Raw genomic sequence first — 72,089 nt, 5'->3', positions numbered from 1 at the left:
TCCGCTTTCGGTCTAGAAGGTACGTGGACACACTCTCCCGTCTCATTGCTATGCATCTCCTAGATAGATCTTGCATGACCGTAGGAATTTTTTTGAATTACTACGTTCCCCAACAGTGGCATCTGAGCCAGGTCTATGTGTAAATGATATATGCACGAGTAGAACACAAAGAGTTGTGGGCGATAATAGTCATACTGCTTACCACCAGCATCTTACTTTGATTCGGCGGTATTGTTGGATGAAGCAGCCCGGACCGACATTACATGACCGCGTTCATGAGACTGGTTCTACCGACGTGCTTCGCACACAGGTGGCTGGCGGGTGTCTGTTTCTCCAACTTTAGTTGAATCGAGTTTGACTACGGTCGGTCCTTGTTGAAGGTTAAAACAGCACACTTGATGAAAAATCATTGTGGTTTTGATGCGTAGGTAAGAACGGTTCTTGCTACAAGCCTGTAGCAGCCACGTAAAACTTGCAACAACAAAGTAGAGGACGTCTAACTTGTTTTTGCAGGGCATGTTGTGATGTGATATGGTTAAGATGTGATGAGATATAAATTGTTGTATGAGATGATCATGTTTTGTCGAAGTTATCGGCAACTGGCAGGAGCCTTATGGTTGTCTCTCTATTGTATGAAATGCAATCACCATGTAATTGCTTTACTTTATCACTAAGCGGTAGCGATAGTCGTAGAAGCAATAGTTGGCGAGATGACAACGATGCTACAATGGAGATCAAGGTGTCAAGCCGGTGATGATGGAGATGATGACGGTGCTTTGGAGATGGATATCAAAGGCACAAGATGATGATGGCCATATCATGTCACATATTTTGATTGCATGTGATGTTTATCTTTTATGAATCTTATTTTTCTTAGTACGGCGGTAGCATTTTAAGATGATCTCTCACTAAATTTCAAGGTATAAGTGTTCTCCCTGAGTATGCACCGTTGCTACAGTTCATCGTGCCGAGACACCACGTGATGATCGGGTGTGCTAAGCTCTATGTTCACGTAGAACGGGTGCAAGCCAGTTTTGCACGTGCAGAATACTTGGGTTAAACTTGACGAGCCTAGCATATGTAGATATGGCCTTGAAACACTGAGACCGAAAGGTACATTTTTTAGTTATCCCTTTGGGATATCATTTTGTTTTAGCCGATCTTAGTATTGATGCTTTTTGATGGATTGCCATTTCAAGTATAGCTCCTATTGGTCTTCTTATGGCAGGATATAGCTCAAATAATAAATATTCTTTTTCAGGCGGTCTACGTGCTGCTGCTCAATCCATTAGTTATGAAATACCATTAACTTTTTGCGTGCTAGCAATATCTCTACGTGTGATTCGTTAAAATAGATCTTTTTCCTATAAAATGCATTAACTATTTATATTCCTTTTCTTATGTAGTATTTGGGTTGGTAGGTTAAACTAGATAGCTATATGAGTGAAACAAAACAACTTATAAATATAGTAGATATGATCAACATAGTGATGTTCACCATTGAAAACTACTCCATCTCACGTGATGACCAGACATGGTTTAGTTGATATGGATCACGTGATCATTTAGATGACTAGAGAGATGTCTATCTAAGTGGGAGTTCTTAAGTAATTTGATTACTTGAACTTTAATTTATCATGAACTTAGTACCTGATAGTTTTTGCATGTCTATGTTGTTGTAGATCAATGGCCCGTGCTACCGTTCCTTTGAATTTTAATGCGTTCCTAGAGAAAGCTAAGTTGAAAGATGATGGTACCAATTACACGGACTGGGTCTGTAACTTGAGGATTATCCTCATTGCTGCACAGAAGAATTACGTCCTGGAAGCACCACTAGGTGTAAGACCCGGTGCAGGAGCAACACCGGACGTTATGAACCACTGGTACAACGACGTGCTATACAAACGGTTTTTAACCCCTTTCCGCAACGGCATTTGGAACCGTCGCCAAGTGAGTGTGGGCGATAGGGGGGTCCTTCCCACACGACCCAGAAACTGTCGAGGATAGGCCCTCCTGGGACACCAAATGAGCTCGTGTGCGATCGGGCGAGGCATCGAAACCAATCATTTTCGTAGGTATGTACATCCCACACGGTGAATCCTAGAAAAACATTTCCGTAGGTATGTATATCACACATAGTTCTTTGTGTGGAAACGTTTGTGCAAGGTGGCCTAATGCAAACAGTTCGCTGCCGGAAGGCGTGTGTGATTGTTAGTTAATCGAACACGCCTACTTTCTAGAAACCGTGCAGGTTGTTTGAGTTCATCGCTCACGGTGTTGTCTGAGTAATCGTCTGTAATAGAAAACCCCAACAAGCAGGGTAATTAGCCTATTATTGATAATCCATGTACTAATCAAATTGATATTTATTATAAAACACACAAGATATTTCATATCCGTATAACAGCAACCAGGATTTCATAATCGAATTACATCGGATAGCTTTGGCACTCAGTTAAGCCATTACACAACAGCACCAAGTTTCACATGCAGCATCAAGAACCTTTGGAAAGTAGCATCATACATGGTAAATAGACAGATGAATCTCATCTGGGAAACTGCAGAAGCGGCAGGCAAATATTGAGCCTTCAGTGATGTTGAATGTCCTTGCAACTTTAGGCCAGCGGCTATGGATAATTGCCCGCCCAACCTTCATCCTCTTCAGCAAGACTTAAATATTGTACCGTGGGTGTTGAATGAATACCTTCCTCGCCTCTTGACCATGTAGGTGGTTTGAGAGGTAATCATGGGTGAACTGCTTTGAAAAGTACTAAAAACAAAGCTATGCATAAATCGCTGTTATAAATTTTGAAATGGCGCAAGGGGTAAAACAAGGTAAAAGAGTTAGTACCATCCTATAGTTGACTGATGTCTTCTTCATTGTGCAAACAAAGATCTTGCTATTATTCATCGCAAGTTCCTTCATCCTAACAATCTTTCTGAGTTTCTTGACTTGACTGATATTCATGGACATCTCATTTCCCCATATGCAAAATGGGTCGAACAGTGGGTCTAAGCCTCTGACAGCAGGACCTACATGTGCAAGACCAAATTGTAAGAAACCTAAATATTAGAATGATTCCTGAAACTGCACAATAATGTGCTATTAGCCAAAGGACCTTGCTTGAACAAACCTCGATGGTAAACTGCTACCTCTTGAGCACTGTGTTGGTTTTCCCTTGAAGAGGAAAGGGTGATGCAGTAAAGTAGCGTAAGTATTTCCCTCAGTTTTTGAGAACCAAGGTATCAATCCAGTAGGAGGCCACGCACGAGTCCCTCGCACCTACACAAACAAATAAACTCCTCGCAACCAACGCAATAAAGGGGTTGTCAATCCCTTCACGGTCACCTACGAGAGTGAGATCTGATAGATATGATAAGATAATATTTTTGGTATTTTTATGATAAAGATGCAAAGCAAAGAAAGCAAAATAAATGGAAAAGGAAATAGCTTGTTGACGGAAGATTAATATGATGGAAAATAGACCTGGGGGCCATAGGTTTCACTAGTGGTTCTCTCGGGAGCATAAGTATTACGGTGGGTAAACAAATTACTGTTGAGCAATTGACAGAATTGAGCATAGTTATGAGAATATCTAGGTATGATCATGTATATAGGCATCACGTCCGAAACAAGTAGACCGACTCCTGCCTGCATCTACTACTATTACTCCACACATCGACCGCTATCCGGCATGCATCTAGAGTATTAAGTTCAAAGAACAGAGTAACGCTTTAAGCAAGATGACATGATGTAGAGGGATAAACTCATGCAATATGATGTAAACCCCATCTTGTTATCCTCGATGGCAACAATACAATATGTGCCTTGCTGCCCCTACTGTCACTGGGAAAGGGCACCGCAAGATTGAACCCAAAGCTAAGCACTTCTCCCATTGCAAGAAAGATCAATCTAGTAGGCCAAACCAAACTGATAATTCGAAGAGACTTGCAAAGATAACCAATCATACATAAAAGAATTCAGAGAAGATTCAAATATTGTTCATAGATAAACTTGATCATAAACCCACAATTCATCGGTCTCAACAAACACACCGCAAAAGAAGATTACATCGAATAGATCTCCACAAGAGAGGGGGAGAACTTTGTATTGAGATCCAAAAAGAGAGAATAAGCCATCTAGCTAATAACAATGGACCCGAAGGTCTGAAGTAAACTACTCACACTTCATCGAAGAGGCTATGGTGTTGATGTAGAAGCCCTCCATGATCGATGCCCCCTCCGGCGGAGCTCCAGAAAAGGCCCCAAGGTGGGATCTCATGGATACAGAAAGTTACGGCGGTGGAATTAGGGTTTTGGCTCTGTATCTGGTAGTTTGGGGGTATGTAGGTATATATAGGAGGAAGGAGTACGTCGGTGGAGCAACGTGGGCCCCATGAGGGTGGACAGCGCGCCTGGGGGGGGGGGGGGGTAGACGCGCCCCCTACCTCGTGCCTTCCTAGTAGCTTTCTTGACGTAGGGTCCAAGTCCTCTGGATCATGTTCATTCCGAAAATCACGTTCCCGAAGGTTTCATTCCGTTTGGACTCCGTTTGATATTCTTTTTCTGTGAAACTCTGAAATAGGCAAAAAACAACAATTTTGGGTTGGGCCTCCGGTTAATAGGTTAGTCCCAAAAATAATATAAAAGTGTATAATAAAGCCCAATAATGTCCAAAACAGGATATAATATAGCATGGAACAATCAAAAATTATAGATACGTTGGAGACGTATCAAGCATCCCCAAGCTTAATTCCTGCTCGTCCTCGAGTAGGTAAATGATAAAAACAGAATTTTTGATGTGGAATGCTACTTGGCATAATTTCAATGTAATTCTCTTAATTGTGGTATGAATATTCAGATCTGAAAGATTCAAGAAAAAAGTTCAATATTGACATAGAAATAATAATACTTCAAGCATACTAACCAAGCAATTATGTCTCTTCAAAATAACATGGCCAAAGAAAGTTATCCCTACAAAATCATATAGTCCGGCTATGCTCCATCTTCAGCACACAAAGTATTTAAATCATGCACAACCCCGATGACAAGCCAAGAAATTGTTTCATACTTTTGGTGTTCTCAAACTTTTTCAATCTTCACGCAATACATGAGCGTGAGCCATGGACATAGCACTATATGTGGAATAGAATGGTGGTTGTGGAGAAGGCAAAAAGGGAGAAGATAGTCTCACATCAACTAGGTGTATCAACGGGCTATGGAGATGCCCATTAATATATATCAATGTGAGTGAGTAGGGATTGCCATGCAACGGATGCACTAGAGCTATAAGTATATGAAAGCTCAACAAAAAGAACTAAGTGGGTGTGCATCCAACTTGCTTGCTCATAAAGACCTAGGGCATTTTGAGGAAGCCCATCGTTGGAATATACAAGCCAAGTTCTATAATGAAAAATTCCCACTAGTATATGAAAGTGATAACATAGGAGACTCTCTATCATGAAGATCATGGTGCTACTTTGAAGCACAAGTGTGGAAAAAGGATAGTAGTATTGTCCCTTTTTATATTTTTTGGGGCCTTCCTTTTTTATTTGGCCTTTTTTGGGACAATACTCTATGAATGATGATCATCACACTTCTATTTATTTACAACTCAATGATTACAACTCGATACTAAAACAAAGTATGACTCTATATGAATGCCTCCAGTGGTATACCGGGATAGCAATGATGCATGAGTGACTTGTACGAAAGAATTATGAACGGTGGCTTTGCCACGACTAAAAATGTCAACTACATGATCATGCAAAGCAATATGACAATGATGGAGCGTGTCATAGTAAACGAAATGGTGGAAAGTTGCATGGCAATATATCTCGGAATGGCTATGGAAATTCCATGATAGGTAGGTATGGTGGCTGTTTTGAGGAAGGTATATGGTGTATGATACCGGCAAAAGGTGCGCGGTATTAAAGAGGCTAGCAATGGTGGAAGGGTGAGAGTGCGTATAATCCATGGACTCAACATTAGTCATAAATAACTCATATACTTATTGCAAAAATCTATTAGTTATCGAAGCAAAGTACTACGCGCATGCTCCTAGGGGGATAGATTGGTAGTAAAAGGCAATCGCTCGTCCCCGACCGCCACTCATAAGGAAGACAATCAATAAATAATTCATGCTCCAACTTCTTTACATAACGGTTCACCATACGTGCATGCTACGGGAATCACAAACTTCAACACAAGCATTTCTCAAATTCACAACTACTCAACTAGCACGACTCTAATATCACCATCCCCATATCTCAAAACAATTATCAAGTATCAAACTTCTCATAGTATTCAACACACTCATAAGAAATTTTTTATTAATCTTGAATGCCTAACATAATTAAAGCAAATTACCACGCTGTTTTGTAGGACTCTCAAAATAATCTAAGTGAAGCATGAGAGAACAATAGTTTCTATAAAACAAATCCACCACCATGCCCTAAAAGATATAAGTGAAGCACTAGAGCAAAAATTATATAACTCAAAAGATATAAGTGAAGCACATAGAGTATTCTAACAATTTCCGAATCATGTGTGTCTCTCTCAAAAGGTGTGTACAGCAAGGATGATTATGGAAAGCTAACAAATAAAGACTCAAATAATACAAGACACTCTAAGAAAAACACATATCATGTGGTAAATAAAAATATAGCTCCAAGTAAAGTTACCAATGGAAGTAGACGAAAGAGGGGATGCCTTCCGGGGCATCCCCAAGCTTGGGCTTTTAGGTGTCCTTAGATTATCTTCGGGTGCTATGGGCATCCCCAAGCTTAGGCTCTTGCCACTCCTTGTTCCATAATCCATCAAATCTTTCACTCAAAACTTGAAAACTTCACAACACAAAACTTAAAGTAGAAAATCTCGTGAGCCCCGTTAACTGAACATTACATTTCAGAGGACCAAACTGTTAACTGAACATCATATTGCATATTAACATTACAGAGGACAAATCACTAGAAGGCACTGGCAGTGGCCTCAAGAAAACATCATGAACTGTATTTTAAAGTAGACAACTGCGTGGTGGTGTCGACGGTGGCCTCGATGACGAGGTGCTCCTCCAAGATCTGGCGGTCGACATGCATGATAGCCATATCAACCTCGTGCGCGCGTGCGGCCACATGCTACTGAGCTCCATGTTATACTGCGTACAAAATGGATGTGGGCGGTGCTTAATTGGAGGAGGGAGGGGCAGTGATTTCGGCGGAAGGTGCCGCGCCGTTGGTCCGGGCATGTGGGACGGGAAAGGAGGAGGATGGTGTGGGTGGGGTGTGGATTACCTGACCATATCGACGAGGCCGCGCAACAAGAAGAAGGGTCGGCGACAAGGAGGCCGCACAGCAAGAAGAAGGGTCGCCGGCGAGGAGGCGGCGCTGCAAGAAGAAGGGTCGCCGGCAAGGAGGCGGCGCTGCAAGAAGATGGGTAGCCGACGAGGAGACGGCGCTGCAAGAAGAAGGGTCGCCGGCGAGGAGGCTGAGCTGCCAGTAAGCAGCAGTGAAGGTTTGAACTTGGAAAGCAAGGAGGAACAGTGGAAATGTGGCTTTTGGTGGGAGGGAGGGGCGGGGACATAGATATTTCCGTGGTGGCAAAAAAATATCGCTCGGTGCCGCGAGAAACTGGCGCACAAGTGTGGTTCAAGCGGGGGTGGTGGACTGTAGACGACGAAGCTTCCTACGTAAGCCAGACAAGACGGTGCGCCAAGTTATTTTATATCGCATCCCACACGATTCTTTCTAGTAATTGTTTTGTGGTATACCTGATTTTTTCATTATGTATTGAAAGACAAAATGGTGTTACGAAGGGAAAAGATGGTGTTTGAATTGCTAGAACATTTACGTACAATGAACATGCAACTAGTACATGAGTGTCATGTTTAAATTTGGAATTATTCTAGATTCATTTGGCATTTTTATGCATTAATTGAGTTTCTGGGCATTTAATGTGCATAGTTCAAATTTGAACTACAAGCACATCCTCCAATGCACCAAAATTCGGTTAAAAATCACTTGTGTGTCTTCGGGTGAATTTATAGGTTCCATGCAAGAAATGAGAATGAAATTCAAACATGTGGGCGTCGTGGCTCGGCCGGAAAGATTGAGAAACTTGATTTTTTAATTCCTGTAAATCCAAAACACGCCTGAAAATCATGAAACTTCACATGGTGTCATGACATGGCACCAACATGTTGCAGTAATTTTTTTGGCCGAATTGGGACAAGCTTTGGTGTAAGCTTCTTGCAAACCGGAGCTTCCCTCAAGAAGGCTCGTGGTTCTAAGAGGGAACGTGTCACCTCCGTGTGTGAAACGACATACGTACATTGTCTTCTCCCGCCTTAATTTTTTTACATAGACAGATTAGACCAAATAGAAGTATCGTGCTAAATTTTGGAATTATTCCGGGTTCGTTTGGCCTTTCTTATATATTAATTGAGTTTCTGCACATTTAATGTGCATAATTCAAATTTGAACTACAAGCATATCCTCCAGTGCACCAAAGTTGGTTGAAAAATCACATGTGTGTCCTTGGGTGAATTTCTAGGTCCCATGCAAGAAATGGGAATGAAATTCAAACATCTGGGTGTTGTGGCTCGGCCGAAAAGATTGAGAAACTTGTTTTTTTAATTCCTGTAAATCCAAAAGACGTCCGAAAATCATGAAACTTGACATGGTGTCATGATATGGCACCAATATGCTGCAGTAAATTCTTTGGCCGAATTGGGACAAGCTTTGGTGTAAGCTTCTTGCAAACACGAGTTTCCCTCAAAAAGGCTCGTGGTTCCAAGAGGGAACGTGTGTCACCTCCATGTGCGAAACGACATACGTACACTGCCTTCTCCTGCCTTAATTTTTTACATAGGCAGATTAGACCAAATAGAAGTATCGTGCTAAATTTTGGAATTATTCCGGGTTCGTTTGGCCTTTTTTATACATTAATTGAGTTTTTGTGCATTTAATGTGCATAATTCAAATTTGAACTACAAGCACATGTTCCAGTGCACCAAAGTTGGTTGAAAAATCACATGTGTGTCCTTGGGTGAATTTCTAGGTCCCATGCAAGAAATGAGAATGAAATTTAAACATCTGGGCATCGTGGCTCGGCCGGAAAAATTGAGAAACTTGTTTTTTTTAATTCATGTAAATCCAAAACACGACTGAAAATCATGGGACTTGACATGGTGTCATGACAAGGCACCAACATGTTGCGGTATTTTTTTGTCCGAATTGGGACAAGCTTTGGTGTAAACTTCTTGCAAATTGGAGCTTCCCTTAAGAAGGCTCGTGGTTCCGAGAGGGAACATGTCACCTCCGTGTGTGAAACGACATACGTACATTGTCTTCTCCCGCCTTAATTTTTTTACATAGACAGATTAGACCAAATAGAAGTATCGTGCTAAATTTTGGAATTATTCCGGGTTCGTTTGGCCTTTTTTATACATTAATTGAGTTTCTGTGCATTTAATGTGCATAATTCAAATTTGAACTACAAGCACATGCTCCAGTGCACCAAAGTTGGTTGAAAAATCACATGTGTGTTCTTGGGTGAATTTCTAGGTCCCATGCAAGAAATGAGAATGAAATTCAATTATGAGCGTCGTGGCTCGGCCGGAAAGATTGAGAAACTTGGTTTTTTAATTTCTGTAAATCCAAAACACGCCTGAAAACCATGAAACTTGGCATGGTGTCATGACATGGCACCAACATGCTGTGGTAATTTTTTTGGCCGAATTGGAACAAGTTTTGGTGTAAGCTCCTTGCAAACCGGAGCCTTCCCTCAAGAAGGCCGTGGTTCCGAGAGGGAACGTGTCACCTCTGTGTGCGAAACGACATATGCACACTGCCTTCTCACGCCTTAATTTTTTTACACAGGCAGATTAGACCAAATAGAAGTATCGTGCTAAATTTTGGAATTATTCCGGGTTCATTTGGCTTTTTTTAATACATTAATTGAGTTTCTGTGCATTTAATGTGCATAATTCAAATTTAAACTACAAGCACATGCTCGAGTGCACCAAAGTTGGTTGAAAATCACATGTGTGTCCTTGGGTGAATTTCTAGGTCCCATGCAAGAAATGGGAATGAAATTCGAACATATGGGCATCGTGGCTCGACCGAAAAGATTGAGAAACTTGGTTTTTTTAATTCCTGTAAATCCAAAACATGCCTAAAAATCATGAAACTTGGCATGGTGTCATGACATGGCACTAACATGCTATGGTAATTTTTCTGTCTGATTTGCGAAGGCGCACACATTAACAATCAGCAAAGTCATTTTGGAACAAGTGATGTCACGTTACAAATTAGGAACACAAGTATTATTGAAACCGTGGGCGTTCTACTTACCAATTATGTGTCGCCACGCATCACATTTTTTATTGGCTAGGAGGTGCCGTGCGGGGTTGCTATTTGAGTACGGGAGGCGTGCGATCAGACCCCTGCGCGTGCTCATCGGGAGGAGAGCCCTTTGACCTCTACCTGCCGCGCACCTCCCACCCAACATCTCCATTAATGGCGCCCGAGCCTCTGTTCTACGGCGTGCTTATATGTCTCACTAGACTGAGATTTAAGAGAGAAAATTGAAAATCTGGAAAGAAAGTTTTGCACGGTTCTTGATGTAAGATCCGACGGACCTATATAGCATCGACTGCGACTTATAGCAAGCATGATGAATATAAGGACGATGACAATGGATAATAATTGTCTTATTTAGGAACATAATTAAAATCCCCACAAAAGAGGAACATAATTTTAAAAAGCCACATGCGGCAATGCCCGAAATACACAAGGGCAAGAGAAGAAGGAAGACAACGATCTGGCTCGTTGATCTCTACTTTCTTAATGCGTTGCTGCAGGCCGAGGGAACTAGTATCTGTGGCAAGCGACGATGAGCTCTTTCTTGTCCTCAAGATGCTGCTTGAGAGCATCCACGGATTCCTCCACCAGCCTTCTGTGCTCGATGCGCAGCATGGCATTCTCGTCCATAAGTTTCTCAACGATGACGACGGCCCTCTTCAACAAGGCAGTAGTCTCCTCCTCCTGCTCTGCACTTCCGACGATCTTCGCCCTCAGCAGGTCGCGCTCAGACCGGAGCTTCGTATTGCTCTCATTTAGTTGCCGGATGACGCCGACAAAAGAGGCTTTCATGTCGTCGTGCAACCTCACCCAGCCGGAGATCTGATCCATCTGGCTATGGACGATCGCATGCATGCGCCTGTAAGAGTCCTCGCCTGCCCGCGAGACATTTTCCCAGGCTGCTGCAGCGCAGGAGGACATCCCTTCTGCATTCGCGGCACGGCGGGACATCTCTTCTGCTTCCATGGCGTGACCGGACCAGTCTGTCGCATCGACGGTGCGGCGGGACCTGCGTGCTGCTTCGGCGGCGCGGCGGGACCTCTGTGCTGCTATGGCCGCGTGGCGGGACATGCCAACTGCATTCACGGCGAGGCGGGACATCTCTCGTGCTTCCACTTCCATGCTCGCATCTCCCTGGTGGCAATCTCTCGACCCAGAACTCACGCTGGCCATGGCTGACGCAAGGGAACGATGATGAATGACTTATTTGTTTTTGTGGATGAGGAGTTGAGGAGGAATGTGCAATCATCTTGGAGTAGTAGTATTTATAACCGAGTACTAATATGCTCCTAAGTGGGAAACCGTTTAGGTTTTAATCGGTGTGAACAGGTTTGCAATTTGGAATGGGATGGGACGCATGCTCAAAATTTACTAACGGTTATGAGAGTGGCACTATTCTCGGAACGTGTAACGTGGGCACGTACGCCTTATCGGCCGCGTACGTGGCATTTGCACCATACGCTGCACCGCAATAGGCAATGTCAGCACACGTCTTGTTCCAAAAACCATGCGCGCTCATTATTACCATCGCACACGCTTCTTTTAATTAGAATGTGTGTGCCCGTCTAGTGCATACACGTTGATCTATCTAACTGTTTCAGTTTGTTGTGACTAATCGCAAACAGTTCATCCGTGTGAAGTGTATGCCATCAATCGCACACACTTTGATCTGGCTAGCCCATTTCTGTTCTGTTGCCTAATCGCAAACAGTTAATCCTTCTAAAGTGTATGCCCTCAATCGCACACACCTTTATCTAGCTGCCCGTTTCTATTGTTCCTCGTCATCACAAATAGTTCCTCGTCATCGCACACGCCTTCAACTGTCTACTCGTTTATTTTGTTTCGCCTCATCACAAATAGTTCATTGAACTAGACGGTATGCCCTGCATCGCACACGCAACTAAAATTTGAACCTTGTTTGATGGCTCTGCCATCGCAAACGTTTTGCACATTTTTACGGTTCTTTTACACCACCGTTTGCGATTATTGCATCGCACATAGTTTCGTCGAAGGGTCTCTGATCGTAGTGTCGCTTTAGCAGCATCCTACAGTAGTGAACGTCTGGCAGAGCAAAGCTGATGACTACTCGATAGTTCAGTGTGCCATGCTTTACTGCTTAGAATCGGGACTTCAAAGACGTTTTGAACGTCATGGAGCATATGAGATGTTCCAGGAGTTGAAGTTAATATTTCAAGCAAATGCCCGAGTTGAGAGATATGGAGTCTCCAACAAGTTCTATAGCTGCAAGATGGAGTAGAACAGTTCTGTCAGTGAACACATATTGTCTGGATACCATAACCACTCGACTCAGCTGGGATTTAATCTTCCTGATGATAGTGTCATTGACAGATTTCTTCAATCACTGCCACCAAGCTATAAAGGCTTTGTGATGAACTATAATATGCAAGGGATGGAAAAGACAATTTCCGAGCTCTTCGCGATGCTAAAGGCTGCAGATGTAGAAATCAAGAAGGAGCATCAAGTGTTGATGGTGAATAAGACCACTAGTTTCAAGAAAAAGGGCAAAGGGAAGAAGGGGAACTTCAAGAAGAACAGCAAGCCAGTTGCTGCTTAAGGGAAGAAGCCCAAGTCTGAACCTAAGCCTGAAATTGAGTGCTTCTACTGCAAAAGGACTGGTCACTGGAAGCGGAACTGCCCCAAGTATTTGGCAGATAAGAAGGATGGCAAAGTGAAAGGTATATTTGATATACATGTTATTGATGTGTACCTTACTAATGCTCATAGTAGCGCCTAGGTATTAACTCGAAACAGGGGCTACGGATTAAACAAAGATTGGCTAAGGACGAGGTGACGATGCGCGTGGGAAATGGTTCCAAAGTCGATGTGATCGCCGTCGGCACACTACCTCTACATCTACCGTCAGGATTAGTTTTAGACCTAAATAATTGTTATTTGGTGCCAGCGTTGAGCATGAACATTATATCTGGATCTTGTTTGATGCGAGACGGTTATTCACTTAAATCAGAGAATAATGGTTGTTCTATTTATATGTGTAATATCTTTTATGGTCATGCACCCTTGATGAGTGGTCTATTTTTGTTGAATCTCGATTTTAGTGATACACATATTCATAATATTGAAGCCAAAAGATGCAAAGTTAATAATGATATTGCAACTTATTTGTGGCACTGCCGTTTAGGTCATATTGGTGTAAAGCGCATGAAGAAACTCCATGCTGATGGGCTTTTGGAATCACTTGATTATGAATCACTTGATGCTTGCGAACCATGACTCATGGGCAAGATGACTAAGACTCCGTTCTCCGGAACAATGGAGCGAGCAACTGACTTATTGGAAATAATACATATTGATGTACGCGGTCCGATGAGTGTTGAGGCTCGCAATGGGTATCGTTATTTTCTAACCTTCACAGATGATTTGAGCAGATATGAGTATATCTACTTAATGAAACATAAGTCTGAAATATTTGAAAAGTTCAAAGAATTTCAGAGTGAAGTGGAAAATCATCATAACAAGGAAATAAAGTTTCTGCGATCTGGTCGTGGAGGTGAATATTTGAGTTATGAGTTTGGTCTTCATTTGAAACAATGTGGAATAGTTTCTCAACTCACGCCACCTGGAACACCACAGCGTAATGGTGTGTCCGAAGCGTACTTTATTAGATATGGTGCGATCTATGATGTCTCTTACCAATTTACTGCTATCGTTTTGGGGTTATGCTTTAGAGACGGCTGTATTCACGTTAAATAGGGCACCATCTAAATTCGTTGAGACGACATCATATGAACTGTGGTTTGGCAAGAAACCTAAGCTGTCGTTTCTTAAAGTTTGGGGTTGCGATGCTTATGTGAAAAAGCTTCAACCTGATAAGCTCAAACCCAAATCGGAGAAATGTGTCTACATAGGATACCCAAAAGAGACTGTTGGGTACACCTTCTATCGTAGATCCGAAGGCAAGATATTCGTTGCTAAGAATGGATCCTTTCTAGAGAAGGAGTTTCTCTCGAAAGAAGTGAGTGGGAGGAAAGTAGAACTTGATGAGGTAATTGTACCTTCTCTGAATTGAAAAGTAGTTCATCACAGAAACCAGTTCAAGTGATTCCTACACTAATTAATGAGGAAGTTAATGATAATGATCATGAAACTTCAGATCAAGTTACTACCGAATCTCGTAGGTCAACCAGAGTACGATCCGCACCAGAGTGGTATGGTAGTCCTGTTCTGGAGGTCATGTTACTAGACCATGACGAACCTACGAACTATGAGAAAGCGATGATGAGCCCAGATTCCGCGAAATGGCTTGAAGTCATGAAATCTGAGATGGGATCCATGTATGAGAACAAAGTGTGGACTTTGGTTGACTTGCCCGATAATCGGCAAGCAATAGAGAATAAATGGATCTTCAAGAAGAAGACTAACACTAACGATAATGTTACTGTCTACAAAGCTCGAGTTGTCACAAAAGGTTTTCGACAAGTTTAAGGAGTTGACTACGATGATACCTTCTCACCCGTAGAGATGCTAACGTCTGTCCGAATCATGTTAGCAATTGCCGCATTTTATGATTATGAAATTTGGCAAATGGATGTCAAAACTGTATTCCTTAATGGATATCTTAAAGAAGAGTTGTATATGATGCAACCAGAAGGTTTTGTCGATCATAAAGGTGCTAACAAAGTGTGCAAGCTTCAACGGTCCATTTATGGACTGGTGCAAGCCTCTCGGAGTTGGAATATACGCTTTGATAGTGTGATCAAAGCATATGGTTTTATACAGACTTTTGGAGAAGCCTGTATTTATAAGAAAGTGAGTGGGAGCTCTGTAGCATTTCTAATATTATATGTGGATGACATATTATTGATTGGAAATAATACAGAATTTCTGGATAGCATAAAAGGATACTTGAATAAGAAATTTTCAATGAAAGACCTCGGTGAAGTTGCTTATATATTGGGCATCAAGATCTATAGAGATAGATCAAGACGCTTAATTGGACTTTCACAAAGCACATACCTTGAATTCTTTTTGTAAGAAGTTCAAAATAGGTCAGTCAAAGAAAGGGTTCTTGGCTGTGTTACAAGGTGTGAAGTTGAGTCAGACTCAATGCCTGACCACTGCAGAAGATAGAGAGAAAATGAAAGTCATTCCCTATGCCTCAGTCATAAGTTCTATCATGTATGCAATGTTGTGTGCCTCACTATTAGTTTAGCAGGAAGGTACCAAACATGGGCGGAGCCAGGATTTGGACATGAGGGGGGCGAAAAGCCGACGTTCACAAAATTCATGGAATATCACAATATTTTAAGTCTCACGACAGCATTGATGACAAATCATAAAATATTTGTTTGGAACTACAAAAGAATGGTACATTTTTTTAGTGGAGAGTGGTACATTTCTATTAACTTAAATTGAGCTCTACGACCACCAGCGACGAACAAACATGAACTCCGATATGTTCCTTACCATTATAGACAATCATGCAATGTCGAAGAAAATCATTTTGTTTTAAAAAAGTGTGTTGACTAGGCGAAGAAGTTTGTTTGGTTATCGCGGCCTACACTAGAAGATTTATGACCAACCATAGTAATCTACTATCAACGAATTAGTATGTTGTAATTTTACTTGTTTAAAATTATCCAACGGTCAAATCGGAAACCAAAGACGAGATTTTTATCTCTAGATAGTTGCAAGCATCCAGCTAGAAATGGGCAAGTTGATATTCTAGTTGAGTCCGTTCTTGACTAGAAAAGACTATGATAAGAAAAATCCATCGTTGTGCATGTATTAGACACATCAAATAAGTCATTTTCTCTAGAATACGCACAAACGTGTCATTTATTAAAGAGGATAAAGGTCACATCAAATAAGTCATGTCGTGGATTGAAAATGCACAAGATACTATTATGCTAATTAACTAGACTAAGATCACAATTCATGAAAACAGGATAATTATTAATACCTACGGATGCGTAGTGTTACCTGCTGCCAATATATTCAATCCTGGTCATCTGGCTAGCGACTTCTAGCTGTATTCTGATGATCTGATCTGCATGCATCTAGTCAATTGTATGCAGACAAAGGACAGGGAGTCGTCGTCATGGTGACCAGTGGATAGCTGCCGCAGCAATCTAAGCGCACTAGCAGGACACACAAAACAGCGGATGGCACGAGCGGCAGCCAGCGACGGTGATAAATGCCCTAAGCGGTCCAGGAAAATAGATCAATCCATCAGATCGATTTGATTATCTGTAGGCCAAACAATAGACAGCCACATACATATCTATGGGCTATTGGGCTAATGATGTAATTAGCTGCGGCCATTAGCAATGTTCAGTACAGGGCCTGCTGAAATGTGTTGAGGGGGGCGAGTGATTGGCAGGGGTCTAGCCCCTGCTCGCCCCCCTTGTCTCCGCCCCTGGTATCAAAGTAATCTAGGAGTGGATCACTGGACATCGATCAAGAACATCCTGAAATACCTGAAAAGTATTAAGGATATGTTTCTCGTTTATGGAGGTGACAAAGAGCTTGTCGTAAATGGTTACATCGATGCAAGCTTTGACACTGATCCGGATGACTCTAAATCACAAACCGGATACGTATTTACATTGAATGGTGGAGCTGTCAGTTGGTGCAGTTCCAAGCAAAGCGTCGTGGCGGGATCTACGTGTGAAGTGGAGTACATAGCTGCTTCGGAAGCAGCAAATGAAGGAGTCTGGATGAAGGAGTTCATATCCGATCTAGGTGTAATACCAAGTGCATCGGGTCCAATGAAAATCTTTTGTGACAATACTGGAGCAATTACCTTGGCAAAGGAATCCAGATTTCACAAGAGAACCAAACACATCAAGAGATGCTTCAATTCCATCCACGATCAAGTCAAGGAGGGAGACATAGAGATTTATAAAATACATACAGATCTGAATGTTGCAGACCCGTTGACTAAGCCTCTTCCACGAGCAAAACATGATCAACACCAAGACTCCATGGGTGTTAGAATCATTACTATGTAATCTAGATTATTGACTCTAGTGCAAGTGGGAGACTGAAGGAAATATGCCCTAGAGGCAATAATAAAGTTGTTATTTATATTTCCTTATATCATGATAAATGTTTATTATTCATGCTAGAATTGTATTAACCGGAAACTTAGTACATGTGTGAATACATAGACAAACAGAGTGTCCCTGGTATGCCTCTACTTGACTAGCTCGTTAATCAAAGATGGTTAAGTTTCCTGACCATAGACATGTGTTGTCATTTGATGAACGGGATCACATCATTAGAGAATGATGTGATGGACAAGACCCATCCGTTAGCTTAGCATTATGATCGTTTAGTTTTATTTCTATTGCTTTCTTCATGACTATACATATTCCTCTGACTATGAGATTATGCAACTCCTAAATACCGGAGGAACACTTTGTGTGCTATCAAACGTCACAACATAACTGGGTGATTATAGAGATGCTCTACAGGTGTCTCAGAAGGTGTTTTTTGAGTTGGCATAGATCAAGATTAGGATTTGTCACGCCGTGTATCGGAGAGGTATCTCTGGGCCCTCTCGGTAATGCACATCACTATAAGCCTTGCAAGCAATGTGACTAATGAGTTAGTTACAGGATGATGCATTACGGAACGAGTAAAGAGACTTGCCGGTAACGAGATTGAACTAGGTATGATGATACCAACGATCGAATCTCGGGCAGGTAACATACCGATGACAAAGGGAATAACGTATGTTGTTATGCGGTTTGACCGATAAAGATCTTCGTAGAATATGTAGGAGCCAATATGAGCATCCAGGTTCCGCAATTGGTTATTGACCAGAGATGTGTCTCGATCATGTCTACATAGTTCTCGAACCTGTAGGGTCCGCACGCTTAACGTTCGATGTCGATTTGTATTATGAGTTATGTGTTTTGGTGACCGAAGTTTGTTCGGAGTCCCGGATGAGATCACGGACATGATGAGGAGTCTCGAAATGGTCGAGAGGTAAAGATTGATATATTGGACGAAGGTATTCGGACACCGGAAAGGTTTCAGGACGTTTCAGATATTTATCGGAGAACCGAGGGGTTATCGAAACCCCTCGAAGAAGTTATGGGCCTTAATGGGCCATAAGAGAGTAGGAGAGGGCAGGCCACAAGGTGGCGCCCCCCAAGGCAGTCCGAATTGGACTAGGGGGAGGGGGCGTGGCCCCCTCTTTCCGTCCCCTCTCCCTCTCCTTCCCTCCTCCCCCCTCTTGGAATAGGAGAGGGAATCCTAGTTGGATTCCCCCCTTGGCGCGCCCTCCTTGGCCGCCGGCCTCCTCCTCCCCCTCCTTTATATACGTGGCCAGGGGCACCCCAAAGGACATCAATTGTTCCTCAGCCATGTGCGGTGCTCCCCTCCACAGTTTACCACCTCGGTCATATTGTCATAGTGCTTAGGCGAAGCCTTGGGCGGATCACATCACCAACACCCTCACCACACCGTCGTGCTGATGGAACTCTCCCTCGACCCTCTACTGGATCAAGAGCTCGAGGGACGTCATCGTGCTGAACGTGTGCTGAACACGAAGGTGCCGTACGTTCGGTACTTGGATCGGTTGGATCGTGAAGACGTTCGACTACATCAACTGTGTTAGTAAACGCTTCCGCTTTCAGTCTACGAGTTACGTGGACACACTCTCCTGTCTCGTTGCTATGCATCTTCTAGATAGATCTTGCGTGATCGTGGGATTTTTTTTGAATTACTACGTTCCCCAACATATATAAATCGGAGGGGTTAGTCCGTAGAGGCTATCAGAATTCACATTGGCTAGACGGCTAGGGTTTAGCCATTACGATCTCGAGGTAGATCAACTCTTGTAACCCCTATACTCATCAAAGTCAATCAAACATGAAGTAGGGTTTTACCTCCATTAAGAGGGCCCGATCCTGGGCAAACATCGTGTCCCCTTTGTCTCCTGTTACCTTCGATCCTCAAGCACACAGTTCGGGACCCCCTACCCGAGATCGGCCGGTTTTGACACCGACAGAGAGCAAGTACAATAGAGTGACGTAGGCGGTCTATAAAAGATGCCACATCAGACTTGTGTCTAGTTAGAGGAGAGATGAGAGAAGATAAGCGGGCTACAAGTTTACAGCCAACTGTAGCACAAATTCCAACAACCTTTGCGAGAGAATGACATAGCCACATATTAATGATATACTCCCTCCGTCCGAAAATACTTGTCCTAGAAATGGATAAAATGGATGTATCTGTAACTAAAATAAGTCTAGATACAACCATTTTTAGGACAGATATTTCTGGACGGAAAAAATAATATACTAGTGTGATTAACTATGGTACGGATGAGCTATTAGATTAATTATAAATGATATGTCAACTCCACATAGCCAGCTGCTCTTGGCTATACCATGCTTCAAGGAGTGCCGGGAAATAGCTAGTCATGTCTATTTTATTTTTTTGAGATGAACACATCTTTTTTCCCTTGTTTTTGGGAGAAGCCACATCTACTTTCTGAGCAATATAAGAATGGTATTTTTTTAGACGTACTAGTAAGGATGGTACTTGACAAAGGGAAAATATGAACTTTATTTTTGCACTCTAGCTTCTTACCACCTTGCTTATGCCATTCTATAATTTGACATTTTATTTTTGCTATTTTTAGTTTTGACAATACATCACAATTGCTATTTCATGACAAAACCAATAATTTTAGAGTAGCAATTGTGATACATTGTCAAAATTTAAGAGTGGCAAAAATGAAATAAAAAGTTATCTTTTTTGTCACCGAATGACATTTGCGATGTATTGTTAAAAACTAAGAGTGGCAAAAATAATATGTCAAATTCTAGAGTGACATCAGTAAAGTAAGCAAAATCTAGAATGACAAAAACAAAGTTTTGGGCAAGCCCATTGAGCTTCTTCTTCATCATTCCAAATGCCCAAACAGCAACCGGGCCAACCCTAGCAGGCTAAACCCTCATTTTCAGTTCCAACGCTCCTCCTCCTCCTGCGCCGCCGCCGCCGCCACCACCACCACCATGCTCCGCACCGTCCTCAACTCCGGCGGCGGTCGTCTATGCCGCCTCCCCTCCCTCCTCCCCCACCATCGCCTCATGTCCGGCTCCTCCGTCGCTGCCATATTCTTCCAACCATCCCTGCCGGCGGATCCCGCCACCGCGATCCAGTCAGCCGGCATCGACCTCTCACACCCCAACACCATCCCCGCCCTCCTTGTCCACCCGGACCTCGCCTCCAACTACCCTGCCGCCTCCCGCTTCTTCTCCTGGGCCGCATCCCACGACGCCGCCGTCCTCAACTCCAAGTGCTTCAACTCCATGCTCCAGCTCGCCGCCGCCAACAGCGACGCCGCCCATTTCTGGTCACTCGTCTCCTCGATGCGTTCCAGGGGCTACGGCATCTCGAAGACCACCCTCCAGGCCGCCACGGAGAGCTTCCGGTCCAATGGCATGTCCAAGGACGCCGACATGATCCAGAAGGCCTTCTTCGCGCACTCCAGGAACGCAGCGGTGGCGGAGGCGTGCAAGATTCTCCGCTCAGATGCCGATGAGTTATCTAAGCTGGACAAGCTGAATCAATTGGGCGTTGAGGTGAGTGATGAGATGGTGGCACTGGTTGTGGAGAAGATTGGGCAGTTTCCGCGACAGGCAATGGTGTTCTTTAATTGGGTGGAGCAGTCAGCTGGGGCAGGGATCAACTGGGGCAAGGTTTACAATGCAATGGCAAAGATCATTGGCCGGGAGGATTCTATTGAGGAGTTCCGAGAGGTCCTGCGGAAGATGAGCAGTAAGGAGGTTGGGCTGGATAAGGAGGTGTACGTTATTCTCATCGATAGGTTTCTCAAGAGGAAGATGTTTGAGGATGCAGTAGACTTGTTCCGGTTTGCAATGGGTGGGACGGAGAAGCCATCGGCTCAGGATTTTGTGTTCTTATTGAAGAAGCTTGTTGTGAGGGATGATATGGATCTGAAGCTGGTGATGAGGGTTGTGCGGATCTATCAGAAGGCTGGGAATGAGGTGAAGTCTTCCGTGTTTGATGCTGTTATCAAGTCGCTGAGAAGCGTAGAAAGGCTTGGTGAGAGTGGCAGGGTGTTGAAGGCCATGGAGCACGGTGGTTTTGCACCAGACAGCACTGTACATGGAAAAGCTGTTCTTGCAATGTGTGATGCTGGGAATCTGGAAACAGCGCACAAACATTTGGCTCGTGTGGAAAAATCAGGGCATAAGTTGGATCCACCTGTATGGTCTGCTTTGGTTCAGAAGTATTCCCTTGGTGATGATGTTGATATGGCAGTTTCATGCTTCCCCGAAATGCTGGAAAGAAGAAGTGGCAATCAGGTTGGTAGCGCTCTTGAGGTGCTTGTGTATGGGCTGTGCAGGAAGAAAGAAGCAAAGGAAGCGTTCAAAGTTCTGAAGGACCTGGTGTTGGAAAAGGATGTGGTTCCTTGGCAAAGTACCTACAAGTATTTGATCCACAAGTTGATCCGCCAAGGGCATCTTAAAGAAGCATTTGATGTGCTAGGTTTAATGAAAAGTAATGGATTTCCGCCTTATATCAATCCATTTATCACACACATTTTGAAATCTGGTACCGTGGATGATGCCCTGGGTCTGCTAAACGCAATGTCTTCAGAGGAGTTCCCATCAAGAACAGTTTACATGCGCTTGTTTCAAGGTCTGTTCAAAGAGGGGAGGCATGAAATTGCCCGGCAGCTGCTCTCGGTATCTCCTGGAAGTGTCCAAAACCACGCAGATGTTCTCGACCTCTTCTATAAGATGAAGATTGAAGAACCTACAGCAGCGTTGTAGACTATTCTTATGTTGAATCGAATTGCTGATGCTTGTATTTCAATTGGCATTTTGTATTCCCCCTTGGTTTTGTAACTGGCCTTTGAGCCAGAATCAGAAGTTTGGATGGCAGAAAACTTCTTTGCTGAAATGCCTACTTGTCCTCTAAAAAATAAATACCATTCTTTTTTCCTCTCTGCCATGGAAATTCTTTTTTCTGTTTGTGCCACATATTTATATGCTTCATGTAGCAATAGCCATCTTGCAATAGTGCCAATTTAAATGATTGGCATCAGTGTACCAGTTTCCTGTAGTTCTCCTTAATGCACTGCTCATTTGGTGTTCAGCTTGATGGTCGTACGAAATTGAGTTCTGTCATTCTGGTACTATATGTGTAGTATACTAATTTTCTTTTCTATTTATAGTTGGCACATGTACATATACACTCTCCAATCTCTGTATGGGGATAATGACCGGCATGCATGTTAGTGTATCACAAGACTCTGTAAGAAGTCTATATTCCACTCATGTAATCTTGTGGTGTAAGTTCATTGTGTATACACAGCTCTGCTTGAGTTCCTATCAAGGTAACATCAGATTGATCAAATGCGCGTGTGAGGAGAAAACATATCCATGTCAGTTGATATGCTGGCCATCTGTGCAAAAAATCTGGGCTGAGCAAAGGGGCGAAGCAGGCAGTGATGCTGCTGCGCCGAACTATGTTATGATCATCATGACTGCTGATCTTTGGTGTCTTCTTTTAATCTTAATTGAGCGACAGAATCAAACAATCTAGTCGCTGTTCTGCACCGGCGTTAACTCACACCTGGAACAACATTGCAGAAGTACTAGTCAGCACTGAAAGATTATTTTTCATCAGAGCAGCAGCAGCATTTCTGTCGAATTGAGCCCAGGCTCGTTTCAGCAATTTGCTACCGGGAAGAATCAATCTGTTGTGCTGAAACGGGTACCTTTTCTGGATGAAAGCTCCTTTTCGACTTCTGAGAATATTTCCTTCAGCCTGTTGGTGGAATTCGACATGACATTCTTTGTAGCCTTCTTTTGGTGCCTAGTGCCCTTCAACCAGACAATCCCTAACATCACCTGAATGCTACAGGAGTTTGGTTTCAACGCCGTGCTCATCATATGGTACTTGAGCTGGATCTGCAATTTTGGAAGAGAAAGAATGTCATGATCCTGCAATATGATATTAAACATGCAAGCATTTTCATCAGATCCAGTCTTGACTGTCTAAGTTATCTCACACTCGAATAGTCTTCATGCAGGACGCCTTGGAGGGTCATGACCTCCTCAAGGACCCACCCGTCTCGATTCTGTAAGTTATATTTTTGTTGCTTGGTTGTCGCTTCTCCTCCATATTTTGATAGCCTAAAGCTGATCTGCCTCTGGTATATGTTTCGGTTTACTGGCTCCCATTCTGTTGGTGAGTAGTCAACACAACCAGCCTTCTGCATCACCTTGTGTTCCAGTGGACCTCCGGAGAACATCTCCATCAAGGCATTGACCTGTGAGTACATAATCGAAGAGGTTTAAACAGATGCTTTTACAAGTGCATTATACAAGGTGCCAAACATGCGTTCATTGAGAGAGAGCAAGGCCCACATCAACAGAAAGAACAGCCGAGTAGACTTCTGACATTTTTACATCTTCGTTGCCCAACAGAGAAACTTCTTCATTGGGGAGCTGTTTTGGTTCAGGTTCTTTGTCGGTCGTCTCTCCCTTTTGTTCTAGACCCGATGACCGTGTTTTCCAAAGTGCCATAATAACTCTGTTAGACATCAGATTGGTATACATCATCAACTACTTGATAAGAGAAATTGGTGGAAAATTGAAATGGGAGAATAGGAGTTAAAAAAGTGCCATAATAACTCTGCTAGACGTCAGATTTTCCAAAGTGCCATCTTAACAGAAGTATAGCAAGATATTAGTCTGCATGCTGTGTTATTGTGAAAATGTGTGTAGGATAGCCTGATACCAATTAATCCCTCTGTCTAGACATTTAAGTTGTCATGCCATCTAAAGTGTATGAAGAATGCAAAGATCCACTGCATGAAAAGATTGTTTTAGATTTTTCTTGCAAATTCTTTTCTGTTTTGTTCTTATTTTTCATATCCTATCATGTTCAGAAAAATGTTGTCTGAAGTCTTGCATGAAAGACTTCAAACAAGTTGAATGACCTACATTTCTAGATGGAGGGAGTGTCTTTCTATTGTGTGTGTGCGCATATGCTCATACAATTTGGGGAGTAGTAGTCATGTGGACGAAAGTGTCCTTCTAATCCTGAGCTCAAAATGCTCCAGCTATGAACACTAAAAATACGAAAAGCAGAAATAAAATTCAAAAATAATGTTTCTTTTTTACAACAAACATTGCTGAGTTTTCTGCCTGTGTGCAAATTGTCGTGATGAAATCTCATTCCTGGAGGTCTGGACGAAAATAACAAAATCAGTGCTCCAAAATGCTTTCAAAAATAGTCTTTTTGGAGAATCGTTTTTTTTTTGCCCAGACCTTCACGAATGTCATTGGAAATGTCTTGTTTGAACTCTGTAGACACGAAAGAAATAAAAACAAATGGCAAAAGGGAAAAGAAAACACCTGTGAGCATCGTTGAATGAGACAAATGTTTGGAAATGGAACCTCAGTCTTCCTTGAGGATCCTGTGTTTTGGCACCATGCCTGGCTTCTAGACCTCTGTCCTTCTGGAGGATGATCATCAAGGATGGACTGCCAACTGTTGAAAGAGACGGTGGAACAACCTGGATATCATCAATGTCTTCCCAAAGAAAGAAAAACTTGGTTTTCCGCCCAAATATATTGGAATAAAATCCAATTATTCTTGGGGAAAGAAAGAGGCGCCCCTGCAAAAAAAAATACAATGTTCAGTTTCTCGATTGATTTTCTAGCTTTGTCCTAAGTCAACCTTCTTTAAGTTTGACCAAGTCCAGAAAAATATATCAACGTCTACAACTCCAAATTAGTTTCATTATATTCATCATAAAATATTTTTCGTACTTAGATACTCCCTCCCTTTCTTTTTACTCCGCATATATGGTCTGTTTGAAGTCAAACTATGCAAAGTTTGACCAAATTTATATTAAATATATCAACATTTACAATACTAAAGTTATATAGTATGAAAATTAATTTCATGATGCACCTAATGATATTGATTTCGTATTGTGAATGTTCATAATTTTTTCCTATAGAGTTGGTCAAAGTTCATGACTTTAGACAAATTTTATATGCAGACTAAAGAGAAACGGAGGGAGTATATTTGATTTGAAGATATTAGCACATTATATATAGACTTGGTAAAATATAGAAAAGTTTGATTTAAGACAAAGATAGAACTTCAAATAATTCTTCTGCGTTCGTGTCATGGCCGAGCATCCCATGTCTCTCTGCTCCGGGCACCATGTCGACACCTGCTATGTTCGTGACATGTGTTGTACCACCACTTGTATTCACTATTAACTTCTATCAATGAAATGATATGCAAGCTTTGCGTATTCGCGAAAAAAAGAACTTCAAATAATTTGGAACAATGAGAGTAAACGTGAATTCAACTCAACACACCTAATTACCTGAAGTGGCATTTTCCTTTTTAGGTGGCAGGTGAAATCATCAATAAGAAATTCTTCTGGAGGAAGGCTAAAGAGCTTACGGAATGATGAATTTGTCTGAGAGGACCGCAAGGGCATCTGAACATTCAGTCATACGCAACTTCAGTAAATACTTTGTGCTGAAAATGACAATTAATCATATGTTAGCCAACTCATACCTTCTTGCCGACTTCTTTCCCCATCTTTTCCAGATAATTCATAACAACTTCAGTCCCACGTGAGTTGTTCAAAAAAATTCTTAAATGTAACTTGGGCTCAGATCCTTGGGCAAACCTTCCATCGAGAGGAAGCCATGTATCATCCAAATCTGACAAATTGTTTTTCACAAAATTTATTTCTGTGCGACCAATAGCATTATCATCGAGTGGTCCATCTGAATCATGCACAACCACGTCCAACCTTGATGGGGGATCATCCATTGCATCAAATTCAAATATCTCTAGAGAGTTAAAAAGACCACGGTATCAGCAAATGCTCTGAGAAGGTCATACGTTGGTCTTTCCAGTTCGACAAACTTACCATTCCATTTTGGTTCTGATGTCTGGAACTTAACTGAGCTAGTTTTCCTCTTCCCATTGCACATAAAAACTACATAAGGATCAGCCAAGCCTGGTGTGCCTGCACCTACTATGCCGCTTCCCTCAATAAGTGCAACAGTCAGCAACCAGCCATCACCATGAGCTTTGACCCCATGATCGCTGCCTAATATTGGAAGGGCAAAGATTTACATGTGCTTACAGTTTATTCCCAATGAAAGGAGTGGAGATATATGAGTAGCAATGAAGGGAATGAAAGTATAGTTCTTAAGATGAACAAATTGTGTTTATTAAATCATCTCAACAATTGAAGCAATTCTAGAAAAAGAGTAGTTAGAGAGGGATGAGGAAAGCATAATATTCACTCGTCCTGAATTAATATTTACAGAATAAAAAGTGTGTCTATCAATAGATACATATGTACTACATTTTTTGGATAAAGAGAAATAATTACCACGTTTTCTCCAGGCCTGCAAAAAACGTTGACCTACTTTGAAGATATTCTTCCCCTGAAGAATCAAAAGAGCACAAAATACAACCTCCCCAATTGAATCTGGAAGATCAATACCAAAATATTCAAGCCCTCCATGCACCATTTTACTGGGCTTGACTAAACGAAGGTGTGCAATGCCATACACTGCAACAGTAAATGAGAATATGAATGCAAAGCTCCCAAGGAAGCGGGCAACCAGCTTCCAGTTGGATTGTTCATGAGTCTGCAGTGAAGCTAGAATCTTGTCTTTGCTCGATTTAGCGTCATCTAGCTCAGCTACTTTGATTTTCTTGGAAAGCAATTCAGTGAACTGTGCATATCCTTCTCTGAGGCCTTGCCTTGTCCCATTCTCAATCATTCCTTTCAGCATTGTGCTCTGAACAAAGTTGAGGCGCCAACTTATAGTCAGCTGTGAGGTTTGTTCTTCAGATTGCAATGGGGTACCTGGTATTATACAGTACAATATCTCCACCTTGAAACAATTACCGCAGGGAACTTCAGGAGTACTAACACTAGAAAGCACAGCAAACGAATTTCCAGCTGCCTTCAAGTATGTCTGCTTTTCTGTAGCTTTTACAGCCTTGACTAATTTGCTTGCAGCTTTTGTGTAAGTTAATGTCCTTTTCACAGAATTTTCGTTATTCTCATATTTCCAGGGATCAATTTGAAACCCACTTAGTCCTTGAACTTCTGCAACTGCTGGCCAGAAATCTGAATTCGCTGAAAACAGCATGGCATTCAATTCAGCTGGTTTAATAATGTAAGATTGCTCCAGCAGAACGCCACCAGGTAAGTTTCCTGGCATTGCACCACCTTGATCTTTAGACTCCATAGTTTTCAGTAGTTCATCAAGATTAACTTCGGGCATGCCGTTCTTGCCATTTTCAGAGGATCCAGCTATTTCTGTTTCTTGAAACTGATCTATGGGATCGGGGTCTGATGTTAGAGAAGGTCCGGCATCAGCAGCTTTACGGAAGTATCGAGCCAAGACCTCCACTACTGATGATGCATTGCCGGTAGCATCGCCGTCATCCTCTTCAGGTTCCAGAATAACTGCTTGCTGTGTGGTGCCACAAGGTAGGCTGCTCGGGACTTTTTGGTCCGTGTTGCTTTGGGTCAACTGATCCACACCACTACGGTAGAATGCACGGTCCATGCTAGCGCAGGCTGATTGATCCAGGCTGCTAGCAACTGCTGATAAGGAGGACTCGTTAGTTTCAATTGACCTAGTTGAGCTGCACGGCGTATCGTTGATAAGTTGCATCAGAATGTTTTGCGACTCATTGCAGTGGCCTTCCCTAACCGATAGGTATATCTTCAGGCAAATTTCACCTGCAAAATTAAAAAAATAGTGAGCAATGCTTACTTTTAGCCTTTAGGTTCAGCTATAACTTACCAGCGACTTTCAACTGACCTTATCATAAAAGCATTTTGCGGAATAGCAGCTAATACTTGTGAATGTATAAATTCAGTTAGTTCTTGGCCCGATGCAAATTCAGTGGATTGAGACTCCTCAAAATTCCATGAACATGTACGTTTTTTTAGAAAAGGAGGAGTGTACGTATACCTTAGCAAACTTCTCGGAGAAATTTCCTACTTCTAAAACCCCTGACACCCAATTTGAACAGCACATGGGGATGGGGCACTCCCTTTCACCCACATGTAAACAGGACAGGATGCTCAATTCGGTAGGTAGCTTAATTATTACATTTATTTATCTTGACTACTCCCTCCGTTCGGAATTACTTGTCTCGAAAATGGATGTATCTAGAACTAAAATATGTCTAGATACATCCATTTCTGTGACAAGTAATTCCAAACGGAGGGAGTACATTTCAGGCTTGCAATCTCATCTTCAGTAAAGCATCTATCTTGGAAACATCTAAAGCAATCAAACATGGCGGGTTTGCAAAATGCGACGAACGAACGAATGAAGGTTGTACCTACGTACCGCGTTTTTTGCTCCTGAACTTGCTGCTCTTGGGCTGGAGCTGGTACCAGGCGGTGGCGAGCGAGTGGTCCTCCGTCTCCAGGATGGCGGAGAGCGGCACCTTGACGCGGCCGAGGAAGTCGGTGCTGAAGAACCTGTTCTCGTTGAGCACGGAGACGACGAGGTCCTCGGCGACGTCCGCGACGAGGAAGCCGAACTCCTCGTCCCAGACGGGGCTGAGGCTCCGCTTGACCACCGTCGTCTTGGCCCGCCGCCTCCCGAGCTGCAGGCGCACGTAGGGGTCGCTGGAGCCGTTGAGGTAGATGGCCGGGAGCCCCCGCGCCTCCAGCACGTGCACGCACAGCCGCATCGGCGCGCTCCGCTGGGCCAGCTCCGGGCGCGCCACCGCGCCCATCGCGACCTTGGGGGAGGGGAAGGGGGAGGCGGGAGAGCAATGGCGGACGGCGACCTCGCTGCTTCGCCCCGTCCAATTGGGGATTTGGATGAGAGAGAAGGAGAAGGGGGGCCAGAGGATTGCCCGCCACCGTTTGAATTGGAGAGGCGTTTGTCTCGTGGCGGTTTGGGGCCCTCGAGATTCGTGCGGGATGAGGTGGAGCGGTTTGGGACCGTTGGATCTGCGGGGCGGGTCGTGGCTTCCACCAAACACGTTGCAGGTGCTCCGAGCTATGTGGGTTGCCTCAGGTTAAGGATAACCCTTTTTCAGGAACGGGTTAAGGACAACCTGATAATAAGTGCCTAATTCAGATAAAGCTATTTCTTTGTTGAAACATAGATAAAGCTATTTTCTTTGCAAGAAGGCCAAGCTATATATACATATTAAAATTGTCTAAGAACATTCTTAAAATGTACGTACTACCTATATTAAACAGCCAAAAACGTCTTACATTTAGAAACGGAGGGAGTAGAAAATAAAAAAAACATGTCCTTAGGTATGTCGATGTTGTCTTTCTCCTGCACTCCTTGACGACGCACCTAGCAAAGTTCAATACCACCTCTAGAACTTTAGAACACTCTCGGAGCCAAGGTACCTTTGTTGACGCAACGACCATGAAGTTGATGGTGGGAGTCTGGTGACAACGAATCGAGGATCAAATCATGTCTCCGGGTTTAAGGCGGTGAAGGGGCTAGAGAACCATCCCATATCCAGCCAAACAGGACCAAGGAGACCTTACCTCACTAGCTTCCCGACAAAGCTGAACATGTTTTGCCGACTAAAGAACTAAAAAGACCAAAATATGAAGAGGTAATAGCACCACAGGTCCCTGAACTTGTCATGAAGGTGATGGTTTGGTCCTTAAACTTGAAAAAGCTGATTATTTCATCCTTCAACTTGTCATGGAGGTGCAAGTTTGGTCCTAGTCCAATCAGAACTCGCCAAGTGGAGCCATCTCGGCCAGGCTGGTCAGCGCCACGCATTTTGCAGTTTGCCCCTGCCTTTAGCCCTTATCAACCCGCAGGAGGCCATTTGTGCAGCTGGGCATGAACATGCCCACCCAGGCGGAGCGCAGCTCGACAAGTTCCTTCTGAACGAGAGACACCTGTTCATAGCCGCGCCGAGCGGGGGACAGTGTGATGTCTACCTCTTCTTAAGGATAATCGACATCCTGCAAGACTACAACATAACCAAGAAGCTGGAGCACGCCTGCAAGTCTTTCCCGGTCAACCCTGGCTGCATTTCTGCTGTGGATCCCAAGCTCTACTCGAGGAGGTTCCAGGATTTCATTCCCAGGGTGTTCGTGAAACAACAGTAGTGAGAAGAAGAACACACATGGTTAACTGACTTTTTTACATCTGGAGGAGTTTTTGCATCATGAGATGCAGGGGTGGAGACAGGGGGGTCTAGCCCCTCAACAAAACGTGCAAATATGCTAGGGTAAAATGCCCGTATATCCTTTAGTTTAGCGCTGTAGATCCTTTGATTTGTTACTACTTTGTACTAGTACATTACAAAACTTCCTTGCGTGTGTGTGTAATGCGTTAGATGTGCTGAAGCCCAACACAAAGCCCAGTTTCAGATCGATCATCCAATTTGCGCCTGCCGCCGCCCGCCGCTGGCTGCAATGCTAATCGCCAGCAGCCGATCGCCGCTACGGCACCATCGTTGATCGCCATCAGTTACTAGCATCCGCGACTGACGACATCGCCGCACTGCCATGCTAGCCAGTCCAGTCGTGTCTCCCTGTGTAGATCCTCCCGCATGACGATCAGTGTGCCTTGCCATCGAGTCCGAGACTCCATCGATCATCTCATACCTCAAACGCTCAAGTCTGAAGGTACCACATGGTCATTTTTCTCATAGATTGCATAACATATAGTTAAATTAACTGTCTAACTTAAATTTGTATGTAAAGACACAATTGATTAATTTACAAATTAGATGTGATTGTCAATTTTTTTTTACAAATTAGATGTGTGTTTCATTCATCTGAGATGATTTCTGAAATAATACTTTGCTATGCTGAAAAATATATAACTGCAAAGTTCACCCTAATGAGATTATCTTATTTTTCGATCAGCTTGGTAGCTAGTTACAAAGCTATATATAATCTCATTGTTTAATTTTGAGTCAATTACACTGGTGGTGTTAGAACTTTGCGCAAACGATCACTTTAGTGCTAGAATTTGTGGCGTACATCGAAGTGGTGCAAAAACTTGACTCGGGCGTGCAAATACGATGCCAATCGCATTTGTATACGACCGCAACGCTGACGAGGCATGCCAGCGTGGCGCAGGGCCCGCTGTCATCGACCAAACAGTGAAGAAGAGGACTGTGCGTGCTCTTTTTTCAAAAACCGCCTCGTTTTTTTTGCAAAAAAATGAAAAAGTAATCCCATTGAAATGATGCCATTTGTACATTGCCAAAAATACAATGCCATTTTTTATCTCAATGGTATTGTTAGTCATGATATATTATGATGTTTATCTTCAAAATTGTCTTCCAATACAAAACCACACACACTTAGAAGTGTTTGAGGAAAAAATTCAGTATGTACGATCCTTATCTCCTCCGCCCCCCTCATCCCCAAATCCTGGCTCCACCCCTGATGAGATGGATCCATTGGTGAATGAAGCTCATGGCATGATGGCGTCGCTGATCCCGAGCATGCGCTGAAACAATGCAACTGGTGGGGTGATTTGGCTTTGGCCACCATACTGCTAGACGGTTCTCTTGTCCGAATAGGCGGCTGCGAGGAGATGGCTGGATCTGCCGACAGGCATGCTGAAATCGAAAGGATGGCGGAACTAAACTACGGGCATGCAAAGCGCCGTCTTTTGGAAGACTTGTGAGGGTCCAAGTGCCTACTCCATGATTGCAGAGCTATGAGTCCAGATATTCCATGGCTAGCTTAGCTAGCCCCTGCCTCTGCTTTGTAGTGCTCTTTTGTAATTTGTTTCTTCCTTCTGCACCTACCAAGAACCCAATTTTTTTCTAGGATTGATTCTTGGTGTGATGTGCTGAATAGCGGGTATGGTCTTGCACAGGAGTGGTCGAGTGGGAGCGAATCAGGCCTTGTACATGTACACGTTGCATTGCACTATCAAGACAATTTATTGGACTGATGAAAACTGATGCATCAATCTTGTCGAACGAAATTGAGAAAAAGGAACCAGGATGTCCATCCATCTCGCCTTCTTCAGTAACACCTGCAGCTCCCACCTTTCCTTGCAAATGCAGATGGCCAATCTGGGCCGTCCGGTTGAATTCAAGAGACATCTCATCCGTCGTTAAGAGAAAAGAAGCTGCACCCCTGTAGACATTCTTGCCCTCTTTGCAAGCATTTAACATGTGCATTGATTAGCATGTGCATTGATTTTTTTGGCCCTTATAACAATGTAGAAGAAATTAAACATGTGCATTGATAAGGGCTAAAGGCGGGGGATAAACTGCAAAATGCACGGCATTGACCGGCACAGCCAAGCTGGCTCCACTTGGCGAGTTCTGATTGGATCAGGACCAAACTTGCACCTTCATGACAAGTTGAAGGATGAAATATCAACTTTTTCAAGTTTAAGGACCAAACTATCACCTTCATGACAAGTTTAGGGACCTGTGATGCTATTAGCTCAAATATGAACTACAATTGTCCACTCCAGCGAACAGTGCCATCCAATTCCATCTAGACAAAACATTAAACAAAACGTGACCTAAGATCTAACGGGGCCTCTCGCTCATGACCGCTCGCTCGCTCTCGCGTTCCACCCCCACTCCCGCCCCCACCACCAGGCCACCGCACGGCGTTGACCTCTCCGGCGGCGCCCCTCTCCATTCTCCGGCGATAGGTGACGGTTGCGCATCACCACGCGGTGAGCCCTACCCGAATACGGGAGCAGGGCTTGGCCTGGTGATTCGAAAGTCTCCAACCAGATCTAGGGAGGGCAGTGTTGCGCTCTGTCGATCCTGAGGTCCACTGATGGACTCGGGAGGCGGAGGTGCGACGGACCAGGAGATCCAGGAGCTGATGGCAGAGCTCTCACGCCGAGAAAGGGCAGCGACGCGTGCAGCGAGGAGGGTGGGGGTTACAAATCGCGAAGTGGCGACTGCGAGGACGAATTTGGCATTGCGAGCGATGTCCAGAACCACGGAGATGGAGTGAGAGAGCATCTTCGCGCTGGGGCGGCCTATCACCCCTGACCTGATCTTAGCCTGGGCTGCGGAGGAGGCGGTATCCTGCTCGCGAGTCCAACGCAGGAGATGGAGATTGTTCCGGGTCGAGGTGTGATATCCGCCATTGGAGCAGCTTCTCCTTGCGATTCGGGTACGTCTTATGCAGTTTCCAATTCAGTTGTTTGTGGGCAAGTTAGAGTGGAGTCCAATTGTAGAGTTGATTTGTCTGGGCACCGCCGGAGATCACCGTCTCCGCCGCCGTTTGTGGTTCTGCCTCCCAACAGAGTGGGGGGCGAGCAGAGGCGGGTGAGAGGAAGGAGGGCCCCTGCGGTCAGCCTCGCTGGTAAGGGTGACCGTTGGATGGACCTGCCTGAGATCACAGCCGTTAGTTCAGGTCTGTGATTGCCTTATAAGACGCGGAGCGCTAGTGAGCCTTCCTTTCGTTGTAGCCCCGATCCCCTGGTGGCTAGGGTTAGGGTTCATCATCGTCCCCAAATCCAGCGCCAGCGGTAGAATTCCAATCTGGTCTGGGTCCGCCGTGATCTGTTTGCCACAGGGGAATTCACTGCCAAAGATTGCTATCCGGTGGGCTCTTCTGATCATCTGATTGAGCCAAAGCAGTTTAGCTTCTCTCATGATTTGTGGTCTCAGAAATCCGGCAAGCCTTCTTTTGTCTCTGTGGTGAGGAAGAGGGGGGAGATACTGAAGGAAATATGCCCTAGAGGCAATAATAAAGTTATTATTTATTTCCTTATTTCATGATAAATGTTTATTATTCATGCTAGAATTGTATTAACCAAAAACATAATACATGTGTGAATACAAAGACAAACATAGTGTCACTAGTATGCCTCTACTTGACTAGCTCACTAATCAAATATGGTTAAGTTTCCTCACCATAGACATGAGCTGTCATTTGATTAACGGGATCACATCATTAGGAGAATGATGTGATTGACTTGACCCATTCTGTTAGCTTAGCACTTGATCGTTTAGTATGTTGCTATTGCTTTCTTCATGACTTATACATGTTCCTATGACTATGAGATTATGCAACTCCCGTTTACCGGAGGGACACTTTGTGTGCTACCAAACGTCACAACGTAACTAGGTGATTATAAAGGTGCTCTACAGGTGTCTCCGAAGGTACTTGTTGAGTTGGCGTATTTTGAGATTAGGATTTGTCACTCCGACCGTCGGAGAGGTATCTCTAGGCCCACTCGGTAATACACATCACTATAAGCCTTGCAAGCATTGTAACTAATGAGTTAGTTGCAGGATGATGCATTACGGAACGAGTAAAGAGACTTGTCGGTAATGAGATTGAACTAGGTATTGAGATACCGACGATCGAATCTCGGGCAAGTAACATACCGATGACAAAGGGAACAACGTATGTTGTCATGCGGTTTGACCGATAAAGATCTTTGTAGAATATGTAGGAGCCAATATGAACATCCAGGTTCCTCTATTGGTTATTGACCGGAGACGTGTCTCGGTCATGTCTACATAGTTCTCGAACCCGTAGGGTCCGCACGCTTAACGTTCGGTGACGATTTGTATTATGAGTTTATGTGTTTTGATGTACCGAAGGTAGTTAGGAGTCTCGGATGAGATCGGGGACATGACGAGAAGTCTCTAAATGGTCCAGACGTAAAGATCGATATATTGGACGACTATATTCGGACATCGGAAAGGTTCCGAGTGATTCGGGTATTTTTCGGACTACCGGAGGGGTTACCGGAACCCCCCGGGGGCTAATGGGCCTTGTTGGGCCATAAGGGAAAGAGAGAGGGGCCGGCCTAGGGCAGGCAGTGCGCCCCCTCCCCTCTGGTCCGAATTGGACTAGGAGAGGGGGGCAGCGCCCCCCTTTCCTTCTCTTTCTCTCCCTTCCTTTCCCCCTCCTAGTAGGAATAGGAAAGAAGGAATCCTACTCCTACTAGGAGGAGGATTCCTCCTCCTGGCGCACCAACAAGGGCCGGCCGGCCTCCCCATTGCTCCTTTATATACAGGGGCAGGGGGCACCTCTAGACACACAAGTTGATCACAAAGATCTCTCCCAGCCGTGTGCGGTGCCCCCCTCCACCATAATTCACCTCGGTCATACTGTAGCGGTGCTTAGGCGAAGCCCTGTCACGGTAGCTTCATCAACATCGTCACCACGCCGTCGTGCTGACGAAACTCTTCCCCGAGCTCTACTGGATCGTGAGTTTGCGGGACGTCACCGAGCTGAACGTGTGCTGAACGCGGAGGTGTCGTACGTTCGGTACTGAGGATCAGTCGATCGTGAAGACGTACGACTACATCAACCGCGTTGTCATAACGCTTCCGCTTAACGGTCTACGAGGGTACGTGGACGACTCTCTCCCCTCTCGTTTCTATGCATCACCATGATCCAGCGTGTGCGTAGGAATTTTTTTGAAATTACTACGTTCCCCAACAGTGGCATCCGAGCCAGGTTTATGCGTAGATGTTATATGCACGAGTAGAACACAAGTGAGTTATGGATGATACAAGTCATACTGCTTACCAGCATGTCATACTTTGGTTCGGCGGTATTGTTGGATGAAGCGGCCCGGACCGACATTACGCGTACGCTTACGCGAGACTGGTTCTACCGACGTGCTTTGCACATAGGTGGCTGGCGGGTGTCAGTTTCTCCAACTTTAGTTGAACCGAGTGTGGCTACGCCCGATCCTTGAGAAGGTTAAAACAACACTAACTTGACGAACTATCGTTGTGGTTTTGATGCGTAGGTAAGAACGGTTCTTGCTCAGCCTGTAGCAGCCACGTAAAACTTGCAACAACAAAGTAGAGGACGTCTAACTTGTTTTTGCAGGGCATGTTGTGATGTGTTATGGTCAAGACATGATGCTATGTTTATTGTATGAGATGATCATGTTTTGTAACGGAGTTATCGGCAACTGGCAGGAGCCATATGGTTGTCGCTTTATTGTATGCAATGCAATCGCCCTGTAATTGCTTTACTTTATCACTAAGCGGTAGCGATAGTCATAGAAGCAATAGTTGGCGAGACGACAATGATGGTACGATGGAGATCAAGGTGCCGCGCCGGTGACGATGGTGATCATGACGGTGCTTCGGAGATGGAGATCACAAGCACAAGATGATGATGGCCATATCATATCACTTATATTGATTGCATGTGATATTTATCTTTTATGCATCTTATTTAGCTTCGATTGACGGTAGCATTATAAGATGATCTCTCACTAAATTTCAAGGTAAAAGTGTTCTCCCTGAGTATGCACCGTTGCCAAAGTTCATCGTGCCGAGACACCACGTGATGATCGGGTGTGATAAGCTCTACGTCCATCTACAATGGGTGCAAGCCAGTTTTGCACACGCAGAATAGTTGGGTTAAACTTGACGAGCCTAGCATATGTAGATATGGCCTCGGAACACTGAGACCGAAAGGTCGAGCGTGAATCATATAGTAGATATGATCAACATAGTGATGTTCACCATTGAAAACTACTCCATCTCACGTGATGATCGGACATGGTTTAGTTGATATGGATCACGTGATCACTTAGATGATTAGAGGGATGTCTATCTAAGTGGGAGTTCTTAAGTAATATGATTAATTGAACTTTAATTTATCATGAACTTAGTCCTGGTAGTATTAGCATATCTATGTTGTAGATCAATAGCTCGCGTTTAGCTCCCCTGTTTTATTTTTGATATGTTCCTAGAGAAAAATAAGTTGAAAGATGTTAGTAGCAAAGATGCGGACTAGCTCCGTGATCTGAGGATTATCCTCATTGCTGCACAGAAGTATTATGTCCTTGATGCACCGCTAGGTGATAGAACTATTGCAGGAGCAGATGTAGAGGTTTTGAACGTTTTGACAAAAGCTCGGTATGATAACTACTTGATAGTTTAGTGCACCATGCTTTACGGCTTAGAACCGGGACTTCAAAAATGTTTTGAACGACACGGAGCATATAATATGTTCCAAGAGTTGAAATTGGTATTTCATACTCATGCCCGTGTCGAGAGGTATGAGACCTCTGACATTACTTTGCCTATAAGATGGAGGAGAATAGCTCAACTAGTAAGCATGTGCTCAGATTTTCTGAGTACTACAATCAGTTGAATCAAACAGGAGTTAATCTGCTAGATAAGATAGTGATTGACAGAGTTCTCTAGTCACTATCACCAAGTTGCTAGAACTTCGTGATGAACTATAATATGCAAGGGATAACGAAAACGATTCCCAAGCTCTTCGTGATGCTGAAATCGACGAAGGTAGAAATCAAGAAAAGCATCAAGTGTTGATGGTTAACAAGACCACTAGTCTCAAGAAAAGGGGAAAGGGAAGAAGGGGAACTTCAAGAAGAACAAGCCCAAGTCTGGACCTAAGCCTGAGACTAAGTGCTTTTACTGCAAAGGGACTAGTCACTGGAAGCGGAACTGCCCCAAGTATTTGGCGGATAAGAAGGATGGCAAAGTGAACAAAGGTATATTGGATATACATGTTATTGATGTGTACTTTACTAGTGTTTATATCAACCCATCCGTATTTGATACTAGTTCAGTTGCTAAGAGTAGTAACTTGAAACGGGAGTTGCAGAATCAACAGAGACTAGTTAAGGGTGAAGTAACGATGTGTGTTGGAAGTAGTTCCAAGAATGATATGATCATCATCGCACACTCCCTGTACTTTCGGGATTAGTGTTGAACCTAAATAAGTGTTATTTGGTGTTTGTGTTGAGCATGAATATGATTTGATCATGTTTATTGCAATACGGTTATCCATTTAAGTTAGAGAATAATTGTTATTCTGTTGACATGAATAAAACCTTCTATGGTTATACACCCAATGAAAATGGTTTGTTGAATCTCAATTGTAGTGATACACATATTCATAATATTGAAGCCAAAAGATGCAAAGTTAATAATGATAGTGCAACTTATTTGTGGCACTTCCGTTTTGGTCATATTGGTGTAAAACGCATGAAGATGATCCATGCTGATGGGCTTTCGGAATCACTTGATGCTTGCGAACCATGCCTCATGGTCAAAGATGACTAAGACTCCGTTCTCCAGAACAATGGAGCGAGCAACTGACTTATTGGATATAATACATACTGATGTATGAGGTCTGATGAGTGTTGAGGCTCGCGGCGGGTATCGTTATTTTCTGACCTTCACAAATGATTTGAGCAGATATGGGTATATCTACTTGAAGAAACATAAGTCTGAAACGTTTGAAAAGTTCAAAGAATTTCAGAGTGAAGTGGAAAATCATCGTAACAAGAAAATAAAGTTTCTATGATCTGATCGTGGAGGAGAATATTTGAGTTACGAGTTTGGTCTTCATTTGAAACAATGCAGAGTAGTTTCGCAACTCACGCCACCTGGAACACCACAGCGTAATGGTGTGTCCGAACGTCATAACCGTACTTTATTTGATATAGTGCAATCTATGATGTCTCTTACCGATTTACCACTATCGTTTTGGGGTTATGCATTAGAGACAACTGCATTCACATTAAAAAAGGCACCAGCTAAATCTGTTGAGACGACCCCGTATGAACTATGGTTTAGCAAGAAACCTAAGCTGTCGTTTCTTAAAGTTTGGGGTTGCGATGCTTATGAGAAAAAGTTTCATCTTGATAAGCTCAAACCCAAGTCGAAGAAGTGCGTCTTCATATGATACCCAAAAGTAATTGTTGGGTACACCTTCTATCACAGATCCGAAGGCAAGATATTTGTTGCTAAGAATGGATCCTTTCTAGAGAAGGAGTTTCTCTCGAAAGAAGTGAGTGGGAGGAAAGTAAAACTTGATGAGGTAACTGTACCTGCTCCCTTATTGGAAAGTAGTTCATCACAAAAACCGGTTTCTGTGACACCTACACCAATTAGTGAGGAAGCTAATGATGATGGTCATGAAACTTCAGATCAAGTTAATACTGAACCTCGTAGGTCAACCAGAGTAAGATCTGCACCAGAGTGGTAAGGTGGTCCTGTTCTGGAGGTCATGTTACTAGACCATGACGAACCTACGAACTATGAGGAAGCGATGATGAGCCCAGATTCCACAAAATGGCTTGAGGCCATGAAATCTGAGATGTGATCCATGTATGAGAACAAAGTGTGGACTTTGGTTGACTTGCCCGGTGATCGGCAAGCCATCGAGAATAAATTGATCTTCAAGAAGAAGACAGACGCCGATGGTAATATTACTGTCTACAAAGCTCGACTTGTTGAGAAAGGTTTTCGACAAGTTCAAGGAGTTGACTATGATGAGACCTTCTCACCCGTAGCGATGCTTAAGTCCGTCAGACTCATGTTAGCTATCGCCGCATTTTATGATTATGAAATTTGGCAAATGGATGTAAAGCCTGCATTCCTGAATGGATTTCTGGAAGAAGAGTTGTATATGATGCAACCTGAAGGTTTTTATCGATCCAAAAGGTGCTAACAAAGTGTGCAAGCTCCAGGGATCCATTTATGGACTGGTGAAAGCCTCTCGGAGTTGGAATAAAAGCTTTGATAGTGTGATCAAAGCATATGGATTTATACAGACTTGCGGTGAAGCCTGTATTTGCAAGGAAGTGAGTGGGAGCACTACAACATTTCTGATAAGTATATGTGAATGACATATTATTGATCAGAAATAATGTAGAATTTTCTGGAAAGCATAAAGGAGTGTTTGAAAATAGTATTTCAAATAAAGACCTCGGTGAAGCTACTTACATATTGAGCATCAAGATCTACAGAGATAGATCAAGACGCTTGATAAGTTTTTCCAATGAGTACATACCTTGACAAGATTTTGAAGTAGTTCAAAATGGAACAGTCAAAGAAAGAGTTCTTACCTGTGTTACAAGGTGTGAAATTGAGTAAGACTCAAAGCCCGACCACGGCATAAGATAGAAAGAGAATGAAAGTCATTCCCTATGCCTCAACCATAGTTTCTATAAAGTATGCCATGCTATGTACCAGATCTATTGTATACCCTACACTGAGTTTAGCAAGGGAGTACAATAGTGATCTAGGAGTAGATCACTCGACAGCTGTCAAAACTATCCTTAGTGGAATAAGGATATGTTTCTCGATTATGGAGGTGACAAAAGGTTCGTCGTAAAGGGTTACGTCGATGCAAATTTTGACACTGATCCAGATGACTCTAAGTCTCAATCTGGATACATTTTGAAAGTGGGAGCAATTAGCTAGAGTAGCTCCGTGCAGAGCATTGTTGACATAGAAATTTGCAAAAATACATACCGATCTAAATGTGGCAGACCCGTAGACTAAACTTCTCTCATAAGCAAAACATGATCACACCTTAGTACTCTTTGGGTGTTAATCACATAGCGATGTGAACTAGATTATTGACTCTAGTAAACCCTTTGGGTGTTGGTCACATGACGATGTGAACTATGGGTGTTAATCACATGGTGATGTGAACTATTGGTGTTAAATCACATGACGATGTGAATTAGATTGTTGACTCTAGTGCAAGTGGGAGACTGAAGGCAATATGCCCTAGAGGCAATAATAAAGTTATTATTTATTTCCTTATTTCATGATAAATGTTTATTATTCATGCTAGAATTGTATTAACCAAAAACATAATACATGTGTGAATACATAGACAAACATAGTTTCACTACTCACTAGTATGCCTCTACTTGACTAGCTCGTTAATCAAAGATGGTTAAGTTTCCTAACCATAGACATGAGTTGTCATTTGATTAACAGGATCACATCATTAGGAGAATGATGTGATTGACTTGACCCATTCCGTTAGCTTAGCACTTGATCGTTTAGTATGTTGCTATTACCCTTTTCATGACTTATACATGTTCCTATGACTATGAGATTATGCAACTCCCGTTTACCGTAGGAACACTTTGTGTGCTACCAAACATCACAACGTAACTGGGTGATTATAAAGGTGCTCTACAGGTGTCTCCGAAGGTACTTGTTGAGTTGGCGTATTTCGAGATTAGGATTTGTCACTCCGATCATCGGAGAGGTATCTCTGGGCCCACTCGGTAATACACATCACTATAAGCCTTGCAAGCATTGTAACTAATGAGTTAGTTGCAGGATGATGTATTACAGAACGAGTAAAGAGACTTGCCGGTAACGAGATCGAACTAGGTATTGAGATACCGACGATCGAATCTCGGGCAAGTAACATACCGATGACAAAGGGAACATAGAATAAAGATCTTCGTATAATATGTAGGACCCAATCTGAACATCTAGGTTCCGCTATTGGTTATTGACCGGAGACGTGTCTTGGTCATGTCTACATAGTTCTCGAACCCGTAGGGTCCGCACTCTTAACGTTCGGTGACGATTTGTATTATGAGTTTATGTGTTTTGATGTACCGAAGGTAGTTCGGAGTCTCAGATGAGATCGGGGACATGACGAGGTGTCTCGAAATGATCGAGACATAAAGATCGATATATTGGATGACTATATTCGGACATTGGAAAGGTTCCGAGTGATTCAGGTATTTTTCGGAGTACCGGAGGGGTTACCGGAACCCCCCGGAGGCTAATGGGCCTTGTTGGGCCATAAGGGAAAGAGAGAGGGGCCGGCCTAGGGCAGGCAGCGTGCCCCCTCCTCTCTGGTCCGAATTGGACTAGGAGAGGGGGGGCGGCGCCCCCCTTTCCTTCTCTTTCTCTCCCTTCCTTTCCCCCTCCTAGTAGGAGTAGGAAAGAAGGGAATCCTACTCCTACTAGGAGGAGGATTCCTCCTCCTGGCGCACCAACAAGGGCCGGCCGGCCTCCCCCTTGCTGCTTGATATACAGGGGCATGGTGGCACCTCTCGACACACAAATTGATCACAAAGATCTCTCCCAGCCGTGGGCGGTGCCCCCCTCCACCATAATTCACCTCGGTCATACTGTAGCGGTGCTTAGGCGAAGCCCTATCACGGTAGCTTCATCAACATCGTCACTACGCCGTCGTGTTGACGAAACTCTTCCCCGAGCTCTACTGGATCGTGAGTTCACGGGACATCACCGAGCTGAACGTGTGCTGAACGCGTAGGTGCCGTACGTTCGGTACTGAGGATCGGTCCATCATGAAGACGTACGACTACATCAACCGCGTTGTCATAACGCTTCCACTTAATGGTCTACGAGGGTACGTGGACGACTCTCTCCCCTCTCATTGCTATGCATCACCATGATCCTGCATGTGCATAGGATTTTTTTTGAAATTACTGCGTTCCCCAACAGATATGGCGCATGCCGTAGCCGCAATGAGTTTTCTCGCCCTCCGGCCCCTACTCAGCAGTAGGTTGTCGTTGATCAGGTGCCCACCTCCTTCCGTGCTCCACAAAATACCCCGCAAGTTCCTCCCCAGCAGAACCAGCATAATCCACACCTCTCCATTTATGCCAAGCCACCCATCCTCCCTATGGGGGCTGGCTCTTCCAACATTGGTCATCCAGCTATGGGACCTATGTACCCTGGTTTTCCCACGGCTGCCTATCAATATCAGCTGTTAGCACCTTGGCAGCAGAAGCCCCATTTCCCTTTCCCTTATATGCCACCGCAAAATATGCCTGTGTAGTTCCAACAGCCATATCCGCAGCAAGTCAGCTCTGGTAGTGGAATATCTGGAGGAGGGGGACAAGGTGGGACTGGGAAGAACAAAAAGAAGCAGAAACCAAGCGGCAAGCACAAGCAGCAAACTACTGTTCCTGGATAGGGGGAGAACTCTTCTACTCAGATTTCTGCTGACCCTGAAGGCTTCATGGTTGATCCTAAGTATATAGGTACAATTTGCTACAACTGTGGCCTCCCTGGTCATTTTGTTGGCATGTGCCAAGTGCCAAAGGTCTGTTTCATCTGCAAAACACCAGGCCATCATATGGATGCCTGCCCCAAGTGGTATCAGCCATACCCAGCTGCACAGTTTTGGGAGAGTGCCAATAGTGGTCTAGGATTTTTCTACATTGAGGCTAGTGAGAAAAGTGACAGTGATTGGCTGAATTTTGGGAATGTGGGGCTGGTAGTCATTGAGGAAGGTGTGATTAGTGCTGAGGAGCTAGAAAGTTGCTCTGCAAAAATGTGGAAAACTAATTGGCCCTGGCAGATCAGACCATATGATGACTCATAGTACCTGGTCAGATTCCCTCCTAACAAGAAAGTGGCTGATCTGGTTGCTTTCAAATCCATTAATCTGAAAAAGAAAGGGGGCACTGTTTCTTTTAAGGAATGGCATGGTGATATACCCATTTATGACACTCTAAAGGAAGTTTGGATCAATATAATAGGAATCCCACCTGTGTGATGTTCTTGGAAGGTCATTGCACATATCGCCTCTTCCCTGGGTGTGATTGTTAATGTTGATTGGCATGGTATTTTTAGAAGCTTCTATGAGGTGGTCAGAGTGCAGATTGCTGTGAGAGACCGACAACTGATACCTAAAGACAGAGTGGTGGAGATTCAGCAAGACCTTTATCTCCTCAGTTTTGAAGTGGAGGGAGATGAAGATGTTGAGCCCCCTAATCATAGCCTTCTGATGACCCATCTGAACCTAAAAGTGGTGATGGAAATGAGGAGAATCAGAGGAAATCTGAGGAAGTGGATGACTATAGTAATGATGACTTGCTGGGAGAAGAAATGGATCATGACAATAAGGAAAAACAAACTGACAAAAGATCTACCTCTGCCCCAAGTGGGTCCAGGAATAGAAACAATGGTACTCACTCTCACACTCCTGTTGGGACTCCTGCTGTTGAAAACTCCATGCAAGCAAAAGGGCAGGGTGCCCCCATGACCAAAAGCTACTTGGAAGTTGTCAAGAGAGCCCCTTTGGAGAAGTGTGGCTGTCTATATCTTCCTCATTTTGAAGTTGTTATTTCCAAAAGTGCTGGTTGTGGAGCTAGTGCCTCTGAGACTCAAGTCTCTTGCCCAGTTCCCAAACCTCAGGTCCATAGACCTGGAAAAGGGAAATGGGGTCCTGTTGTTGCCAGTAGGATGAGCAGCAGGATAAGGAGAGATGGTAAAAACTCTATTGTGAAAGCTCAAGAGTTCAAACAAGTTCCGAATTTGGAAGTTGCTAAAAGTAAAACTTCTGTAATCTTCCAAAATTCTTTTGCATGTTTAGATAATGAGCTCCTTATTAGGAATGCTGGTAAGGCTGGTTTGACATTAGGAATAAATCCTGATGTGATCAGCCATAATTTCAACATCATTAAAACCCTGGAGCTTGATAGAATGTCTAAATTTTATCAGGACAACCCTGATATGTTCCTCCCCCTGATATTGACGTCACTAAAGAGGGGACTAGTAGCTCTTTTAAAATTGTTGACAACTCTGCAGCCCCCATTTCCCCCTCTAGTAACTATACTATAAAGGAGGGAGAGGGTGACACTTCTTGGATAGAAGTGTCTACCCAAAAGGGTAGGAAGAGATTGTCCAAAAAATAATAATAATAGTCAATGATTGGTGCTTTTTGGAATATTAGGGGCCTAAATGGGTCCTCTAAAAGCACTAGACTGCAGGAGCTTATTAAAGCTACTTGACCTGATTTTATTTGCATCTCTGAGACTAAGAAAGCTAATTTTACTCTTCCTCAACTAGATGCCATTGATACTAAAAGTGGTTTCTGGTGGAACTGGATCCCTGCTATCAATACAGCAGGGGGGATTCTAGTTGGTGTTAAGGAAGATATTTTTCATATAGTTAACTGCGATGTTAAATCTTATTGTATTTCTTGTATTTTGAAATGTAAGCACAATAACACTGTGTGGAGACTGGTAGCAGTATATGGGACTGCTTATGAGGAACATAAGCTTGACTTTATTAATGAGTTGCATTCTATTTTAGCTAGCTGGTTTGGACCTACTTTAGTGGGTGGAGATTTTAATCTCATCAGAGTAGCTGGGGAGAAAAGTACAGGTTTGATTAACCATCATTGGGCTGACTTGTTCAATGATTGGGTCAACAAGTATGGCCTCATAGAACTAAAGAATGCAGGTAGAAAGTTTACTTGGGCTAATAACCAGGATGACCTTGTTATGGCTACTTTAGACAGGATTTTTATTTCAGTAGATTGGAACAGTCTATTCCCTGCTTGCCATGTTAAGGCCTTGCCTAGAGTTGGTAGTGATCATACTCCTTTAGTATTAGACACTGCTGCTTTACATATTCCCACTGATAAAATGTTTAGATTTGAAAAATGGTGGCTGGAAATTCCTAGCTTTGATGATGTTATTCATAAAGCCTGGAACACCAAATGTCCTGACAGCAAAGCTATTGATGTTTATCAATTTAAGATTCGTGTAATCAGGAAAGCTGCTAAGAGCTGGTGTGCTAATTATGAGGTTTCCCAGAATAATGTGAAACAAGCTCTAGTGGTTGAATATAAAAGCTTAGATATTTTGGCTGAATCTCAGCCTCTTTCTCCTAACACTAAACATAAGATGAAAAAAATGCAGGGGATTTGAATGACATTTGGAGGAAGGAGGAAATTAAGGCCAGGCAGAGATCCAGTGAGAAGGAGATATTGGAAGGTGAATTGAACACTGGCTACTTCAAGGCTGTGGCTAACCAAAACAGGAGGAAGAAGCAGATTAATGTTCTGGAAAGCAGCTCAGGGCCTGTAGAGGACACAAAAGGTATAATTCAGATTGCTGTTGAATACTAGAAAAAATTATTTGGTTTTTCTCCTACTATAGACATTGATCTTAAAGATGACTTTTGGGATCAATCTAGTTTAGCTACCCCAGAACATGTTGATTTGCTTGAAAAACCTTTCTCTAAAGAAGAGATCAAGGCTGCTGTCTTTGGCTCATATGCTGAGGGAGCCCCTGGCCCTGATGGGTTTCCTTTTCTATTTTACCAGAAATATTGGGATTAATTAAGCATGATCTTTTTTCTTTGTTTAGAGATTGGGAAGCTGGAGTATTGGATCTATATAGACTTAATTTCTCTTTGCTTACCCTAGTGCCTAAAGAACCTCTGTTGTTAGATTAGAGAGGTTCATACCTTTGGATATGACTAACTTCAGCTTCAAAATATTTTCTAAGTGTGCCACTAATAGATTTGGCCCTGTATGTAATGACATTATTGCCCCCAACCAAACTGCCTTCATTAAAGGGAGGTTTATTTTGGAAAGCATTGTTGCTGCCCATGAGGTGGTGCATGTTGTTGCTACTAGTAATGTCTCTGGTTTTTACTTTAAGCTTGACTATGAGAAGGCTTATGACATGATTAGTAGAGAGTTCCTTTTGAAAATGCTTAGGATGAGAGGCTTTGGCCCCAAGTGGATACTTAAAATTGAATCCCTCCTCTTTAATGGATCTATTGGAGTCAGAATAAATGACACCAATAGTGAATTTTTTTAGTTGGCAAAGGAGTTAGACTGGGTGACCCTACTTCTCCCCTTTTGTTTAATTTAGTAGCAGATGTATTCACTAGAATGCTGATCAAAGTTGCTGATAATAATTTGATTGTTGGGGTTTTCCCTCCCTGAAAGTGCATTATATCGACTAGAGGGGGGTGAATAGGCAATTTTTATGAATTCTTCACTAAGGAATTTGCGGGTGAGGAAATTCCTGAGTGAAGAACTACTTGCAGCGGAATAAGTACTCAGAAGTAAACATAACAGAACAAGAGCATGGTCTTCATGAAGAAATGAAAACCAAGCACAGAGTACAGAAAGCGTAAACACAGGATAAAACAGAATGAAGACAAACAGACTGAAGAAATTGAGCTGAGGAAATAGAGAAAGTCTTCAGTCAAAGCCTTCAAACAGATATGAACAAGCACACAACACAGAAATGAGGAAATGGAAGGGTTGAGGAAATGGAACCAGTTAGCTCGGTGAAGACAATGATTTGGTAGACCGTTCCAACTGCTGTGACAGTTGTACGTATGGTTAGGGTGTCTAGGTATTTAAACCTGAGCACACACAGTCCCGGACACCCAGTCCTGAACAGGCAGCTCAGGACACTTAGTCCTCACCGTATTCCCCTTGAACTAAGGTCACACAGACCTCGCACAATCACTCGTGGTAAGTCTTCAGGTGACTTCCAAACCTTCACACACTCGGTCACTCGGCGATCCACAATTTCCTCTTGGATGCTCTAGACCATGACGCCTAACCGTTTGGAAGATGCACAGTCTTCAAAGGTAACAAGCGTCGGATCCACGCAGGATCAATCTCTTCAGTGATGCTCAATCACTTTGGGTTTGTAGGTGTTTGGGTTTGGGTTTTCCTCACTTGATGATTTTCGCTCAAAGTCCTCGGAGGATGGGATGCTCTCAAATGACAAGTGTCAATTTCTCTCGGAGCAGCCAACCAGCTAGTGGTTGTAGGGGGCGGCTATTTATAGCCTAAGGAGCAGCCCGACATGATAAGACATAAATGCCCTTCAATGTTATGACCATTAGGTGGGTAGATATTTTGGGACAGCTGGCGCATAGCACAGCAACGGTTGGAATTTTGAGTATCAAATTCCTCGGGGCTATCATGTTCCTCACTGTGTAGGCAATCTGCACTGGCGAATTCCTAACTCCTTAGACAGAACAAATTCCTCAGAGACCAGAAGAACTTTGTCTCTATCACTGAAGAAATTGACTGAGTTGTATGAGATTTCCAACGGCTTCACTCGAAGGGATTGGTAGGTGTAGGATTTGAGTTGAGCATCAATTGGAAATTTTTCCTTAGTATTTCCTCGACCCCTTTAACAGTATGGTATTTCCTATGACTCAAGAAAGAGAAAATGAAACTACGAAAACAAAAGTCTTCACGCTTCATGTTACTCGAATGAATACCAAGTCTTCAGGATTACACCAATTTCTTCACTTTCAAAGTCTTCAGAAATCCAAAGTCTTCAGTCGAAGAACTTCATTTTTAGGGGTCGAATTTCTCTGTAAATATCAGACTCCTTATAGACTTATAACATGTGTACCCTCACAAACGCATCAGTCCCTTAACCTATAAGTCTTCAATACACCAAAATTACTAAGGGGCACTAGATGCACTTATAATCTCCCCCTTTTTGGTGATTGATGACAATATAGGTTAAGTTTTCAACGGGGATAAACATATGAAGTGTAAATGCTGATATTGAGGAATTTGATTGCAAGATATAGAAGAACTCCCCCTGAAGATGTGCATAGTGAGGAATTTGCTTTTGAAGCAATGCACACTTTGAAGAGTAGTACCATGGAGATCTCCCCCTATATCTTGTAATTCATGCATGCATTTAACATATAATATGAAGAATTTGAAATGCATGATGAAATATGGTGACTGATGTAATTCAGCATGTTTGCATTAACATTAATGAAGAATAAGCATGCAGAAAAACTCAACAAGAGTATCAGACCACCATAGAGTTTAAGTTTACAACTCGATCGAATAAAGTCTCAGAAGAACGAGAGTTGTAACTTTGCAAAAAAAACACCCATATAAGTAGACCCGCTTGAAGACTAACTCAAATTTCTCCCCCTTTGTCATCAAATGACCAAAAGGATTGAAAATGAGGACTAACGCCCCTAAAGAATATCAAGTTGATGGAGGAGCGCCAGCGTTGTTGGGGTCGTTTGTTATTGTAGGGCCTGCCGCAGTGTCGTCTAAGTCTTCAAACTCGTCGGTGTTGCCGGATGAAGAATATGAGCTGGCCACCAAGGAAGGAACTTTGACTTTCTTGAATTTCTTCGCTGGAGGTGCAGACCAATCAAAGTCCTCCTTGAGACTAAGGGTGGACTAACGAGTAGCTCGGCTCGTTAAGACCGTACTCGTTAAGCTCGTGCTCGTTAAGGCTCGACTCGTTAAGCTCGTTAAGATTAACGAGCAGAAAACCCTGCTTGGCTCGGCTCATTTGAAGCTCGTTAAGCTCGTGAGCGCTCGCGAGCATTTGTTAATAGATTATAATGTGTTATGATATATAGGATGAATGTGTAGGTGTGGTTTTCAAGATGAGATATGGTGACTACAAAAAGGAATGCACTAGTTTGTTGCCTCATATGTCAATTAGATTGAATTGATGGGCTGAGGTGCTATAAAAATTTGTCACGTAAGATGAAAATATGTGTTATGTTGTTACTAACGAGCTTAACGAGCTACTCGTTAAACTAGTTAGCTCATTCATTAAGCTCGTTAAGCTTAACAAGCTGAAATCAATGATTGGCTCTGTTCATTAAGAAACGAGCTCTGAGCTTAACGAGCCGAACTATCGAGCGCTTATTAAGCTCGCGAGCTACGAGCTTTTGGTCCAGCCCTACTTGAGACCCATTTGCTTCAGATCTTCTTCACCATACAGATGTGATAAGATAGCCCAGGTGCGACTGAAAACTTCATGGAGGTAGTAATGGTTTTTCTTCACTACATTATGTGTAGCAGTCATGTTGTGAAGAAGAGAACCAAACTGACGCTTAACCCATTTATGGTTTTGATCCACCTTGTGGTGAAGACTAAGAAGCAGCTCACGGTCAGTCATCACCCTGGGAGCTATGGCTTGAGGATTTGGCTTGGATGCATGTGCAGCAGAATCATGAGTGGCAGAGTCATCATTGGTGGAATAAGATGCAGCTTTGCGAAACTGACCATCCAATGGACGAATGCCTTCATCAATGACAGCAGGTGCCTTGCCCTTTTCATCAGTTGAGGAATAAGTCTGCTTGAGGACTTCAATTGGGGGCAGGTAGCTGAGGTGATTATGAAAGTCAGCCTTGTAGTTTAGTTTAGACCTTGTTCTGAGGAATCTCATAATCCAAGGAGCATAAGGCTTCAACTCAAACGGAGAGAGTGCGACATTGGTCAGAGTCCTCATGAAGAAATCATGATAATTGACAGGAATGCCATGTATGATGTTGAATAGCAGATTCTTCATGGTGCCAACAATTTCCTCATTAGACGAGTCGTGGCCTTTGATAGGACTCATTGTCCTCGTCAAAATGTGATAGACTGTTCTGGGCACATATAGAAATTCCTTCATGAGGAATTTGGCCGTTGGTGCTTGACCGGGCTTCAGGGGCTTCATTAGCACTTGCATGTAATGGGCAGTGAGTTCAGGCTCTTGGTACAGGCAACGAGCTCCTTCAAGGAGTGGACTGATGGGCAGGGCATGAAGTAATTCAGAGGCCGGAGCTTTATAATGAGTGTTATCGGTCATCCAGTCCAATACCCAAGTGTTGATATCATCAGGATCACCTGTGATGTGCAGTGTAGCGTAGAACTGAAGAATAAGATCTTCATTCCAATCAACAATGTCAGAGCAAAAGTTGAGGAGGCCTGCGTCATGAAGCACACTGAGGACAAGAGAGAAGCAAGGCAGTGATTCCATGTCCACGTGAGGAATATGCTCGTGGTAGAAGACTTTATCCTTGTTGAAGAGCAGTGAAGAATACAAATTGGCCTGGCTGGCAGTCCAGAAGCGTTTCCTCCTAAGACGAGCAAACTCATAAGGATTGTAGTCCGTGAAGAATACATGCTCGCCAAAGAAGTCATCAGCCTTGAATTTTTGCTTCTTTGAGAAAGGGTCCTTGTCGGTGTCAAAACCGGCAGATCTCGGGTAGGGGGTCCCGAACTGTGTGTCTAAGGTGGATGGTAACAGGAGGCAGGGGACACGATGTTTACCCAGGTTTGGGCCCTCTTGATGGAGGTAATACCCTACGTCCTCCTTGATTGTTCTTGATGATATGAGTATTACAAGAGTTGATCTACCACGAGATCAGAGAGGCTAAACCCTAGAATCTAGCCTATGGTATGATTATTTGTTGTCCTACAGACTAAAACCCTCCGGTTTATATAGACACCGGAGGGGGCTAGGGTTATACAAGGTCGGTTACAAGGGAAGAGATATACATATCTGTATTGCCTATCTTGCCTTCCACGCCAAGTAGAGTCCCATTCGGACACGGGACAAAGTCTTCAATCTTGTATCTTCATAGTCCAACAGTCCGACCAAAGGATATAGTCCGGCTGTCCGGAGACCCACTAATCCAGGACTCCCTCAGTAGCCCCTGAACCAGGCTTCAATGACGATGAGTCTGGCGCGCAGTATTGTCTTTGGCATTGCAAGGCGGGTTCCTCCTCCGAATACTCAATGGAAGATTTTAAACACAAGAATAGTGTCCAGCCCTGAAAAATAAGTTCCACATACCACCATATAGAGAATAATATTTCCACAAATCTAATCTGCTGACACGTTTTGACAGCATGACATCACACCATGGCCCGGTCATTATTCAAACCGTTTTTCTCAACCAGCACCGCACATATCGCGAGGCGATTTTCTTGACATGTCTTGTCAACGCAGAGATCATGTCCCCCTTATTACGGGATTCTCATCAATACGGACGTGGGTAACCCAACCGCGCCATCAATTATAGCGCCTGGGGAATAAGCGGTTTTACCATGCAAGTGGGGAATAAAGGGACAAGGATTTACTCTTTTTAGCCACGCCTTCTTCCTTGCTTACCCATTCCCGCACACTCGAGCTCTAGCGCCCAAGCCCGCGTTCTTCCTCTCAAACCACTCCAAGCATGTATGGAGCAGGAGGCAAGTGGATGGTCTCCTCTGTCATGGAGGAGAACATCAAAAAGTTACGGGAAGCCGGATATCTGGCCGCGAACATCGCGCACCGACTGCCAGATGCAGGGCAGATCATCCGTACGCCCGAACCCCATGATAGGGTAGTTTTTCTTACCCACTTCATCCGTGGACTGGGATTTCCTCTCCACCCGTTCGTCCGTGGACTCATGTTCTACTACGGGCTGGATTTTCATGATCTGGCTGCCAATTTCATCCTCAAAATCTCGGCGTTTATCGTTGTGTGCGAGGCCTTCCTCCGCATCAAGCCCCATTTCGGCCTGTGGCTGAAGACTCTTAATGTCAAACCGAAGGTGGTGGTCGGCCAGCAGGCAGAGTGCGGAGGCGCCATGGTGGGCAAGATGCCTAATGTCACCTGGCTTGAGGGCTCCTATGTGGAGACCATAAAGGGGTGGCAATCGGGGTGGTTCTACATCACCGAGCCGCGCGACTCCAACTGGGTGGCGGCCCCCAAATTTCGATCCGGAGTCCCCACGCGGCTCACCTCCTGGAAAGAGAAGGGCCTGTCCTAGGGTTCTTCGGTAGAGCTGATCGGACTCCAGACCTGCATCCAGAACATGATGAACAGGAAAATCAAGCTTGTCAACATGGTCCAGGTTATGCTCTTCCGCCAGATCCTTCCGTGTCAACGACGCGCATTCGATTTATGGGAGTTTGACTCGACCAAGCACCAGACGCTGCGAGAGCTCTATGACACGACGCACGAGGATGTCTGGAGGGTGCTGTTCAAGAGCGCCGAGATTCCTCCCTCACTCACCAAGGACCGCGGACTCAGCGCAAAGCGCCGCGCCCATCCGGTAGACTTTTTATATCTCTCAGGGTATTTATTTGCCCCGGTTTAGTTATGTGCAGGACTTAAGCTTCCATGTCATTAACGGGACTGGATAGAGACAGCGGAGCAGCTTGATTGCCCAGCCCCCCTGCCCGAGGATCCTGCAGACGCTCTTCTAATGAAGATGCTGACTCTGGCACCTTATGAGGTGCCGGCAAAGAAAGCCAAGAAGAAGGCCACGGGGACCCGAAAGGGTCTCCGACGCAAGGTTGTATCAGACTCATCGTCCGATGACTCCGACGCGCACTCCTCCCACGGAAACGAGGAGGAGGAGGAGAAAAGTTCTCCCCACCCAGCCGGGGAGACAAGAAAAGGAAGGCCGACCCATCCGGGGAAGCCGAAGGGTCTAAGAAGGGAAGGACCCTCCCTCCGGACTGCGCCTTGACGGCCGCCGACAGCGGCGACGAGTGGCTACCCAGGGACAAGCCCCTGGCGAAGTCGTAAGTGTCCAGACACCATAGTACTTCATGGTATGTTATATTGCACTGCCTCTCCTCATGCCGAACATGATTATGCAGGCCGTCCCGAGCTCATCTTGACGTACCCTCGTCGAGCGACTCTTTGGACTCGTCGGATATGAACAACGGTTCTCCTCCGACCGCTTCCACCCCTCGCCCTACGGACAACGCCGAGGTGTTGTCTCAAAAGGCACTGAGCCAAGGGGAGGTGGCCCTGGGGGCGCCTCGTGGCGACTTCCCGGACCCTGGGTACCAAAGGAGCGAGGCTCCTACGGGCTCCGAGTTTGGGCCCCAGCCGGACACTGCGCCGGAACCTCCGATGGTTCCGGACTTCGGCAGGCGGTCCCCCGTTAAGGGGGGCCAACCATCCGTGCCGGTTTCCTCTATCCATCCAGAGGCACCGGACGACTTGCTGGAAGCGCTTCGCAGCGCTTCCATCGATGAAGAGCACCGCACTATCATGAGCGCAGTGGTCGAAAAGGTTTAGTCCGCCAAAAATGGACTGGCCGAAGCTTGCGCCAGCCTCCTAACAGGCTTTGAGGTAAGCAATCAAAATATAAGAAAATGGTACCGCATAGATAGTAGCCCCTGATGCTCTGTTCAGCGTTCAAGAAGAAAAGCCGAATAGAGGATCAAATGATGACTCAGGAGTCTAATCAGAATGTATCTATGTGTATGTGCAGGCTTCGCTGCTGGCCGCTGCCGCACGTACTGCGGAGGTCTCTACACTGAAGCAGGACCTAGAGTAGTCCAAGACCGAGCTCGGCCTTACCAAGAGGCAGCTCGAGGAGAACAAAGGTAAGCAATACCTTTGTCTATATATTAAAAAGAAGTTCGCGTGTAAGGTAACAGGATCATCATGGATTTGTCAGGGGCCACGACCGAAGTGGCGACCCTGAGGGAGGCGTTGGCCAAGGCCGAAGACAAAGCAGCCAAGGAGTGCATTGAACGAGAGAAGCAAGAAGCCCGACTAGGCGAGGTGCAACAAGAGCTCGAGGCTCTTGCCAAAAAGCACGAGTCCTTGGAGCTGGACTCTAAGACGCGAGAGTCTGAGCTCGCGCAGGCGCTTGAAAGCGTCCGGAGCGCCAAGGCCGAAGCCCACAAGGCCCTTCAGGGGATTGACGCGGTGAAGAAGATAGCAGCGGGTAAGGCATTCATTATGCAAAGCAAGCATGTGAAGGAGACTTTCCTTTTTCTTACCTGAGTTCGGAGCTCTCTAGGAGCGTTTATAGATCTTCCCCACAGTCTAATGGATGCCGCGGAGTTTTACCAAGCTGAGGAGGGGATTTCGGCGGAGAAGTTGTTCTGGTCTCAGTATACTGGGACCGAACACCCCGTGCCCTTGAGCGACCAGCTGAAGCAGTTGGTCGAGCTTCACAAGGCGGCCGAACAGGCAATGAGGAGCCTTATAGTCCGGATGTGGCCTGGCGAGCCCCTGTCCGGCAGCTACTTCGGCCTGGTGAGGCGACTTGTGGAAGCCTTCCCACGGCTTGAAGTCATAAAGCGGTCCATCTACATCGAAGGTGCACGCAAGGCTTTTTCCCGGGCGAAGGTGCACTAGGCGAAGCTGGACGCCATGAAGATGGTGAAGGAGAGGCCGCCGGAGGGCAAGGAGCATCGCTGCCCCGAGAACTATTATGAGAGTGTCCTGAAGGGCTCCCGCCTAGTGGCGGATGAGTGTGCCAAGGATGTAATTTTTGAATGAACATGCTCATGTGATCCTGTAATGTAAAACGAGTTTATTTGCACCATGGGACGCTTTCTTAATTTAAAATATTACCTTCTGTGCGGCCGTTTATAAAATCTGAGAGTTGGTCAGTCGTCGGCTTCTGCCCCCATGTAACTAGTACTGGGGTATTCGGGATAAAAATGAGCACTCTTTACCCCAATTTTGGGTCCTTCGAGGGAGGTGTTCATCGCAACGAACCAGGCAATCGGACTATAATGCTTTATCACTCTCACTTAGCCATAGAAGTCTACAATTTTAAATTTTGGCAAAGCCCCTGGTATTCGGAGGTCCGAATTTGGGGCGCTATACTCCTCGCCTGAAGCGGAAAAAGTCTTTAAGGACTTGAGACCTCTCGAACAGCGACCAATCTCTCGCCTTATCATGACAGTCAGTTTTTGTCTTTCTCTACTGAGGTGTTCGTCCGGAAGAATCGGGACAGAATCGCAGTAGTTCTCCCACCGCTACCTTAGCCGATATAACGGAACGTAAGGTACCAAAGCATGGGAGCCGGGAAAACTCAGCATTTGACCAAAGACATGATTCGGAGTTGATGCATATAATGCTATAAGTTCGGGGTGCCGCACTGTCGAAAGTGTTCGGACTTCTAGCGCCGTCTTATGGGGTAAACGAGAGCCCCTGGCGTACTTCCATACCCGAACGTACGGGTGTGGATTGTCGTAAATGGACATATAAGAGAGAAAAGAAGAAAACTTTAATAATGCAATGATAGACTATCGATATGCATTGTTATTTAAATAATACGTCGAAGTGTAATGGTACAAGTAGTGCAATAAGCAAAAAGCGGGACAGTTTGAAATGTCCTATCCCAGGGCGAGCTGCGCATAGATTAGTAAAAAACGGGTATATCAATTATTATTAGAGACCACCCGGGGGTTCCCGTGTTCATCTTAGCTCCTTGCCGCCTTGGTTGTTGCTTCCGTAATGTGTCCGGCAATCCTGCTGCCGGAAAGGGCTTCCAGAGAGTTAGGCCCTGAAAGAGAAAAGGAATGATAAATGTGTACAACCTCTAGGGCGGTTAAGCCACATTGCGGGGCGTGTCCTCATCGTGCCCCCGCCTCTATCCATGGTATTTTCAGTGCGTAGTTATGTACGCGTGGCACATATTTCATCGCTTGACTGGGACTGGGACGGGGGCCGAATTGCTAGGCGAGCTCTGATCGTGCCAGGCGATCCTGTTGTGGCTTGTTCCAGACTCGTTTGAAGGTGTCGGGGGGCTGTGACACCGAATCCGTGGTCTGCCTTAAAAGGCTGCTTTGTGCTTCTGCCGCAAGGGCCACAGTGTGCTCTTTCGTGCGGAGTGAGCGTTCTGTATTTCCATTTACTGTTATGACCCCCCTGGGTCCTGGCATCTTGAGCTTGAGGTATGCGCAATGCAGCACCGCATTAAATTTTGTGAATGATGTCAGTCCGAGCAGTGCATGATAGCCACTGCGAAACGGGACGATATCGAAGATTAACTCTTCGCTTCGGAAGTTGTCTGGTGATCCAAAGACCACTTCCAGTGTGATTGAGCCTGTGCAATGGGCCTCTACACCTGGGATGACGCCTTTAAAGGTGGTTTTGCTGGGTTTGATCCTCGAGGGATTGATACCCATTTTTCGCACTATATCCTGATAGAGCAGGTTCAGGCTGCTGCCGCCGTCCATAAGGACTCGAGTGAGGTGACATCCGTCAATGATGGGGTATAGGACCAGTGCGGCAGATCCGCCATGACGGATGCTAGTGGGCTGGTCCCGGTGATCGAAGGTGATCGGGCAAGCAGACCATGGGTTGAACTTTGGGGCGACGGGCTCCATCGCATAGACGTCCCTTAGTGCATGCTTCCTCTCCCTCTTGGGAATGTGGGTTGCGTATATCATGTTCACCGTCTTCACTTGTGGGGGAAACCCCTTCTGTCCTCCTGTGTTCGACGGCCGGGGCTCTTCCTCATCATCACTATGCAGCCCCTTCTCCTTGTTTTCGGTATTGAATTTGCCGGCCTGCTTGAACACCCAGCATTCTCTGTTGGTGTGATTGGCTGGCTTGTCAGGGGTGCCGTGGATTTGACATGAGCGATCCAGTATGCGATCCAAACTGGACGGAGCCGGAGTATTTCTTTTAAATGGCTTTTTCCGCTGACCGGATCTAGAGCCTTTGAATCCGGCATTGACTGTCGTATCTTCGGTGTTATTGTCGTTATTGCGGCGCTTTGGTCTGTTACGACGTTGCCTACCGTTAACATCTTTGGTATCCGAAGTGTTCGGATTCCTCGATGTGTTGTTGCTGCGAGCCAGCCAGCTATCCTCGCCCGCACAGAAGCGGGTCATGAGTGTTATGAGGGCTGCCATAGATTTCGGCTTCTCCTGGCCGAGGTGGCGGGCGATCCACTCGTCGCGGATGTTATGCTTGAATGCCGCTAGGGCCTCTGCGTCCGGACAGTCTACGATTTGGTTTTTCTTAGTCAAGAACCGAGTCCAGAATTGTCTGGCCGATTCTCCTGGCCGCTGGGTTATATGGCTCAGGTCATCAGCATCCGGTGGCCGCACATAAGTACCCTGAAAGTTGTCAAGAAATGCGTCTTCCAGATCCTCCCAACTGCCGACGAAATCTGCTGGCAAGCTGTTCAGCCAATGCCGAGCTGGTCCTTTGAGTTTTAGTGGGAGGTACTTGATGGCGTGTAGATCATCACCGCGAGCCATGTGGATGTGAAGGAGGAAATCCTCAATCCATACAGCGGGATCTGTTGTGCCATCGTATGATTCGATATTTACGGGTTTAAAACCCTCCGGGGATTCGTGATTCATAACTTCATCAGTGAAGCATAGGGGGTGTGCGGCGCCTCTGTGCTGGGCTATATCCCGACACGGTTCATACGAATCTTGTCTGTTGTATTGGGCCCGGCCGGATTTACCCTTGGCGCGCGTGTCCGTGACCCGTATATTGACCTTGCGATTTTTGCCTTACTGTCCAATATGTCTCGCAGGTCCCTTGTGTTGTCCCGGTCCTTAGTATTTTTGATTGAGTGGCGGCGGGGTGCAGGCTGAACGTCAGGCTGAAACGTCTCTCTGGCTCGGCCACACGGTGGTCGGTCAGCCGCATCGCACACTGGTGATTGAGGTTTCAATGCTTCCTCCTCAAGGTGAGGTAGCAACCTGCGTTTTGGGTAACTCTTGGATGGGCGCTCGAGTTCATACTCCTCGGCTGCAAGGACTTCGGTCCACCTGTCTGCTAGCAAGTCTTGATCAGCTTGAAGCTGTTGCTGCTTTTTCTTCAGGCTATTTGTCGTGGCCATAAGCCGGCGCTTGAAGCGCTCTTGCTCGACGGGGTCCTCAGGCACGATAAATTCTTCGTCGCCGAGGCTCGCCTCGTCTTCGGAGAGAGTCATGTAATTGTCCTCCTCCGGTTCTCCATCTGTTGCCCGCTCTAGGGGGCTAGCTTGTTCGTCCTCTGGCTCTACATCGCGCTGGAGGGGATTGTTGTTGTCTTCGGCACTATCTGGAGTGTTATTGCCTCCTGCTGACGTCGGTGTTTGGGTTGCTTCTTGGAGGGGTCATCCTCTGCTGTCTCATCGCCATTGCCTTCTTTGGGGGTGTCCACCATGTATATGTCATATGCTGAGGTGGCAGTGGTTCCGGTGTCGTTGTCCATACCGTCGAAGTCCTCAGAGTCGAAATCGAGCATGTCGGTTAAGTCGTCGACAGTGGCTACTAGGTGGGTGGTGGGTGGGCAGCGGATTCCTTCGCCGTCCGCATCCCATTCTAGCCGGACATAGTTCGGCCAAGGTTCTCCTGATAGGGAGAGAGACCTTAATGAATTTATCACATCGCCGAAGGGCGAGTGCTGAAAGATATCCACGGAGGTGAACTCCATGATCGGCGCCCAGTCGGTTTCGACGGGTACGGATGTAAGCGGCTCGGAGTCTGTGGCCAGAGATGAATCCAGCGGTTCGGCAACACAACTCTCGTAAGGGGTGAAGTCAGTATCCGGCTCTATCGCCACTGAGAGTGCGACCTCCATGGTGGGGTCCATCCCTCCGCCCTCGGATGACATGACTTGCTCCGGATTAATGGCCGGAGTAGTTGTAGATGCGATCTCCCAAACATTGTCCGACGGCAGAGTTACGTCATGCTTGTCGCGACTGTGCGGCGCGTCCAACTAGGGCTCGAATCTGTCGAAGATCAAGTCTCCGCGGATGGCGGACGTGTAATTCAAGTTTCCAAATCTGACCTGATGGCCAGGGGCGTAGCTCTCGATCTGCTCCAGATGGCCAAGCGAAGTGGCCCGCAGTGCGAAGCCGCCGAATACGAAGATCTGTCCGGGGAGGAAAACCTCACCCTAGACCGCATCGTTACCAATGATCGAAGGAGCCATCGAGCCTTATGGTGACGGCACAGTGGAACTCTCAATGAAAGCACCAATGTCGGTGTCAAAACCGGCGGATCTCGGGTAGGGGGTCCCGAACTATGCGTCTAAGGCGGATGGTAATAGGAGGCAGGGGACACGATGTTTACCCAGGTTCGGGCCCTCTTGATGGAGGTAATACCCTACGTCCTCCTTGATTGTTCTTGATGATATGAGTATTACAAGAGTTGATCTACCACGAGATCAGAGAGGCTAAACCCTAGAATCTAGCCTATGGTATGATTATTTGTTGTCCTACAGACTAAAACCCTCCGGTTTATATAGACACCGGAGGGGGCTAGGGTTATACAAGGTCGGTTACAAGGGAAGAGATATACATATCTGTATTGCCTATCTTGCCTTCCACGCCAAGTAGAGTCCCATTCGGACATGGGACGAAGTCTTCAATCTTGCATCTTCATAGTCCAACAGTCCGACCAAAGGATATAGTCCGGCTATCCGGAGACCCCCTAATCCAGGACTCCCTCAGTCCTTTGGCTTGAGGTGAGGAGTGTCGGTCAATTGCATCACAACCTCAGGGATCTCAATCTCAGGTTCCGCAGGCTGAGGAATTTCGGGTTCTTATTCAGTGGCAGCCTGGGACTTCAATTCTTCATTAACATTTTCTTCAACACTAGTGGCTGGAATCTCTTCATGGACAGACGGTGTGGCATGAGGTTCTTCAGATCCCTTTTATACTTCAGTAGTGACAGGGGACTAAGGAATTTGTTGTAGGGGTGTGAACAGAGGAGAGTTGGGATGCTGACTTTCCCAAAAGTCGTCGTTCAACACTGGAGTTGTGCATCCAATGTCCACATCTTCGTCTTCATTCATTTCTTCAACGTCGGCTTCTTCAGCAGTGAACTGAGGCATGGGCGATGAGACTATAGGGGTTGAAGGGATTGCATCCGCTTCAATTTCTTCATCCAACTGCTCAGAGGAAGCAGCAGAAGGAATGTCTTCATCGGATCCACTTGGGATCACGTATTCTTCATCAAAAGGAACAAGGTCCTTTGATGGCATAGATGAGACATGAACAACATCAATTGTATTTTCAAACGAGCTGGTCAGCGGCTTCATTTTCTCCGGAGCTGAAGAATCTGATGCAGTTGATGCCTTCCTTTTCTTCATAGCTGCACGCTCTGCAGCCTTGGTCTTCTTCACATCTGATGCGGATGGAAGGATCGAAGATAGTGTAGGCGCGGAAGGAGCAGAGGAATTTGGTTCAAGATCTTAAGGCACAACTGATGCAGTTGCCCTAACTTTTTCATTTTCTTCAGGGCCAACACTAGTGGTTGCCCTGGCAATTTCTTCAGCGGCTGGAATGCAGTCATCAGCTCTGGTACTAGCATTTTCTTCAGCAGCCTGAGTATCATCAGTGGTGCTGGCATTTTCTTTAGTAGGCTGAGCAGATGCTTCAGCCTGAGGATTTTCTTGTTGCGTTGGGGTTGCAACATTGGAGGTGAACTATTTAGTGAGTTTCACAAAATGGACCTTGGCTCCCAGCCAATCAGTGCGTATGCGTCAAATTCATCACTGAGTTTCTTAATCTCAGATTGAATAGTGACAAGTTCTTCAGTTGTCATAGATACAACGTTTTCTTCAGGAAGCACTCCTTTTTGTACTGTGCTTTCTTCAATTGCCTGGCCTTGTCAAATTTCCATTTTTCTTGCTGAATGAAGTGAGTCAACATATGACTTTGGCTAGGAGTCAACTTGAAGTCAGGCATAGGAGTGTTGGGGTCCTTGTGCCAGAGATCAATGTACTCAAGGATCAATTTTGGATCCAAAAGCAGAGGCACACTTGTGCCTTTGGCTCTAGCGGCCTTGAGTTGCCTGCCCCTGATGATTTTAGCAAGTTCTTCATCATCAGCTTCATCTTCATCAGACGGCACTCCAAAGGCGACCTGCTTCTTGTGAGGACTTGGTCGAGAGCCTCGTCCAGCAGTGGCCTTTGTCTTCAGCAGAGAGGGGCCAGTTCATGAATTTGGTGGAGCTGAATGATACGTCTCCATCGTATCTATAATTTTTGATTGTTCCATACCAATATTCTACAACTTTCATACACTTTTGGCAACTTTTTATACTATTTTTGGGACTAACATATTGATCTAGTGCCCAGTGCCAGTTCCTGTTTGTTGCATGTTTTTGTTTCGCAGAATATCTATATCAAACGGAGTCCAAACGGGTGATACGTCTCCAACGTATCTATAATTTTTGATTGCTCCATGCTATATTATCTACTGTTTTGGACTATATTGGGCTTTATTTTCCACTTTTATATTATTTTTGGGACTAACCTATTAACCGGAGGCCCAGCCCAGAATTGCTGTTTTTTGCCTATTTCAGTGTTTTGGAGAAACAGAATATCAAACGGAGTCCAAACGGAATGAAACCTTCGGAAACGTGATTTTCTCATCCGATAAGATCCAGGAGACTCGAAACCTCCGTCAAGAAAGCCACGAGGCGGTCATGAGGGTGGAGGGCGCCCCCCCTAGGGCGCGCCCCCTACCTCGTGGTCCCCTCGAAGCTCCACCGATGTACTTCTTCCTCCTATATATATCCATGTACCCCAAAACGATCGGGGACGGAGCAAAAAACCTAATTCCACCGCCGCAACTTTCTGTATCCACGAGATCCCATCTTGGGGCCTATTCCGGAGCTCCGCCGGAGGGGGCATCGATCACGGAGGGCTTCTACATCATCATCCAAGCCCCTCCGATGAAGTGTGAGTAGTTTATTTCAGACCTACGGGTCCATAGTTAGTAGCTAGATGGCTTCTTCTCTCTTTTTGGATCTCAATACAATGTTCTCCCCCTCTCTTGTGGAGATCTATTTGATGTAATCTTCTTTTTGCGGTGTGTTTGTTGAGACCGATGAATTGTGGGTTTATGATCCAGTCTATCTATGAATAATATTTGAATCTTCTCTGAATTCTTTTATGTATGATTGGTTATCTTTGCAAGTCTCTTCGAATTATCAGTTTGGTTTGGCCTACTAGATTGGTTTTTCTTGCCATGGGAGAAGTGCTTAGCTTTGGGTTCGATCTTGCGGTGTCCTTTCCCAGTGACAGAAGGGGAAGCAAGGTACGTATTGTATCGTTGCCATTGAGGATAACAAGATGGGGTTTTTATCATATTGCATGAAACTATCCCTCTACATCATGTCATCTTGCTTAAGGCGTTACTCTGTTTTTAACTTAATACTCTAGATGCATGCTGGGTAGCGGTGGATGAGTGGAGTAATAGGAGTAGATGCAGAATCGTTTCGGTCTACTTGTCACGGACGTGATGCCTATATACATGATCATACCTAGATATTCTCATAACTATGCTCAATTCTGTCAATTGCTCAACAGTAATTTGTTCACCCATCGTAGAATACTTATGCTCTTGAGAGAAGCCACTAGTGAAACCTATGGCCCCCGGGTCTCTTTCTCATCATATCAATCTCCATCACTTTATTATTGCTTTGCTTTTACTTTGATTTTACTTTTTACTTTGCATCTCTATACCAAAATACCAAAAATATTATTTATCATCTCTATCAGATCTCACTTCCATAACTGACCGTGAAGGGATTAACAACCCCTAAGCGCGTTGGTTGCGTTGAGCTATTGTTTTTGTGTAGGTACGAGGGACTCGAGCGTAGCCTCCTACTGGATTGATACCTTGGTCCTCAAAAACTGAGGGAAATACTTACGCTACTTTGCTGCGTCATCCCTTCCTCTTCGGGGAAATCCAACGCAGTGCTCAGGAGGTAGCAAGAAGAATTTCTGGCGCCGTTGCCGGGGAGTCTGTGCAAAAGTCAACATACCAAGTACCCATCACAATCCCTATGTCCCGCATTACATTATTTGCCATTTGCCTCTCATTTTCCTCTCCCCCACTTCACCCTTACCGTTTTATTCGCCCTCTCTCTCTATCCTCCCTCTCTATTTGCCTCTTTTGCCTGTTTGCTTTTTGTTTGCTCGTGTGTTGGATTGCTTGTTTGTCGTGATGGCTCAAGATGATACTAAATTGTGTGACTTCACCAATACCAACAATAATGATTTCCTTAGCACTCCGATTGCTCCTCTTACCGATGCTGAATCTTGTGAAATTAATACTGCTTTGTTGAATCTTGTCGTGAAAGATCCATTCTCCGGCCTTCCTAGTGAAGATGCCGCTACCCATCTTAATAGCTTTGTTGATTTGTGTGACAAGCAAAAGAAGAAAGACGTCGATAATGATATTGTTAAATTGAAGCTATTTCCTTTTTCGCTTAGAGATCGTGCTAAAGCTTGGTTTTCATCTTTGCCTAAAAATAGTATTGATTCATGGAACAAGTGCAAAGATGCTTTTATCTCTAAGTATTTTCCTCCCGCTAAGATCATCTCTCTTAGAAATGATATTATGAATTTTAAACAACTTGATCATGAACATGTTGCACAAGCTTGGGAGAGAATGAAATTAATGATACGTAATTGCCCTACTCATGGTTTGAATTTGTGGATGATTATACAAAAATTTTATGCCGGATTGAATTTTTCTTCTAGAAATCTTTTAGATTCGGCCGCGGGAGGCACTTTTATGGAAATCACTTTAGGAGATGCTACTAAACTCCTAGATAATATTATGGTTAATTATTCTCAATGGCATACTGAAAGATCTACTAATAAAAAGGTGCATGCGATAGAAGAAATTAATGTTTTGAGTGGAAAGATGGATGAACTTATGAAATTATTTGCTAATAAGAGTGGTTCTTCTAATCCTAATGATGTGCCCTTGTCTAATTTGATTGAGAATAATAATGAATCTATGGATGTGAATTTTGTTGGTAGGAACAATTTTGGTAACAACCCGTATAGAGGAAATTTCAATCCTAGGCCTTATCCTAGTAATCCCTCTAATAATTATGGTAATTCCTACAACAATTCTTATGGAAATTATAATAAGATGCCCTCTGATTTTGAATCTAATATTAAAGAATTTATTTCTTCGCAAAAGAATTTTAATGCTATGATTGAAGAAAAATTGCTTAAGATTGATGATTTGGCTAGGAACATTGATAGAATTGCTCTTGATGTTGATTCTTTGAAACTTAGATCTATTCCACCTAAGCATGATATCAATGAGTCTCTCAAAGCCATGATAATTTCCATTGACGAGTGCAAAGAAAGAACCGCTAGGATGCGTGCTAAGAAAGATGCCTTTATAAAAGCGTGTTCTTCTAGTTCCTATGAAAATAATGATGAAGATCTAAAGGTTATTGATGCGTCCCCTATTAAGTCTTTGTTTTGCAATATGAATCTTGATAATGATGGGACTGAATATGATCCACCTTTACCTAAAAGGCGTTCCAATAATTCTGAATCTGTTGATCTTGATGCTAAATTTTATAAAAGTGGGATTGAAGAAATTAAAACCCTAGATATTGCTAAACCCACTATATTGGATTTCAAGGAATTTAATTATGAAAATTTCTCTTTAATTGATTGTATTTCCTTGTTGAAATCCGTGCTAAAATCTCCTCACGCTTATAGTCAAAATAAAGCGTTTAATAAACATATCATTGATGCCTGGATGCAATCTTATGAAGAAAAACTTGAATTGGAAGTTTCTATCCCTAGAAAACTTTATGATGAGTGGGAACCTACTATTAAAATTAAAATTAAAAATTATGAGTTTTATGCTTTGTGTGATTTGGGTGCTAGTGTCTCTACTATTCCCAAAACTCTGTGTGGTTTGCTAGATTTCCGTGATTTTGATGATTGCTCTCTAAACTTGCATCTTGCGGATTCCACTATTAAGAAACCTATGGAAAGAATTAATGATGTTCTTATTGTTGCAAATAGGAATTATGTGCCCGTAGATTTTATCGTTCTTGATATAGATTGCAATCCTTCTTGCCCTATTATTCTCGGTAGACCTTTCCTTAGAACGGTTGGTGCAATTATTGATATGAAGGAAGGGAATATTAGATTTCAATTTCCATTAAAAAAGGGCATGGAACACTTCCCTAGAAGTAAAATAAAATTACCATATGAATCTATCATGAGAGCCACTTATGGATTGCCTACCAAAGATGGCAATACCTAGATCTATTCTTGCTTGTTATGCGTAGCTAGGGGCGTTAAACGATAGCGCTTGTTGGGAGGCAACCCAATTTCATTTTTATTCCTTGATTTTTGCTCCTGTTTAGTAATAAATAAATTATCTAGCCTCTGTTTTGGTTGTGTTTTTTGTGTTTAATTAGTTTTTGTGCCAAGTAGAACCGTTGGGAAGACTTGGGGAAAGTCTTGTTGAACTTGCTGTAAAAAAACAGAAACTTTAGCGCTCATGAGAACTGCTGTAATTTTTATTTGGAGAGTGATATTTAGTTAATTATTTTTGAAGATGATTAATAGATAAATTCCTCATGTCAAGCAATTTATTTTAGAATTTTTGGGGTTCCAGATCTTGCGCTAGCTACAGATTACTACATACTATTCTGTTTTTGACAGATTCTGTTTTTCGTGTGTTGTTTGCTTATTTTGATGAATCTATGGCTAGTAAAATAGTTTATAATCCATAGAGAAGTTGGAATACAGTATGTTTAACACCAATATAAATAAATAATGAGTTCATTACAGTACCTTGAAGTGGTCTTTTGTTTTCTTTCGCTAACGGAGCTCACGAGTTTTCTACTTTAAGTTTTGTGTTGTGAAGTTTTCAAGTCTTGGGTAAAGATTTGATGGATTATGGAACAAGGAGTGGCAAGAGCCTAAGCTTGGGTATTCCCATGGCACCCCAAGATAATCTAAGGACACCCAAAAGCCAAAGCTTGGGGATGCCCCGGAAGGCATCCCCCTTTCGTCTACTTCTATCGGTAACTTTACTTGGAGCTATATTTTTATTCACCACATGATATGTGTTTTTCTTGGAGCGTATTTTATGATTTGAGTCTTTTCTTATTAGTCTAACACAATCATACTTTCTGTACACACATTTTGAGAGAGCCATACCTGATTTGGAATTTGATAGAATACTCTATGTGCTTCACTTATATCTTTTGAGCTTTATAGTTTTGCTCTAGCGCTTCACTTATACCTTTTAGAGCACGGTGGTGGATTTGTTTTATAGAAGCTATTGATCTCTCATTCTTCACTTAGATTATTTTGAGAGTCTTAATAGCATGGTAATTTGCTTAAAATCCTAATATGCTTGGTATGCAAGATTAATAATAAAACTTCCGTATGAGTGTGTTGAATACTAAGAAAAGTTTGATGCTTGATGATTGTTTTGAGATATGGAGGTAATAATATCAAAGTCATGCTAGTTGAGTAGTTGTGAAATTGAGAAATACTTGTGTTGAGGTTTGCAAGTCCCGTAGCATGCACGTATGGTAAACGTTATGCAACAAATTTGAAACATGAGGTGTTATTTGATTGTCTTCCTTATGAGTGGCGGTCAGGGATGAGCGATGGTCTTTTCCTACCAATCTATCCCCCTAGGAGCATGCGCGTAGTGCCGAGGTTTTTGATGACTTGTAGATTTTTGCAATAAGTATGTGAGTTCTTTATGACTAATGTTGAGTCCATGGATTATACGCACTCTCACCCTTCCATCCTTGCTAGCCTCTTCGGTACCGTGCATTGCCCTTTCTCACATTGAGAGTTGGCGCAAACTTCGCCGGTGCATCCAAACCCCATGATATGATACGCTCTTTCACACATAAACCTCCTTATATCTTCCTCAAAACAGCCACCATACCTACCTATTATGGCATTTCCCTAGCCATTCCGAGATATATTGCCATGCAACTTTCCACCATTCCGTTCATAATGACACATTCATCATTGTCATATTGCCTAGCATGATAATGTAGTTGACATAATATTTGTGGCAAAGCCACCGTTCATAATTCTTCCATACATGTCACTCTGGGTTCATTGCATATCCCGGTACACCGCCGGAGGCATTCATATAGAGTCATCTTTGTTCTAGTATCAAGTTGTAATCATTGAGCTGTAAATAAATAGAACAATGTTACTATCCTTTTACCACACGTGTGCTTCAAAGTAGCACCATGATCTTCATAGTAGAGAGTCTCTCATGTTATCACTTTCATATACTAGTGGGAATTTTTCATTATAGAACTTGGCTTGTATATTCCAACAATGGGCCTCCTCAAGTGCCCTAGGTCTTCATGAGCAAGCAAGTTGGATGCACACCCACTAGTTTCTTTTGTTGAGATTTCATACATTTATAGCTCTAGTGCATCCGTTGCATGGAAATCCCTACTCCTTGTATTAACATCAATCAGTGGGCATCTCCATAGCCCATTGATTAGCCTCGTTGATGTGAGACTTTCTCCTTTTTTGTCTTCTCCACATAACCCCCTCATTATATTCTATTCCACCCATAGTGCTATGTCCATGGCTCGCGCTCATATATTGCGTGAAAGTTTATAGGTTTAAGATTACTAAAGTATGAAACAATTGCTTGGCTTGTCATCGGGGTTGTGCATGATGAGAGCATTCTTGTGTGACGAAAATGAAACATGACTAAACTATATGATTATGTAGGGGTGAACTTTCTTTGGCCATGTTATTTTGAGAAGACATAATTGCTTAGTTAGTATGCTTGAAGTATTATCATTTTTATGTCAATATGAACTTTTGTCTTGAATCTTTCGGATCTGAATGTTCATACCCCAATTAAGAAGAATTACATTAAAATTATGCCAAGTAGCACTCCACATCAAAAATTCTGTTTTTATCATTTACCTACTTGAGGACGAGCAAGAATTAAGCTTGGGGATGCTTGATACGTCTCAAACGTATCTATAATTTTTGATTGCTCCATGCTATATTATCTACTGTTTTGGACTATATTGGGCTTTATTTTCCACTTTTATATTATTTTTGGGACTAACCTAATAACCGGAAGCCCAGCCCAGAATTGTTGTTTTTTGCCTATTTCAGTGTTTCGGAGAAACAGAATATCAAACGGAGTCCAAACGGAATGAAACCTTCGGAAACGTGATTTTCTCATCAGATAAGATCCAGGAGACTTGGACCCTCCGTCAAGAAAGCCACGAGGCGGTCACGAGGGTGGAGGGTGCCCCCATAGGGCGCGCCCCCTGCCTCGTGGGCCCCTCGAAGCTCCACCGATGTACTTCTTCCTCCTATATATATCCACGTACCCCCAAACGATTGGGGACGGAGCAAAAAACCTAATTCCACCACCGCAACTTTCTGTATCCACGAGATCCCATCTTGGGGCCTGTTCCGGAGCTCCGTCGGAGGGGGCATCGATCACGGAGGGCTTCTACATCATCATCCAAGCCCCTCCGATGAAGTGTGAGTAGTTTATTTCAGACCTACGGGTCCACAGTTAGTAGCTAGATGGCTTCTTCTCTCTTTTTGGATCTCAATACAATGTTCTCCCCCTCTCTTGTGGAGATCTATTCGATGTAATCTTCTTTTTGCGGTGTGTTTGTTGAGACCGATGAATTGTGGGTTTATGATCCGGTCTATCTATGAATAATATTTGAATCTTCTCTGAATTCTTTTATGTATGATTGGTTATCTTTGCAAGTCTCTTCGAACTATCAGTTTGGTTTGGCCTACTAGATTGGTTTTTCTTGCCATGGGAGGAGTGCTTAGCTTTGGGTTCGATCTTGTGGTGTCCTTTCCCAGTGACAGAAGGGGCAGCAAGGCACGTATTGTACCGTTGCCATCGAGGATAACAAGATGGGTTTTTTATCATATTGCATGAAACTATCCCTCTACATCATGTCATCTTGCTTAAGGCGTTACTCTGTTTTTAACTTAATACTCTAGATGCATGCTGGATAGCGGTCGATGAGTGGAGTAATAGTAGTAGATGCAGAATCGTTTCGGTCTACTTGTCACGGACGTGATGCCTATATACATGATCATACCTAGATATTCTCATAACTATGCTCAATTCTGTCAATTGATCAACAGTAATTTGTTCACCCATCGTAGAATACTTATGCTCTTGAGAGAAGCCACTAGTGAAACATATGGCCCCCGGGTCTCTTTCTCATCATATCAATCTCCATCACTTTATTATTGCTTTGCTTTTACTTTTTACTTTGCATCTCTATACCAAAAATACCAAAAATATTATTTATCATCTCTATCAGATCTCACTTTCGTAAGTGACCGTGAAGGGATTGACAACCCCTAAGCGCGTTGGTTGCGTTGAGCTATTGTTTTTATGTAGGTACGAGGGACTCGAGCGTAGCCACCTACTGGATTGATACCTTGGTTCTCAAAAACTGAGGGAAATACTTACGCTACTTTGCTACATCATCCCTTCCTCTTCGGGGAAATCCAACGCAGTGCTCAAGAGGTAGCAACGGGATAAAAATTGACGGAGATTTTTTTTGGAATATATATGATTTTTGGGAAGAAAAATCCACACGAGACGGTGCCCGAGGTGGCCACGAGGCAGGGGGCGCGCCCCTGACCCTCGTGGGCCACCCGTAAGGTGGTTGATGCCCTTCTTTCGCCGCAAGAAAGCTAATATCCGGATAGAGATCGTGTTAAAATTTCAGCCCAATCAGAGTTACGGATCTCCAAGAATATAAGAAACGGTGAAAGGGAAGAATCTAAGAACGCAGAAACAGAGAGAGACAAAGAGACAGATCCAATCTTGGAGGGGCTCTCACCCCTCCCGTGCCATGGAGGCCATGGACCAGAGGGGAAACCCTTCTCCCATCTAGGGAGGAGGTCAAGGAAGAAGAAGAAGGAGGGGGGCTCTCTCCCCCTCGCTCCCGGTGGCGCCGGAACGCCGCCGGGGGCCATCATCATCACCGCGATCTACACCAACACCTCCGCCATCTTCACCAACATCTCCATCACCTTCCCCCCTCTATCTACAGCGGTCCACTCTCCCGCAACCCGCTGTACCCTCTACTTGAACATGGTGCTTTATGCTTCATATTTTTATCCAATGATGTGTTGCCATCCTATGATGTCTGAGTAGACTTTTGTTGTCCTATCGGTGGTTGATGAATTGCTATGATTGATTTAATTTGCTTGTGGTTATGTTGCTGTCTTTGGTGCCCATCATATGATCGCACGCGTGGATCACACCATAGGGTTATTTGTATGTTGATAGGACTATGTATTGGAGGGCAAGAGTGACAGAAGCTTCAACCTAGCATAGAAATTGATGCATACGGGATTGAAGGGGGACCAATATTTCTTAATGCTACGGTTGGGTTTTACCTTATTGAACATTAGTATTTGCGGATGCTTGCTAATAGTTCCAATCATAAGTGCATAGAATTCCAAGTAAGGGATGACATGCTAGCAGTGGCCTCTCCCACATAATACTTGCTATCGGTCTAGTAAAGTAGTCAATTGCTTAGGGGCAATTTCGCAACTCCTACCACCACTTTTCCACACTCTCTATATTTACTTTATTGTTTCTTTATCTAAACAGCCCCTACTTTTTATTTACGTACTCTTTATTATCCTGCAAACCTATCCGACAACACCTACAAAGTACTTCTAGTTTCATACTTGTTCTAGGTAAAGCGAACGTCAAGCGTGCGTAGAGTTGTATCGGTGGTCGATAGAACTTGAGGGAATGTTTGTTCTACCTTTAGCTCCTCGTTGGGTTCGACACTCTTACTTATCGAAAACTGTTGCGATCCCCTATACTTGTGGGTTATCAAGACCTTTTTGTGGCGCCATTGCCGGGGAGCAATAGCATGGGGTGAATATTCTCGTGTGTGCTTGTTTGCTTTATCACTAAGTAATTTTTATTTGCTGTTCTTAGTTGTTTTCTATCTATAGTTATGGGTAGGAAATGCAAAATACCAAAAAAATTAGTTGTACCTACTAAACCAATGGTTGAAGAACCACTCAAAATCTATCACACTGCTGAAGCCTATTACTTGGATCATCTTCGATCCCTATGTGCTCGTGCTGAAACCCCAACTAGCTTAGTTGAGGGCAAATCTTTAGATGAGCATGCTTGTTATGTGCGACACCGAATATCTGAAAAAGGGAAACTTTACTGGATCAAATTCATCGTTTGCAATGCTATGCTTGGAATTTATGTGAAATATATGATTATACTTGTTGTTCTGAAGACCCTAAGAAACACCTTCCCTACCAATGTTTGTTTAGTGATAATGGAATCGTATCTTCGTATTCTAAGCGTGTTTATAGTTACTATGATGTTCAACAAATTGAAGAATTTGTTGCTTTTAAGGGTGCTTATGAAATTGCTTCTTTGATTGAAAAGTATGATGCTACTCTTTACAAATCTGAAAATTTTGCCATACTTAAATATTGTTATGATAATTATACTTCTAATGCCTATGTTGAACCATATATTGAGTACTACTCCGCTGTCCAAGAAGAGACTAATATTTTGCAGGAGTCTATGGAAGAAGAAATTGATGAAACTGTGAGCTCATTGGAAGAAAAAGATGAGGAGGAGAGCGAAGAACAAAAGGAGGAAGAGCGGATTAGCTACCCGTTCCCACCTTCTAATGAGAGTAACTCTTCAACTCATACATTGTTTAATTTCCCTTCGTGCTTACCGAAGGATGATTGCTATGATGATTATTATGATCCCATTGATTCTCTTGAAATATCCCTTTTTGATGATGCTTGTGGCCAAGATGCCAATATGAATTATGCTTATGGAGATGAACTTGTTATAGTTCCTTATGTTAAACATGAAATTGTTGTTATTGCACCCACACATGATAGTCCT

General features: G+C 44.0%; 2 protein-coding genes and 1 pseudogene across 3 annotated transcripts; 2 read left to right on the top strand and 1 right to left on the bottom strand.

Annotated features, from left to right (window-relative positions):
- Window positions 1-20,263: 20,263 nt before the first annotated feature.
- LOC125517404 (pentatricopeptide repeat-containing protein At3g02490, mitochondrial) lies at window positions 20,264-22,338 on the top strand. Its single transcript, XM_048682599.2, has one exon. It carries the CDS (start codon window positions 20,375-20,377, stop codon window positions 22,160-22,162), a length of 1,788 nt encoding a protein of 595 aa, XP_048538556.1. The 5' UTR covers window positions 20,264-20,374; the 3' UTR covers window positions 22,163-22,338.
- Window positions 22,339-22,808: 470 nt separating this feature from the next.
- Window positions 22,809-29,214, bottom strand: LOC125517403 (C2 and GRAM domain-containing protein At1g03370-like). Of its 2 annotated transcripts, XM_048682598.2 has the most exons (10): window positions 28,766-29,212; window positions 26,776-28,146; window positions 26,305-26,487; window positions 25,944-26,224; window positions 25,747-25,863; window positions 24,758-25,020; window positions 23,765-23,930; window positions 23,407-23,667; window positions 23,113-23,305; window positions 22,809-22,967 (listed from the first exon to the last, which is right to left on the bottom strand). In XM_048682598.2, exons 1-10 carry the CDS (start codon window positions 29,157-29,159, stop codon window positions 22,957-22,959), a joined length of 3,240 nt encoding a protein of 1,079 aa, XP_048538555.1. In that variant the 5' UTR covers window positions 29,160-29,212; the 3' UTR covers window positions 22,809-22,956. The 2 variants fall into 2 exon arrangements, with proteins under 2 accessions (XP_048538555.1, XP_087383347.1); XM_087527221.1 differs by lacking the exon at window positions 22,809-22,967 and having other exon boundaries at window positions 23,087-23,305; window positions 28,766-29,214.
- Window positions 29,215-31,439: 2,225 nt separating this feature from the next.
- On the top strand, window positions 31,440-46,236 carry LOC147964577 (uncharacterized; annotated as a pseudogene).
- Window positions 46,237-72,089: the final 25,853 nt, after the last annotated feature.

This window comes from Triticum urartu, chromosome 6A (assembly GCF_056163025.1).
Source record: "Triticum urartu cultivar PI428250 chromosome 6A, HENAU_Tu73, whole genome shotgun sequence".
NCBI classification, from domain to species: Eukaryota; Viridiplantae; Streptophyta; class Magnoliopsida; order Poales; family Poaceae; genus Triticum; species Triticum urartu.
The sequence above is the reverse complement of the archived record's forward strand: the minus strand, read 5'-3'. Positions and strand labels throughout refer to the sequence as shown.

What these genes read in the sequence shown, in the direction of transcription:
- LOC125517404 (XM_048682599.2), top strand. Translation starts at nt 20,375, where the DNA reads ATGCTCCGCACCGTCCTCAACTCCGGCGGCGGTCGTCTATGCCGCCTC.
- LOC125517403 (XM_087527221.1), bottom strand. Translation starts at nt 29,159, where the DNA reads ATGGGCGCGGTGGCGCGCCCGGAGCTGGCCCAGCGGAGCGCGCCGATG. An exon ending in AAAGGAAAATGCCACTTCAG is followed by an intron (nt 25,021 to 25,746) that starts GTAATTAGGTGT and finishes TTTTTTTTGCAG; the next exon opens with GGGCGCCTCTTTCTTTCCCC. An exon ending in TCATTCAACGATGCTCACAG is followed by an intron (nt 23,931 to 24,757) that starts GTGTTTTCTTTT and finishes GATGTCTAACAG; the next exon opens with AGTTATTATGGCACTTTGGA.